This window comes from Calliphora vicina, chromosome X, assembly GCF_958450345.1.
Source record: "Calliphora vicina chromosome X, idCalVici1.1, whole genome shotgun sequence".
Classification (NCBI taxonomy): domain Eukaryota; kingdom Metazoa; phylum Arthropoda; class Insecta; order Diptera; family Calliphoridae; genus Calliphora; species Calliphora vicina.
Genome location: NC_088785.1, coordinates 4,169,614 through 4,241,702, shown reverse-complemented (window position 1 = coordinate 4,241,702; position 72,089 = coordinate 4,169,614). Strand labels below are relative to the sequence as shown.

The 72,089-nt window shown below is 30.4% G+C and overlaps 1 protein-coding gene across 1 annotated transcript; it reads right to left on the bottom strand.

The window, feature by feature from the left end:
• Window positions 1–23,031: 23,031 nt before the first annotated feature.
• On the bottom strand, window positions 23,032–66,724 carry mav (maverick). Its single transcript, XM_065514739.1, has 2 exons — window positions 64,557–66,724; window positions 23,032–26,385 (listed from the first exon to the last, which is right to left on the bottom strand). The coding sequence occupies exons 1-2, from the start codon at window positions 65,934–65,936 to the stop codon at window positions 24,976–24,978; spliced, it is 2,790 nt and encodes a 929-aa protein (XP_065370811.1). The 5' UTR covers window positions 65,937–66,724; the 3' UTR covers window positions 23,032–24,975.
• Between the last annotated feature and the right edge of the window lie 5,365 nt (window positions 66,725–72,089).

Below are 72,089 nucleotides of genomic sequence, written 5' to 3'. Positions count from 1 at the left end.
GAAAATTTCGAATCGAATAAAAAAAATCAGCCAAATCGCTCCAGCCGTTCTCACGTGATGACATTACATACATGGTCCATTTCATTTTTATATATATAGATAGATAACTTTATTTACATGTAAATAAAATTAAAATATTTAAAAAGTTAATAAAAAAATGTTTTTGCTATTTTTAACGTATTTTTGTCTTGACGATTTCTTGGCGATTTTTTTCTTTTTAACTTGACGATTTTGACGATATATATTTTTAAATTGACGATTTCTCCAAAAAAAAGTTGACAGCACTGGGTCGTAATGATACAACCCGCCATAAGAAATTTTCCTTTACATTTACATGATGCGCATTCTATATGATTTATATTCTTTGCTTATAGTCTTTTACATGCTTTGCGGGTATTTTTTCACTTTCTTGATTGTCGAGAATTGCAAAACGATTTTGGCTTACCGAATTTTTTCGCCTGGTTTGATTTTTGATTGATTTTCCTTATCATCGCCGGTTTTTATAGTGTTAATATTATCATTACTACTATTTGTGACATTGATCACAGTAACATTACTATTTTCATCAACACATAGAACAATTCTAAATTTTATTTTTTGGAGCACTCTGTTTATCAGTGAATTAGCATCCTATAAGGAACAAATAATCAGATTTTTACCCCCTTATTCATAATCATTTTTTTAATTTTATAAAAAGTTTATAAATTAAAATATTCATACATGGTGGCAATGATCACCGGGCAATAATCATTCTTTAAAAGAGAAGTTCATGAACTAGCACTATTCTTTACTTTTTAACGAGTGATCAGAAACTTTTACTGCGACCGGGAGACACAAGAACTTTAAGACGAATGCTGGAGTTTTTCCGCGTCTTAATTGATCGACAAACGAAGACTTCGCCTTTTTTCGTAGCTAATCAGTTTTAGCGTTGTTATTATTACCTCAGGTTCTGAATCCTCTCTGGATTCACCAAGATTTTGTTTCGGTCTAATCGAATTTTTTATCTAATGGAAGTTTTCATCCCCAACATGATTATGTTCAAAACCATTTTGGCTTCGTATAAACTTATTGTCCAAGAAATTTTCTTAATGTGACTGGGTCAGAACAAATGACTTGTGTTCAATGAAATATTAAGAAAATTTGTACAAATTTGTATACCCTACACCACCATAGTGGGGAGGGTATTATGCGTTTGTGCAGATGTTTGTAACGCCCAAAAATATTAGTCTAACACCCACCTTAAAGTATACCGATCGACTTAGAATCACTTTCTGAGTCGATTAAACGATGTCCGTACGTCTGGTTTGTTGGCTGTCCATGTAAACCTTGTGCGCAGAGTACAGTTAAAAAAGAATATACGTGGATATCGATAAACGATACAATGGATGAGAAAGGGAGAAACATAGGAAATGTCACGATATTTTGAGTCCCAGTGATAAAACTTGAACAAAAAGTTTTTTAATTGCCGCAGTCTTAAATAGAACTAATCATTCCACTATTGTAAGGTTCTTTTATAATTCTATTTAAATTTTAGAAGCCGAATTCAGATGTTAATCTAGATACATGATGAATGCTCCAAAATCCTTTGCAATTTTTTACCAAAAAATAAAAAAGCTTTTAAAGCTTCATATAGAATAGAAACATTTGGAGAAACTTATTGGGTACATCCTCAGTAGGGATCCTATAAACATTGGGACACATGGATTGAGAATGTAAAATATTATGCCACTAATTACTAAAAAAAAGTTTGAAGTATTAAGCAGTTTAAAAGATGAGACAAATCAATTGATTATGATTGTCTAAGAAACTCGGAAATCTAAAACAAAGATTTAGTTAAAAAATTTTAGAACTTAAGTAAACACATAGTAATTTATTTCTAAATATAATAAAATGAATTGAATATAACTATTTTCATGTAGTGCCAAATTCCCTAAAACCGATATTTAATCCTATAATAACCAATTTTAATTTATGAGCTCAATATTTTATTTACTTCATATATATTTTTTATGAAATTTTGAAATCAAACAATAACCAACTATTTTTAAGTGCATATTTTTTATATTTTAAGATCATATTTTTCGTTTTTAAGTGCATATTTTATGCGCATAAAACACTTTTTTTAGAGCATATTTTTGATTGCCCTGGTCATAAATGTTTAATTTATATATGTATCTACACAAATTCCGCTCCAAATAAGTTTTGTATACACAAAATTCATGTCACCAAATTTTGTTACGATCGGTCCATAATTAGTCATAGCTCCCATATAGACCCGCTTCCGAAAATCACTTTAACGTGCATAAATCTCTCAAAAATGTTAGTATACACACAAAATTCAACATATTTAACTTGAATATAGACATAAATCACACGTACTAATTTCATAAATCGCTTAAAAATGTTGGTATACACACAAAATTCAACATAGCTAACTTTAATATAGACATAAATCACACGACATAATTACATGGTGATCGGTCCATAATTGGTCATAGCTCCCATGTTAGGCCCACCTTCGAAAATCAGTCAAAAATATAAATTATTGAAATTTTAAAAGAAAAATGTTTTCTTTTACTTAGTGTAGGGTATTATATGGTCGGGCTTGACCGACCATACTTTCTTACTTGTTTAGTATGAAAAAGTGAAATATTTTTGATGGACGCAGATTTAAAGTGGCATATTTTTGAATCTAATTGAGATATTGACTTGAAATTTTTTTGTAAGACCAAAAATTAACTTATCTAAACAAAGAAATATAACTCGGAATAAATGTGGATCAAATTTTTTCTAATATTTGCAATCCTATTCAAATTTGGATAAGATATATAATCTTTATATATATAATTCTTCTGTACGTGTGTTAGTAACTGAACTCCTCCTTAACGGCTGGGCCGATTTCGATGAAATTTGTTGTGTGTGTTTGAGTGGGTCCCTGGATGGTTTACATTCACAATTGACCTATATAGGAACAATGGCATGGACCTCCCATACAAAGTAACAATTTATTGTTGCATATCTGTAGTACTATTATAGTGGGAGTCTTCAAACTTTGTGTGAGCTATGGCAGAACAACGTTTGCCGGAACAGCTAATATGTAATAAAATCTTTATTTATTAACAAAACTCGATGAAATTTTCAACGTTTTTTAAAATTGTAATGATCAAAAAGATTAATGGGAATCCCGCAATTCCTAAAAAATTCCGCAAAAAAAAAATCTCAAAAATGGTATTTTTACAATTTTGCCCATGGGGTCCACATTTCCTTCGGGCTGGGAAAATACTTTCGAGATAAATAAGGAACACATCAAGGTTTCTTAAACTGCCCCCCGTTTTTTTTATCCCAGTTTTGGGATTTTAGAACATGTGGCCCAAAATTGAAATTTTGATAAAAAATAGGTCACATTCCGAAGGGATTAGGGTCGACTCGAAAAATAGGACATGTTCTTTATACTAAAATGTTCTTCATAAATATATGTACCTTACACCTTGGGTACCCATGCTGCAAGACTTGGGTTACCTTACCACGACTACTGTAGAAGTTGTCAGAATGAGGAAGAGACCATCCTACACTTCTTCTGTAACTGCCCGGAACTGGGTGATCTACGTGCCAGGCATTTAGGTGAACGATTCTTTAGTACCCTCTCAGGGTTATCTATGAAGGAATTACGGTGTAAAGACGCCTTTATCAGGGAAAACGGATGGTTGATAAGACCAGACATGCAAATTATGCCTCTTAGGGACCCAACAACCATCCCATGATGGTAAGCGCTATTCGAATTCTTTGAATTCTCGACCCCTTTCCTCCTTCTTTTCTCTTTTTTATATATATTCTACTGTTGTAATTTCACTAAAACTTAATCCATCGATTTCCCTTTTCTCTAACTTCTATTTCCTTCTTTCTGTTTTAATTTTTCTTCTTCAGATATCACAAAGGGAACGATTATTGGACCCAAGTGTGCTGTTCGAGACGAAGGTTTTGGACGGCTGCCTGAATACCATACCATACAAAATTTGTTTTATAAACCTGTAATAAATTTAAAAATTGATTATGAATAACGCCGTTAATGTCTATGATAAAATTTTTTTAGCGATTTTACAAAAGAAATCGTCAAACGTCAAATCATGAAATTTATTGTGAAAAAATCGTAAAAATCACATAAAATTGTCAAACCTAACACCACTGTAATTTACAGTATTGATTCCGAAACAACATCAAAATATTTGTAACCAAGTTTAAAAAAATAAACAAAAAAAAATTTCTTCATAATTTTTTTATACATACTTTAAAATAAATTTTATGTCAAGATTTCAACCTTTAGATTATTAAAATTTTTATTTTGAAGTATAATTTGGTGAAGGGTATATAAGATTCGGTATAGCCGAATATAGCTTTCTTACTTGTTATGAAAATTAGTTGTTAATCACAAAATGTTCTAAAAAATCGATATATATTTTGTCTACACTTTCATGGCGTTTTTTGAATACACAATTATTATACCCTTCACCATGAGTGGCAAGGGTACATAATAAGTTTGTCATTCCGTTTGTAATTTCTACATTTTTTATTTGCGACCTTACAAAAAGTATATTCTGGATAGTTATAGATATAGCCATGTCCGTCTGTATATTGAAATCAACTTTCCGTAGCCCCTAAATAATTTACATACATGATTCATACATCAATATATCGGGAATTGTTTCGGCTCGGTTGCTATTTAAAATCGAGAAAATCGGCACACAAATGGCTGAGTTATAAAGAAAAAACCGGGACAACCTCGATTTTCAGCCTATTTTTGATCTATATCTGGATTACTAGGTTATTAATATAGACAATATGAATATCTAGTAGGGTATTCGAATTATTAGATTTTTCTCCAGTTCGAATAAAACGAATAATTCGAATAAGAGATTTTAACTTGTTCGAATAATTCGATCACACGTTTAAAATTAATCGAATTATTCGAATAATTTAATTTTTTTAAAAAAGTAAAGAAAGAAGTTTTGTTGTCGGTTTATTAAAATTTTATTGTTAAAGAAAAACAAAAAATAACGTTAAAGTTAACAATTCAAGTAGTGATAATGTTAAAAAACATTCGAAAACAAAGTCTATCATTAAATTTTCAACAGAAATATTCCGATCAGATTAACTCCCGAACAATCTACAAAACAATTGATTAGCAAACCCATTAGTTTCCGTTTTGGAGCTATGCTTTAAAAAATGTGAGCTAGTTGGACATGATCCTGAATTCAAATACAATATTCATTAATTCTGGTTTAAATTGAGTGACTAATTCTTTAGTAAATTAATTATTCAATATTTCTGAATTATTTATAACAAATTGTATTATACATCAAGCTCTATCAACGTTGCAGAATCTTTGCTTAATAAAGTGGTCTTGGGAAATTAAACAATAAAGGGAATCTGTCCAAAGTTTGATATCATTGTCAGTGAACGTGGCTAATTTGAAGTCAGGCCGTGCATTGACGCATTTAAAAATACGCAAAACGTTTATTACCATGTTAGACAAAGATGTTCAACGATGTTAAAAATCATGTATAGACGAACTCCATGCTTTTCTTGCAACAAAATGTTAGTTTGAAATATTTGTGTTTATCATTCGATTTATTAAATATTTTGCATCACATACGTACGCGGTTAATAACATCATTTATATACATATATTTTAAGATCATGTCATTCTCAATATCACTTTCGACGACCGTTTCAAAATCATATTCTCCATCACATTCAACTCCACTTTTATCTAAGTAAATATTTTGATTATTAATTGCAATTCTTCTAATAGTTAAACAGCTAAACAACAAATATTTTATTCCGTAACTTTTATTTTCCTTGGTTCAAGTCCTAAGTTAAAAATTTTGAAAGATTTGTTTTTAGAATTGTAACTTTTGCAGTAATATTTATATATTTATAGAAGGAGTTATCGGAACACTCATCTACAGTGATCGAAAGTCCCTTTGTCTTTAGTTATTTGTCGCATTTCAGAAACAATGCAATTTTTGTGAGTTATTATTAAGGAGTGAGATCGAAAAATTCTTAACATACATATATGTTTATAAAAAAGAAACCACTAAACTTACAGCTTTAATTTTTTTTTTATTTGATTGAAATTATTATTACAATTTACAAAAAAAATTATTTTTATAGTTTTAATCACTAGTGATGAAATTTTGAACCTTTTTCGGAAACCCTTCCATTAACGTTTTTATAGTGCTTTCTGTCACTTTGCTCGAACATGTAGTCCATCTCCGTTTAAAATCTACCACACTTTTGGACACCTTTTTTGTACTCTTCAATTCTCTTTTAACAAGAGCCCAATATCTCTCCACTGGCCTTAGCTCCGGGCAGTTTGGAGGATTTGCCTCTCTTGGTACAAATACCACATTATTGTTCTTGTACCACTCAAGGGCTTGTTTGCCATAGTGACAGGATGCCAAGTCAGGCCAAAAATAAGTGGACACATTATGAAGTCTTATGAATGGAAGCAGCCTTTTTTGTAAACATTCCTTGATGTAAATTTCGGTATTTATAGAGCCCGTTGTAACAAATGAGTGGCTTCTTTTGCCGCAACTGCATATTGCTTGCCATACCAAGAACTTTCTGGGAAATTTTGTCTGCTTTTGGGTCCTAAACTTTTCTTCAACATTCCCTCGAGCATCAGCAACATAAAATTTTTGACCTGGAAGTTGCGAAAAATCTGCCAGAACATACGTTTCGTCATCCATTATGCAGCAAGAATATTTTTTTATAAAACTTGACTTCAATTTCCGTGCTCTGTTTTTGGCCTCTAAATTTTTAGTAGCGTTCCTGTCAGGAACTTTTTGAGCCTTGTATGTTTTTAAACCTGCATTAGCTTTAACTTTTCGTACCAAATAGTCCGAGCACTGAGCTAACCGGGCTGCTTTCCTACCGGATGTGTTGGGAGCTCTTTTGAAAATGCGTTCTATTTTTTTGGCTTTAGAAACATCATGTGGACCATTCCTTCTACCTGAACCAGGTTTTCTATCAACTGACAAGTTCTCCCGGTACTGTTTAATAACATTGGAAACAGTTTGACGGCAGACCTTTGTATGCTTGGCCAACTTTTTGTAAGACCAAGTTGGGTTTTGTTGAAAATATTTAATAATTTCAGTACGCACTTTTTTCTGGTCACTCATTTTAATCAGATTAACAAAAAAATGAATATAATTGACATTACACATAATAACTGACATGTTTTTCAAAGGTAACTTGATCAAAAAAAAATTCAAATAATACTTGGGTTAAAAAATGTAATGAAAAACGTGTGTTAAGAATTTTTCGATCTCACTCCTTACTTATTTAAATTTGAATTTATGAAAATTTTTAAGCAATTTAATAAATTTAAATATATATGAACATTTATTCGTTTTATTCGATTATTCTACATAAAATTATTCGTTATTCGAAAATGGCCATTTTTAAATTGTTCGAATAATTATTCGTAAGAAATTATTCAATTAATCGAACGATCATTAGTCGAATGAATACCCTAATATCTAGTGACAGATATGTCAAAGGCCATTGCAACGATGTATATAAGGCTATAGTAATTTGGACCTACAATGGGTCAAAATCGGGAAAAATATTTTTTAACCCGAATTTTTTAGGCGTTACCCACTATGGTGGTGTTGGATATAATAAATACACATCTAAACATTAGGAATATATAATCAATTTTCATTATAAATAACCATCTTCTTTCTCATGTTGAGTATTCGGAAAGGTTTAAACTTTAAAGCAACAATTGGTTGTTGCTTTAAAACAAAAATTAAACAAATATGTACATATGTATTAAAACATAATTTAGTGTAGTGAGGGCTTTTATGTAAAAATAAATATGTTATTAATTAGATTAGAATGTATGTAGATATCTATCTTCTATATCTATCTATATATATAAAAATGAAATGGTCCATGTATGTAATGTCATCACGTCAGAACGGCTGGAGCGAAGATATCTGGGGTCTTCAGAAAATTGATTTCAACAGACAGGCGGACATGGCTTAATCGACTACGTTATCTATAAGGATCCAGAATATATATACTTTATAGGGTCGGAAAATTATATTGTGGAAATTAAAAACGGAATGACAAACTTATAAAAAGAAGCCTTGACATCTGTTAGAACCAAAATGCGAAAAAAAAAGTAATCAGCTGTTTGACTGACTCCACCTTGTATAAATTCGCCTTGATTTAACACATGTAACTAATTCATAGAAAGCCTGCGAAACTTTATTTATATCAAGTTTTAAATTCATGAAACTGAGTAAAGGTTTTGCAGTTTATGCTTACTTCTTTTTACTGCACTCCTTAATATCGTGTGTACATTTTTATTGTGTGTTCATCTAGCTGTGGCAAATATAATAGTAAAGAAAATTTATTTGTCTTGCTTTTCTTTGCGTGTACCTAAACGAATAAGTAGTAACTAATTGTGCCCTATGTGGCAGTGTTGTATTGTGTTTGCTGCTTAATACTGTTGCTGTTATAAGGAAGGGAGTGGTTTACAATATCCTTAATATATTTGTTGTAACTGTGTTTGTTGTTTCAGTGTTGTTTTCTTTTTCTCGAAATTTTCACTAGTGACCACTATTTGTTTGAAAAAATTTGTATTTATTTCAATATAACTTTGATTTGAATTATCCTTTGTTTTAAGTACACTTTGTAGTTACTTGCATAGGTGTTAAAAACAATATTAAACAATTTTGTATTTTTATCTTGTACCACTAAGCATCATTTGAATATAATAAATATAAAGCTTTTTTACTTGAAATTTTATTTATTTTGATATTTTTGTATCTGTTAAATATTAGTTATACCCGTTTAAAACACTTTCAATTTCATTTATTTATTTGTTGGATTTTCTTTAATTATATTTTAAACAACTTTAACAAACAATAGATTAGTTTTGTTTTATTAAATTTCTTCTTACGTTAATACTTGCTGCTGGGAATATATTGTTATGTTATTAAATTTATCTAAGGATTCGTGTTTATCATCATATGACTGCAATCACACACGCGTTTTGTTAGTTGTGTTAACAAACATTTCGTTTAGAAGAAACTGTTGGAACGTTGTTATTGTTTTGTAGCATACTTGTAAGCGAGATGCTGCAAGAGAGCTTTTCTAAAGTTTAGCGAAAAGCTTTTGTGGACGGCATCAAGGTTGCCATTTCGAAAAATATAGTATGTGTATGTGCATATTCAAGGTGTGTTAATTGCGGTTTTACGATTTATCGATTTGTTACATTGCGATTTGCTTAAATAAAAGACCCTTTCTGCTGCAGAAATTTTGTTTTGCTCTCATTTTCTTTCAAATTATATGGCATAACATGATCAAGATGTGATACCGTTAATACAAAGCCACAGTTACCCTAAAGTACCCTTTTAGGGCCGTTTTCTCATTAGGTGATTATCTTTTTTCCCAACGAAAAACTGCAGATTAAAGAAATTTGTTTGGTTTTCTCAATGTCTCATTTGCTTCTATTCTGTTGCAAAGCTATAAGATAAATTCAATCAGCTGACTGCTGTTCATAGTTTTTATGTGTTTGTGTAAACGATATTAAATAGATTTTATAAAAAAAAGTTTAATAGAGGAATTAACATTAATTTGATGGAGGATGAAAAGATTATCATGCCAGGCCTAACTACCTGGCCGACATACAGGATAATGAATTTTTCAAAAGATTCCGGCTGTCGATGGCCACATTAAACAGCTGATTTATGTAAACATGTTGTCACTTGAAGGCAGGGTTACCAACTTTCACATCTATTTTGAGAAGTATTGCCAACTGTAAATAATGTTTTTTGTCGGTATTTTGAGAAAACCAAAATTGTTAACGGACAGTTTATCGGCCTAATAAATTTATGTCGACATTTAGTAACAGGCAGTTTGTAGATACATTGAGAAAACGGGCCTTAAAACTAAACGAGCCTTCACTAAAATACCGTTACCAAAGTAACTACAAATTAGCGTTGCCTCTAAAATAACGTTAACGTTATTTTATAAATAATTTAAAATTAAGAAATTACATACAATTTTTTGTTTGTAATAATTTAGATTATTGAACTAGCAAACAACTGTCATCTTTAGACATTGTTTAATTTTTAAATTAAAAGAGAACGTTTCAGTTCTTGCAAATTTTGTTTAGTTCAACATTGTGTCATATTAACTATATATAAAATAAATATACATACATATTTTTACTAGCGTTGCCATTGGCTGGATTTTCCAGCTTTCATTTAATTGGGAATATGTGTAATATGGAATTTCTGATAATGACGTCAATGATGAAGAAAAATAATGTAAAAGTGATGGATTACCAGAAATATATTTTTATTATGAGCAAAACATAATGCAGGAATTTCATACAACAATTTCAGTTCTTGACAATGATCCTTGTAAATTTGTTGGTCATCTATTTAGAAAATCGTTACGACTTTGACTTTGATGATTCCTCTTTTTAAATTTAAAAAATGCATAATTTTCTTGGGAATATTTACAAAAAGTCCCGAAAAACCTTCGAGAATTTAAGAAAAGTTTTATGTGAATATGTCGGAGATGAAAATACCGGCTATTAAGATACCAATTAATATACGATGCCGCTTTCCGGAATATTTCAATGTTAAAACTTTTCCTCAAGGCCAAAGATCGGTTCCACAGAATTTTTCGATTTTTTCTATTTTTTCCAAACTTTTGTAATTGAATAACTAGTCTAGGAGATAACTGGTGCATATTCCTATAAACGCACACTACTTTTTTTAAAAAGATTGTAAAAATTAAACTTGAACATATTTAGGGGGCTACAAATTTGTTTATTAAATTAGTTAAGACTTCACTTAAAATACTGTTTACAAAAGAAATTCATTTGTACTTTAATTATTTTTGTTTACTTAAATTTCGAGATTAACAGCCATTTTTAAGGATATTTTCCTATAAACGCACTTTAATTTATGGGACACTGTAGCATTATTAATAATGTGTGGATGATCCTTTGTTATGGATTGTTTCAAAAATACGGCCTGGCATTTATTCCACTAATTTTTTAAGCAGATTGGAATCAATTTCCTCCCAGACTTGTTTAATTCTTAGTTTCAGCTCTGCTGCTTTCATTCTTGGCATTATTTGCATAAACTTTACGGGCAATGTATTCCCACAAGTTCTCCATTGGGTTTAAGTCCGGACTACAAGCCGGCCAGTCCAACATAGGAAGGCTATGTTCATTAAACCAAGATTTCGATTGCTTAGAAACATGGATTGCAGCATTATCTTGTTGGAATATGCAATCTTCATCTATTTTTTCATCCATAAATGAGAGAAGAGCATCTTCCAACAGTTATTTATAAATCGCACTATTCATTTTTGTCGGAACAAAACATATTTTCGACTTGCCAACTGCAGAAAACTCTGACCAAACTATAACACTGCCACCACCGAAATTACGTTTTGACATCCAAACATCGTTTGATCTCAAATCGTGCCAGGACCGTCTAAATTTAATTTTTTTTCGTCAGAGAAAATTACTTTTTTCCACTCATCTGTCCATTTCATATATTTTCTTGCGAATTTTAGACGGTTTTCTTTAGCATTGGTTTACATTTCGGCTTTTTCCATTTTATGTTTTCATCGTTTGGTAAATTGTGTGCAACGTGTTTGTAAGTCACTGGAAGATTCAATTTATTCTTTATTTGTGTGGAATTCAAATTGTTGCGGGTTGCTTCTTGTTTTATTAGATTAAGTTGTCTTCTTGTTAGTTTTGTATTTCCCTTTGAGGTTTGCACACTTTCCGAACGATCGATTTTACGTCCAATTTCTATATTGGAACATCCTTTGTCGTGAAAAAATTTAATTTGAATCTTTTCTTGATCGGACAAAAAAGTTCCCTTGAGCATCTTTAAAAGTGATGAAATTTATTGATTCAAATAGAAAAAGTTGCAGTAAATTGAGATGTTACTATTAGCAACGTACTTTTGGTTGAAAAGAAACTAAAATTGATAATATTTTATTTTTGGTAACTTTTTTAAAAACAAATTTCACGTCTGCGTTTATACGAATCTTCCACTTAAAATAGCACCAAGAACATTTGATCGCATAATTAAGACAAACAACAAGAATAAGAAAAAAAACTTAATTACTTTCAAAAAGTACCGTTAAGTTGTCTCTCATTAAAAAAGTTCAATTTTGCATTTGGATGAGAACAACAAAGATATAACAAAAATACAGAAACAAATTAAGTGCGTTTATATAAGGTGACCATACGTCCACTTTTTTAGAGGACAATCATCTATTTTATCTGGCTGTCATCTATAAAATTTGTGTCCTCTATTTGTCATCTTTTTCCATAATCTTCCACCTTTAGTCATCTTAATTTTTAAAAGCTTTTAAATATTAATTATTAAATTCCTTAACGATTTAATGGTTAACGTTTTCCGATTTTAGTAAAACTTTCAGACTATATTTAAAATTATCTGGACTATAATATTCTGGAGAGGTTCACTTAAAATTCATAACAGCAAGGGAATTGGGTTCATTCGCCAAAGTATGGCCAAATAATTTGTTTTTCTCGAAAATCGCAAAATTTAAATCGCAGGTACGGAAGAACTATAGGAGGGAGGTATTGACATATTTTTTTCATATTTTTATTCCCTATTGTATTCTCATAAATCCCAATGTTATGATCAAAAAATTCTGAAATTCGTTAAACAAAATTTTTTAAAATTTTAAATGGAGTTTTGAAACTGCCGTTAGGTATCCTACGAAGGTATCCTAAGTAGACAAAAACTAGCTCTTATTTTAATATTTCTCAAAATATGTTAATTTTGTTCCTACATTTCTTGTTCTAGTGGCCTGAGACACGTTAATGGCCTGCGGAATTTTTAATAACTTTTTTTTTATCTTCTATATCTCATTAGATCGACAATTACGCACACATTTGGAGTCTTTTAAATTAAATTGCAAAGTAATTATTTAATGGCAAATTTTTTAAAAAACTGAACAAATTTAATTTTTTGCCCTCAAAACTTCATCGTCGTTGCGTTACCAGTTAACCTTATCCTATCATCGGCCTGTTCTATGTATCATTTTACACAACGTGTTTCAACAATACATAGAACAGGCCTGTACCTCGTCCATACAATCTTGGAACACTCTAATATACATACATGTACATGTGAACGTAAATTTTTCAGTAAAATATGTTTTTGACTTTTTTCTTTATGTCATCTATTTTCATTTTCAAAATCTGGTCGCCTTAGTTTATAGGAATATGCACCAGTGTATTTACGAGTTTATCCTTTACTTTATTTATTATTTAATTATTTATTATTTACTAGAAAAAAAAATCATTCAAAAAATGTTGAAATTTTTTAGTTGGTGGATTGAAACTCGTTATTAATAAAAACTATGCTAGCAGGTTGATAGCAATAATCAAAATTATATCAGTAAGCAGATCCTTGCATCTAGTGTAAAAACTGTTGAAAATAAATTTTAAAAAAATGTGTACAAACCTGTATAAATTAAAGAAAAAGATGCATATTTTTGTTGTAAAATTACCTATTTCAGTTTTTATTTAGCTAAAACTATACGTATATTAATCGTTTAATTCAATAATATATAATAAAAAACCTGATTCATTTAATACAGAGTTATGTATATATGACTAAAAAATAAATAATTAAGCTTAAATAAAATAAATTAAACAACACATTGAATTAGGGACGGATAACAAATTAAATACTTTTTCGTAAATCGATAGACTCATTAATTGCTTTTGAAATCAAAACCAGGATCCTTTTTACAAAATTTGGTGCACTCATGTACATTCTATTGCAAACAATTTTGCCTTTTTTCTGTTATCTTTTTCATAAACAATCATAATAAATACTTACCAGCTACTTTTTAAAGAAAAACATTCTAAAATTGTACAATTTGATTAAAACTATAATTTCAATTTACATATTTATAAATTTAAAAATACATACATACTTTTAATTCGGTACCTAAGTAACAAACATACGATTTTGTATAAAATCTGAAGAAAAAGGGCACAATTTTTTTTAGAAAAGAAATTGGTATGAGGTAGATACGCATCCTTTTTGCCAATTAGTTTTAAGTTTAATATTGCATTAACATAAAGTACAAAATACCAGTGATGCCATGCTACATAAAAAATTGGACAATTTCTATTGTGTTTTCTCAAAATGTTTCTTATTTCATATCCTTACGTTTTTACCTTTTAAAAACAGTGATTAATAAACATGATTATTTTAAATTGCAAATAAAAGAGCCAAGTAGTTTAACAATTTTTAACAACTCATTATTTATTCAAATGTACACAACAACAGTTTAAATAGTCACTCTGTTTTTTTATAGAATTAGGACCGTTTTCTCAATGTATCGACAAACTATCTGTTAATAAATGTCGACATAAATTTATTAGGCCGATAAACTGTCCGTTAACAATTTTGGTTTTCTCAATATACCGACAAAAAACATTATTTTCAGTTGGCAATAACTCTCAAAATAGATGTGAAAGTTGGTAACCCTGCCTTCAAGTGACAACATGTTTACATAAATCAGCTGTTTAATGTGGCCATCGACAGCCGGAATCTTTTAAAAAATTCATTATCCAGCATGTCTGCGAGGCAATGTTGCCAGTTTAGCCATTTTCCGGCTAGATCTAGCGATTTTATTTTCATTTAGCCATAAAAAATAGCTAGATTCAATCTAGCCGGAAGATTTAGCCATTTTATTTTGTCCTAGCCTTTTTTATTTTAAACTTTTCTTGAAATTTTTTAAAAAATATACCAATATTTTTAATCAAATGACAAAGAAATAAATAGTCTTTTTTAAAAAAATTTTACATAGTGGATTTGATGAGAACAGACTGCGTAAATGTATCCAAAGGAAACACATCAGTCATATTCAAAAATCAATTTTGCATTTATTTAATGGATCCGATTTTGTTTATAAGTGCCCAGAAATTTGTTTAATTTATCAAAAAGGAACCAATTTATATTGATATTACAATTTTTTAATCTGCTAAGAAATGTAATATTTTATATACTAGTAAAGTCGATCTCACTAAATAAAAATACATTATTTATCAATTTGTATTCAGTAATTTTGGGTTTTAGCCATTTTTAATTCTAAATCTAGCCATTTTCAGAGCTGAAGAGTTGGCAGCCTTGCTGCCAGGTAGTTAGGCCTGGCATGATAAACTCTTTCAACTCTGTACGATAAATAAATGATTGGCAGATGAGAAAACTGCCCTTACAGTTACGAATTGGAAAAATCATAAGTCCTATGTATGTTTGAAATTGATTTTAAAATGGAAATGGTTGTTAAAATTTTTTAAAAAACAGACGTTTTTCAAAAAAATTTTATTTTCGAAAATGATTTTTATCTTTTAAACAAAACAAACAGTTTTACAATTAAATTGGAAAGAAAATATTTATGATGTTTTGAAGTTTTAACTTTAAGAAATCGTTATTTCACTAAAATGAAGCGATCTAGAAAAACTGAAATTATTTCCGCACTCTATGAACTCAAACAACCAGAATTGCTACTTCAGTAGCCCGTTTCTGTATTTCTCGAATCGAAAAACTTTCCGCATCAAAAGATTGAATTGCAACAAAAACAGTGTAAAACAAGTAAGAAAGTATGGTCGGTCAAGCCATAATACCCTACACCAAGTAAATGAGTAGAAATATTTTTCTTTTAAAATATCAATAATTTATATTCGTGAGTGATTTTCGGAAATGGGCCTTATATGGGAGCTATGACCAATTATGGACCGATCACCATGAAATTAGGTCGTGTGATTTATGTCTATATGAAAGTTATTTATGTTGAATTTTGTGTATATACCAACATTTTTAAGTGATTTAAGCACGTTAAAGTGATTTTCGGAAGCGGGTCTATATGGGAGCTATGACTAATTATGGACCGATCGTAACAAAATTTGGTGACATGAATTTTGTATATACATATAAAACTTATTTGGAGCCAAATTTGTGTAGATACATATATAAATTAAACATTTATGACCGATAAAGTCCAATTTCGAGAGGACATTTGTATGGGGGCTAGGTGAAATAATAGACCGATTTCAGCCAGTAGACCGATTTCAGCCACTATGGTGGTGTAGGGTATAATGAAACAAAATATGTTTTTTCTCGCACAAGTGTTTCTGTATCTTGAGTTTGCGATAATTATCTGTCATTTAAATAATTTTCCACCAATTATTGGAAGGATATGAGAAAAAGTGTTTCTGTAACAATATTTTGCGAAAAGTTTCTCACAAGAACTGTCAAAACAAGTCACATTTGAAATTGGTGTGAGAAAAACAAAATTTTAAAAAATATATGTAGATATTTTTAACTTCGTATGTATAAATATGGAACCCAAATCAGCCGAAAATGTAAGTAGCACAGAGTTTGAATAAAATAATTATATATAAGTAAGTACACAAAAATGTGTTTTTAAATATTTTTTTTAAATTCAGCAGTTTTAAGCGCCACACTTTACTTTTTGTTTTATATTTAAATGATGACAATCAATAAAACACAATTGTTATATTTTGTCATTTTAAATTTTTTTTTTAGCCTTTTTTGAAGACAAAAACCGAAACCGCTTAACCGGTTTTTTTAAAAGACAATAATCGAAACCGGTTTTTTCAAAAACACACTTTTTCGGTTAAACCGGAAACCGGTTTTTTTAAATTTTCCGGTTTTTTGAACACGCTACTCGACAATAATTTGTCCCATATGCATATTAATGTCGTAACTAGTCATGAAATCTGCACCAATGATTACTTCGTCCAAAATGTCTGCAACAATAACAATAATGTTGTCCATTTCACATTTACTTTACCATATACGGTGTCAGGATCCACAGTAGCTGAGCGCAGACTTACCCCGTATAATTCAATTCTTTTCTTGAATAATCGGGCCTGACGATAGACCGTGATTCCACGTGTCTAAAGTAAAAATGTACTTGGTAGCGAAACGGATCTGGTTCGTTTTCATGGTGCTTTGTCGATTCGCTAAATATGACCGAATTTACCGCAGCTATAACATTTAATTTCTTATCGACTTACCAAATTATGACTTTCGTGTGCCACAAACCCCATGTTTTACCTAAGGATCACGAACGACATTCTGTATATTTCTTTCATGTCGTCTCCATGCAGTGCAACCATTAAGTCATTTCCGATTGAATTCGTCTATTAGCGTCTTTTGCAATTCTGCTTTATTATCTGCTGTTGGTAACTCCAAATAACACAATTCTTTTGAGTTGTTCCACTTTAAGCTCTTCAAAATTCGTGACCGCCAATTGATACGTGTTTACCTTTTAAAAACGGTGGTTTATTTCCTTTAGCATTTAAACGGATTATTTTAAATTTCAAATAAAAGAGCCAAGTAGTTTATTAATTTGAAACAACTCTTTATTTGTTAAAATCTACACAACAACAGTTTAAATAATCACTCTGAGTTTTTATACAATTACACTTTTATAATTTACAAGAATACACAACAAATTACTGTTTTAGAACACACTTAAATTATTTATTGGCTTCATACTGTGTTTATAGGCCAACGCCATATTCTACTAGTTTCATGTATTATTTAACGGAAAAATTCTAATGTTCTATTTTCACAATGATTTAAAGCTGCTCCACAATTAATATTGTCATATTTATAAAAAAAATTTATTAACCTAAGTACAAAAAAATTACAAAAATATGTGGTCATGTGCTTGACATCACTGTTTATAAATTTGGTCAAAGATTGGAAAGTAATGGTTTTCTAGCCAGTGTTGTTTTTTTTATTATTACATTATATATGTATAATTATTCATTACGATTTTATATGATCTTAAAAAACTAAATGCGTTTTTTTTGGAAGGAAAATCGGATCAGTATTACAAAAAATACTTATATTAGCTAAATTATTGGCAAGTAGTGGAATGTTATTTGGTTTGTGCGTTTATGATTTCATAGTTGGCATATCGTATTTTTCTATACACATATAAAGTATTTTTTTTATACGTTTATTATAATATTGTTCCTGGCCTTTCAATAAGTAATTAAATCTTATAACTAAGCAATTATTGTTCTCTCAGTGGAGAATCATATTTGGCAAATTATGGTGTTTTCTTTTCTATTATGTTTCATTCTAAAAATGTATGCAAACATGTGAAAAGTTGCCGTTTTCCTTTCTAAATATGTTGCATAAATAATTGGTAAATATGTTACATATTTCACCCTCTGTTATATTTCAGGGTGAGATAATACCTTTTTTGCAACTGCGTTAAGTACTTTTTTGCAATTGAGTAACAGCTGATTTCCATTGTTGAAAATCAGTGTTGTTAATGCTGTTGGCAAAAACACTCAATTGAATGTCGAAAGTCGCTTTAACAGTGTTAAATATCGCTTTTTAATACAAAATTCATTCAATATTTGGCGCTCTAAATATACATTAGTGTTAAGTGTAAAATCAAGAAATTATTTTGTTCCATTCTAATAGACAAAAATTTTTCACTTTGCAAGGGTGTGTGTAACATGATAATAATATTACACATTAATAAGGAATAATTTTTTTTAGAAAAGAAAACACCATTAGTCTCAAATTAGATGAGTTGTAAATCAGCTCTACGCAGCCTTGATCTGTCTTGAGTTATTGTAAGTTTTTCTAAATTCTTTCTTGGCACATCTAAGTCTCTGTGGATGTTCTCATTTCTTATGTACCAAGGAGCTGCCGTCATGGTTTTAAGAATTTGGGATAGCGCACTCTGTATGAGATCAATACTGGTATTGCTTGTTGTTCCCATAATTGGATTCCGTATGTCCAAATTGGTTTTAAGACTGTCTTATACAGGATGACTTAACAGTTAAGGCTTAATATCGATGTGGCTCCGCTTGGCCACAAAGTATACATATGTAGATGTCAAATTTGACGTTTCAAAAATTCAAAATCAGATGATAGGGCAGTTCTCTTAAAAAGTGATAGCAAATATTTTGTACTATAATATCAGTGATGTGTTAAAGCAAAGCGCTATACACAGCGCGAATATGGTAGACAAAGTTTATCACGTAGTCGCTTATCATGTAACTGCCGCATTTAATCCTAAACAAGTGATCCGATAGGTAAGACTCCAATTTTGTGTGTACTAGAAGGCAGTAGGCATTTAATCTTGTGTAACTATTAGACCTTTATACCAAACCTTGTCAAGAGCTTGGGCAACATCTAGAAATATTGCCGAACAGTACATGATGCTCAGGGAATCCGAATTGATGATAGCATAATGTTAAAATGTTCACTTGAATTATTTTCTCAAATAGTTTAGACAAACAAAGCAATAATCTAATCGGTCGTAGAATGATGCTAATGTCATATACTTCCCGGGCTTGGGTATCATTATAATTTGGGAGATTTTCCAATCGTTCGGAAAAACTCCTAGAGACAAGATCGCATTGAATAGTTTTTAGTTTAAGATTGTCTTTTATGATTTTCAGACTAACATTGATTAGTTTCTATGCGAACTGGTAAGTCCTCTAATACAAAATTATTTGTTGCAGGGTTTGGTTGGAACACATTACTTAAATATTCAGCTAAAACTATGACTTTATCCTTTGCACTACGTGCCCAGGTACCACCCGATTTTCTTATCGGAATTTGACCATCCACCGCTGGCTTAATGTTCTTATCTGAATTCCAAAGGGAGAAGTTTGAGTGCTTAGTACTGATTACATTTTCAAAATATCTTAGTTGCAGTGGATAGAAAGCAGAGGCATACATTTTAGGCTTAGGAGGAAAAAGATTAACGACTTGAAGTCGCTGATACAATTGTTGATATCTCCCTCACACTGAATGTTAAATTCAGTGTGGATATGGCTGATGTCTTGAATAATTAAGCTTCTGTATGCGTCACCTAAAATGCAAAAGGTCGTATCAACACTTTTTTAAAATTTCACAGGAGACACAAAAAACTAAATACAATGTAAAGTGTTGTGGTTACAAATATTATTTACAATCTTAAATAAAGTCGTTATTTTTAAAAATAGAAAGCTAAAAATTTGTGAATACGTGTGCATTGATGCACTGTACCAATATCCATTAAAAACTCAACTTTTAATTTTTTTGGTTGTTACGTCCTTTTGCAATTCAGGTGACGATATGCTATTTCTGCAGTAATAGAGTTTATTCCTGGATATGACAAAATCTATTAGATCAGGGATCTTTCTAACCTCAATATATTTCATATTAATAAAGAATGTTGCATCATTTTAGGTTACTAATTATAATTATGAATGTAATTTGATGAAATTTAGTAAACGTAATATTACTGGAATTGCATTATTCACAACAAATTTTATTGAAATCGGTTCATGATTTCAGAGTATGTATGTTGTTACGAAATTGCACTATCGATTTGAATTTAACGATTTGTAAAGACAGATTGCAACATTCATCGTGTTTACAAACATTTCCATCAGTAGAAACTTCTACTTACCAACAATGCTGTCTCTAAGTATTGCAACATAACATTAAAGCTGCTAAAAGCTCTAGAAATAGAACATGCTAGTTTTGTCCGTTAAGTCTAGTACTTTGTTCATGTTTGCGAAAAATTATGGTTTTTTCATGCGAAACATTTGATATGCAACTGTTGGTTTTAATTTCATGCGTTGAAAAATAAGTTTGCCATTTTATTTCACATGTTGTTCACAATAATAAACAGAGTACTGCTTTTGCGAAATTATTTCCCAAATATTTCATATATAGTTTGACAGCATTTCGCACGAAACAATTCATTATCATATGTCACTTTAATGCATCAGTATAGTTTTACACAAACAAAATGCCTGTTTTTCTTTTTGTTTTTATATTGCTGTAGAGTTGCACAGACCTTATTAATATACCTTGGATTTAAGCACAATGTTTGCTGCTATGATGTGCAAATTTAACCCTTAAATGCATGATTTTTATTTTTCTATAAAGTTTCAAATATTTAGTTGATTTTTATTTATTATATTTCCTTTAGCTTTAGTTTGATTTAGAATTTCTTTAGCTGAAACTTTTCGTACTCCATTTGATTTTGCTGAAGGAGAATCTGAATTAGTATCAAGCTTATTTTCGTCTAAAATTAAATGGAACTGGAATGTAGACAATTGACAACAATATGCATTAAAGGGTTAAAGAAGTTAAAGTTCAAGAAATTTCAAAAGCCAACAACGATGAAGTTAAAGAAGTTAAGGAAGAATTTCAGGAAATTTCTAGAACTACAAACGAGAATGCCATAAACCGCAGGGTTGATAATCTTGAAACGGAAGTCAGCTCTAGAAATAGAACATTCTAGTTTTGTCTGCTAAGATTATTCATGAAACTGCTGGAAGATGGCACTGTATATAAATAGTGGCAGCGGATGCATTCAGTTTAGTTGATCACAGGCACTGTTAGAATTAACACCAACTGCATTACAAGTGTATTCTTGTACATTATAAATTGTGTAATATAAGTGTGTGTTTAAATTGTTGTGTACATTTGTATAAATAAAGAGTTATTTTAATTTTAAACCACTAAACTGCTTTCATTTGCAATCAAAAGAATACGGTTTATTCGAAGGAAATAAACCACCGTTTTTAAAAGGTAAAAACGTAGCAATATTATATACTCCCTTACATCATAAATTAATTTGTATATATGTACATATGTCATGAAATCTTGATCCAATTTTAAATATACATATATGTGGAGATAATTAATTTTCAAATTAGTTTATGTTACCAAGTTTCTTCAAATTACATTCATAATTACAACTTTTAACCTCATTACAAAATTTCAAAAACAGATTCGCGTTATACAAAAAAATAGTATTTTTTGTTTTAAGTCCCCCAAACATAAATTCAAGGCTGCATCAAAGATTGAGGAGATTTTTATTCCGCAATTTTTGTTTTATTATATTTAAACATTGATTTGATTAGATACATTTTAAATGTTGTATCTTATTTTTGCATTTTAAAAATAATTTCCCACTAATAGAGTTGGGATTCTTATTTTTTTCCGTCATATTCCGCAATATTTATTGCCGCAATTGTCAAATTTGATTGCGTTCATAAAACTTGCGATGTGTAGACTTCAAATTGCGCAATGATTGTTCTACTGATTGCCTGAGCAATTATTGTTAAGCATTAAGTTGTCAGTTCAGTTGTCTTTAATGTATAATTTCATCTTTCTATGAGCCGACGTTTTTGCTTGAGCTTAGCAATAAAAATTGCTACGTGGAGACATAGGGTGATGTCTGCGAAACTTCGCGCCATTTAAGATATCACAGAGTTGTAATTATTTTTGTAAATTGTATGTCAATGTACAATACATATATTTCCGACCCATGCACTATAGTTCAAGGTATCACTTTTTCCGTGTGAAATTCAAATTTCGAAGTTGTTATTATTCATTATTTTTTGTTGTCAACCTGTTACTAAAACTCCAATGCAATCAAATTCGCAATTGGTTTTTATAAAATACAAAATACTGCTTGACAGCACGCCTTCAAAGTCAAAGTTCCGATACATTTTTTAAAAATTTGTGAATAGTATCAATATTGTATTGTAACTTTTAACCCTAAATTGTGGAAAGTGTGTGAATAATTTAAACAATGTTTAAAATAGAAAACAACGAGACGTCTAAGTACTTAATTTATCATTCCTAGATATTTGGAAACTATTTCCCTTTATATTAAAAATTACAATTTTTAAACATAACCTTAAAGTAATTTCTTTTGATTACAAAACTTTAACTTTATAAAGCTTTTAAAAGTACTTAATTTATCATTCCTAGATATTTGGAAACTATTTCCCTTTATATTAAAAATTACAATTTTTAAACATAACCTTAAAGTAATTTCTTTTGATTACAAAACTTTAACTTTATAAAGCTTTTAAAAAAATGTTAACGTTTGTTAAACTTGAAATAAAAAGAAATAAATATATTGAAATGTTGTGAATTCATTTCATTTTATTTCATACTGCGCATTTTTGCGCTTTCTGAGTAATTTAATTTTTTCTAGGTTACTGAGCTAAAAAAAAATTAACTTTTGAAATTTGGCTAAATTTCCGCCATTTTGTCTACAATTACTTAAAAGTAAAATGTCAGAAATGCAGAAGAAAGGAAGATAATTTTCGAAATGAAAACACTATATGGCTTAATGGTGATATATGCTTTCAGATTTGTATCTTTGGTTACCAATGACATCCACAGTACACAAGGAATTAATACATTCGAAGCAGATGATATAAAACACAGACGAAGAAATAGGATCGTTTTAAAAATTGAACATACCCGAAGGGTCCTACTATGGAAACCCCTATCCACACCCCTGGTGGGCCCATGCGGTCAGAATTCAAAATTTAAACTCGCCAACACTTCTTCTTTGAGCATGTCAAACTTTAACTTATCTACATCTACTCTATAGCCATGGCACATTTTTTAAAATCGGGCTATCCATTCAGAAGTTACAGATTTATTTCCACCTTTTTTCAGTTTTTTTTTTTTGCTTCTGAAACGTTGAATTTTGTGCCAACAAAGCGTCATATCCGTGTAGTTTTGCTATACTTATTTATTTTGAAAAAAGTGCCTCTGAAGCACATAGATTTATCGCCGAAGCTTAGGGTGAATGTGTTCCATCGGTTTCAATGCGCGAGAGATGGTTTGTGCGGTTCGAAAGTGATGATTTTAACAAGGAAGATAGATCGCCCAAGCCAACCAAAATAGTTTGAAGACCAAAAATTGGAGTCATTATTCCATAAAGATTTTTGTAAAATTCAACAAGAGTTTGCAAAATCATTGCTACAGCAATTTCAAATGTTTGCGAGCAGCATGATTCATTCAAAAGGAGGGAAATTAGTTACCATACGAATTGAAGTCGAAACCTAGCCCCGTCAGATCCGCTATTTGATTCGATCGATGCAGAAGGCTCTCTCTGGGATACGCTTCACTTCAAAACAGAGTATCCGAAATATACTCTAATAGGGACTTTTTGGTACTTTTTACACGCTTCACCTTCGTGGGAAGGGTATATATAAGTTTGTAATTCCGTTTGTAATTTCTACATTTTTCATTTCCGACCCTATAAAGTATATATATTCTGGATCCTTATAGATAGCGGAGTCGATTAAGCCATGTCCGTCTGTCAGTCTGTCTGTTGAAATCAATTTTCTGAAGACCCCAGATATCTTCGGGAACCAAATCTTATCGCGAGTGCAGTGTACTACCAAAAGCATGGGACGTTGATGACATGACTTCACATCTATAGCATCTATAGCTAATTAAGCATAAAGAGCATTATTTACAACTTTGGAATCTTTAGTGACCCCCATTGAAATTTTCGGGCAAACATTTTCGTGGATATTTTAATACTTAAATGTCCTTTTAGAAAGTAATTTTTTGATTTTCTAGAAAATGGGGTCAAATTGTTCCCTAAAGAGAAGAGCTAGAGGGTTAAGATCTTCCACAAAAGTTAAAAGTTTTAACTTAAAACACGATTACAAAAATAAGATAATGTGTCCTCTGAAATGGCGCAAAGTGCAGACATCGAAATAAATGGCGGCAAAAAAATAAAAATCCCCGGACACCCTCTATTATAAAGTATTTTCGCAAGACAGTTTCGAATTTTTTTTTTGTGGCACTTTTTCTTTATATCTTTGGCATTTACAGTTGGATCTTAAAGTAGGATATATCAATGTTTTTGTCTCGAAAACCAATGTTGTTCTCTAAGGGCACTCTCTCTCTGTTCCTACGACCATACTGTCAGAAAATTAAAGCTCGCAAGAAATCATTAAACTCAATACTTGAAGTCAATGGCTCTTAGAGCAAAACATTGTATCACTCGAGACAAAAATGTACCGAAGTGTGAACTGGGTATTTATTACATTTTCTATGAACAGGCACATTCGACCACTTTCATATCGCTCCAAGTAGATATTTTTAATTTTTCGCTGTCCTTTTCGTCGACATGCAATACTTCTAATTCGACCAATTTGGAAGGGGCACAACAGGGGCGTGGAGCTTTGTGGCGATTCTGTTTCCAAATAAGACTTTGCAGCATAGCATGGTGATGCGCTGGATTATAACGGGGTGGACAACGGCCATGACAGTATCCGGCATCAAAAACTTTTGGTTGTATTATAAATTCGAATCCCTTAATTTCTTTAAAAGTCACCTCCATCGAATGGCGGCAGCAGCGTTGATTAGCCTTGTAGCAGTTAGTACGGCGGTTCTGACGATTCTTGTTGTTGTTGCTGTCGTAAGTATGATGGTGGTAATGGTGTTGTGTTGTGGCTTCCTCATGAGGGTCGCCGTGATAGCTGTCATACTTGTGAGGTCTCATGGAGCCTTGGACCTGATCGAAATGACCAATGATATTTAGCACAGGCATAAGTTGCTGACCCTCGGTCAAGGGGTCGGCTGCCAAAGCATCAGTAGCCGTGTTGTACGCATCATTCAGTATCCGAGCTCCAATGCGCTTGCAATTGTCGCACTGCAATTCTAAAACTACATGTTGCAGTCCTTTGTTCTCGATTGCCGTTTTTACCGCCTTCGATACGTCAAACTGTAGCCATTGCGTATGGGTTCCATCGGGCTTAGTTAGGTCTACGTGTATGTCGACTTTTCGCCCATCTAACCAGGAACGTTTGCCGGCTCTGTTTATAAAGTACAATTTTAAATTTAATACATTTACTTGTCGGGGGTTTTTTTGGCCTTCGCTTTTGTTCAAACCGCATGAACTGTTTTTAGGTTTTGTATTTGTTTTCTTATTTTTAGAATTTCTTATAGCTAAAATGGGACTATGAATAAGTACCAGTCTTATGTTTGCTTCTTCGATATCACTAGAGCTTAAATTTAAAATTTCAGGTTTAAGAGCAAACGTTAAGCGTATATTGGTCTTACGTTCATCTCTTGCCTTTTTCGTACTCCTAGGTTTCTGATATTTTTTTTTCAATAATAAAATATCTTTGACGCGTTCTTCCAGAGTTTGCTTCCTACCACTATCATCGTCATCAGCTGTTTCGTCGTCGTCATCGTCATGTTCTTCGTGTTTACGATTGTTATGTACTAGAGCATTTCTCTTTTGCCGCATTAGGTTGATTTCATTGTATGATGTGTGTTCTTGGTGCTCACTCGATAATGAACTACTGCTGCTTACTATGCTCAATATTTCTAATGGTCTTAAAATATTTTCATCGTACTCGCCAAGAACGTCTCGTAACTCCCGACGTTTACGCTTATGAACACGTTGCAAATATTCCCGATATTTGGTGACATACTCTTCTTGGCTTATGTTGACCTATAATTGAGATAAATATGAAAAGTTATTTATTATTTCAAAATAAAGTACTTGAAAATATTAATTATATGTACATATTTGTGCTGAAATCGGTTTTTGAATTTAGTATTTTTTAAAAATCATAGGGTTTTTAAGACATTTGGCCTAAATTCTTGGATTTGAGTTAAAATTCCATATTCTGTTTTTATACCCTTCACCTTCGTGAGAAGGGTATATATAAGTTTGTCATTCCGTTTGTAATTTCTACATTTTTCATTTCCGACCCTATAAAGTATATATATTCTGGATCCTTATAGATAGCGGAGTCGATTAAGCCATGTCCGTCTGTCTGTTGAAATCAATTTTCTGAAGGCCCCAGATATCTCCGGGATCCAAATCTTCAACAATTCTGTCAGACATACTTTCGAGAATTTTGCTATTTAAAATCAGCAAAATCCGTCCATAAATAACGGAGATATGAGCAAAAATCCGAGACAGCCTCTGAAAATTTCATCAAAAAACACAATGTATTGCATGCTTTGACAAAAAAGCAACAAAACGTATGTTTTTGGATGTGCATGCTTTGCGTATTTTGTTTTTCTTTTGTGTTTTGTTTCTTTTGGCGTTGTTGTTGTTTTTTATACAATTATACGTATGTTTGGATGTGTTGGTTTCATTGCCTTGCGTATTTTGTTTTTGTTTTTTCTTTTGGTGTTCTGTTTCGTTTGGCGTTGTTGTTGTTTTTTGTGTTCTTGATAAATTTAGGATGCTGTACGCTGTAAGTGAGCAATGTACATACATATATACTAATTATAAAAAATAATAATGCATCCACAACAAAGGTGAAGGGTATATAAGATTCGGCATAGCCGAATATAGCACTCTTACTTGTTTTCTTTACAAAAGTTTCCGAAGTGTCGATTTCTAAAAAATCACAAATGAATTTTTTTATTTTTTCATAATTTTTACAAAAAGTAGTTAATAAATAGTTATAATGACATTATTTTGATATTTTCTTCTATTTTAAACAAGTATTTTTACTCCCCCACAAGGGAATACATATTTGAAGATATACAGTGGTGGTCAAAACATATGCAACTAGCAACAGAATTTTACAAAAGTTGTTTAAATTAGTTTTAATGGTAAACAAAAATATTAATTTACCTTTAATATTTTTTTATTAATGCTTTAAAAATAAGAATATGAAATTTAATTCAGATTTTTTTTGCATTGAAAAGAATCAAAATTAAAAAATACGTAGTTTTTTGATATTTCATTGGCAAAAACATATGCAACTAATTGCTTCGAAAACATTTATGTCTATAATACTTAATATTTGGTGGCACATCCTATATTTTCAATGACGGCCTTACATCTGCAAAGCAGTGAAGCTGTCAAATTGGCAATAAAATTTGCAGGAATAGCGTTCTAAGCATCTACCAGTCCTTGAAACATAATAAATGAATTAGTGCAATTTTCGGGATAGATTCTTTGATTAACGATTTCCCAAAGGTTCTCAATGGGGTTTAGATCTGGTAATTGTGGTGGCCATTCCATTGCCGAAACTCTTTCTTGTGCTAACCACGATTTAACAACATGCGAAGAGTGCTTGGGGTCCTTATCGTACTGAATAACTCATCGAAGAGGCATATTATCCTTAGAATTTGGAAGCATTACTCTTTCCAAGATGTCTCTATAGATAACTCCATCCATTATTTCATTAATTTTGAGACATGGGCAAACTCCAGCATTAGGTTGACGAACATCACTGAAAACGGTTTTTTCAGAATAACTTCTGAATTTGAGGGTGTTTCTGAAATTTTTTGACACAATTTGTAATGTACTGAGCAAGCTTTATAACCCACGCTGGGTCATTTTCCAAGTTTTTTTACATCGTAGCACCGTGTTATCTATCTCAAAGTATAGATGTATACGTTTTCTAATGAATTTGATGAATAGTATTTTCTCATGGTAATGCAGGATTTTAGATGGTCTCGAAAGCCCAACTACTCATACTTACTTATTTATTTAGGCAAAATAGCGAAAGTAGTTTAGCAGTAACACTATTGAATTTTAATGTATGGCCCGGCCCGTGTTATTTATTTTAGTCTCATAACAATTATTTATCCGAGTTCCTAAAAATGTTGTTGTCTTTAGAAGAACATAAAAATCCACGATTCTTAAGAAAATCGGTATATTTACTTTATGTCCCTAACATTATTAGAAAATAGAACGTTAAGTGCAGGATTTTTATACGAATTCTAGTTATACGCAAGTATTTATTGTTTAAACTATTTATGTAAATAAATATCTACAATAATATAAATACTTAAACAGATTAAGATAAATATTTACTTACATTCGAACAAACGAGACAGTCGTTTACTCACTGTTGTTTACCTGAAGGTTGCTTTAGTCAACGTTTACCGAGCAAGTATGTTTGTAGGATTATTAAATCAAATTGTAGTCAAAAACAACCTTTTGTTGAAATGCAATAGGATTAAAAAGAGCCCGTTTAAAATGTATACAAATGGCAACATTGTACGTTATGGTCAATAAACAAAAAACATGTAATTTATCCTTATGTATTTTCGACGCCACCAGCTAATGTGTCGTCTGTCAGGTTTGTTGATTTCGATGAAACTAACAGAAATCGTTAAGCTAATAGGAAGATCAGAATTATTTAGTTTTTAATACTCTAGAGTCTAGACGAGACCTTTGTTAACAACAGTGTTGCCAAAACGGCGGTTTTTCAGCTAGATCTGGATATATTTTTTCGTCGTTGGCGGGTATTTTTCGGAAAAAACCGCTATGTGGTTTTTTCTAGCTGCAAAATATTTTCAGTTGGTGGTTTTTAGCTCTTTTTTATATCTTGTATTTACTTAAGCGAAACTAAAATAATAAAATTTTACAAACATTTTTTAAGTGTATGCCGATTTTTCTTTATGTTGTTTTTATGGTTTATCAATAATTGGTGTTTTGCACACATCTAAAAAAAATCTAAGCGCCATAATGACTTAACAGAAAGGCAGTTCCAAATTGATTGTTTGAAAAATTACATTAAGTGCCATTGGCGCATATTCATAACTCATATCTAAAGTCGGAACTAGTAAAACAGAAACTAAAAAATAGTTCATAGATAGTTGTAGATCTTATTCACAATTTATAACTAGCTTAGTTACTGCTTTGACATGTAGAGAAAACAAAATGTCGATAATATTTTGATATTATACTATAATTAATTAAAAGGCTTATAATGCTATTAAAAAACTATTTTTGTTCTCTAAAAAGTACATACAAAATTTATAGTTATTGTTTGTATGTAAATCAATTAAAATAAGGGCATGTAAAATTAAATTTTTCAATAGAATGTTGTTGACAAAAAAAACACATCTCTAGATTATTTTCTTTTTGTATACATGTATTAAAATGAAATCAATCAGCTGTTTTTTTGAATGTGTTAGTAGTTGGCATTTAGTTACAACTTTACCCACGATTAAGTGCTAACTAATTGTGCAGAAAGTAACCAATTGTGAATAATTTAAATAGGTACTTAAAAAAGTCAACACTTGGTGATCGTTTATGAATATGCGCCATTATTACAACTTGCCTTTATAGTTAAAGTTAACTTTAAGGGTACCTTTTTGTATTGCTTAAAGTTAGTAATAATGGCCCTAAGCCTAATAGTTATTTAGTTTATCAGTTTGAAACTGAAATGCAATGGAATTATTATGTCTGTAAAAGAATCAGAAATAAGACAACGATAGGTTGTACATTTTTGTATATCGCTGTAGAAGCAATTAATTCTAAGGTAATTTTTTTACTTTTTGCTTCTTAAAACCGAGACATTTTGTCAAAAATAGATAGTTTTTCGATAAATAATGTATTTCAATAAAAACTTATGTTATTCCATATTTGGAACAATTTTGATGTTGTCCAGACAATTTTCAGTAACATACATTATTAGGTGGACAAATCTTTCAAATACTACATAGTTTTTGTTTAACCTTTTGCAGTATCAGAATTGCGAAGAAAATAATATTTTCAAACAACTAACTGATTTTACTTTGCAAATTATTTGTATGCCATGGTCAAATGCGGAAGTGGAGCGAGTTTTTAGTCAGCTTAATATTGTAAAATCAAACTTAAGAACTTGTTTGCAATCTCAGATGCTTAATGGAATTTTAACAGTAAAGTATATGTATTTGAATTTAATTAAAAATTGCCTTCGTCGCCATGAAAAGTGCTGCTACGATTATGAAGTCTCATGAAAGTTTTGTAAATTTGGTTGGTACCTCAGAAATATACTCAAAATGATAATTTCTAATGGATTGATCTTAATTAATTTTAGTATATAACGTTTTTGGCACACATTTTAATTTAAAGTTTAATTATTTTTGTTTTTAAAACAGTTTTGCTTGATAACTCGTTAAATAAAAATTTACCGGTTTTAATCAGTGGTTTTATTTAAAGATTTAGTGGTTTCTGGCGTTATTTTAAGTGCAATCTGGTGGGATATGGTCATAAAGTTTTGGCAACACTGGTTAACAAATAGCCACTAAGTACTTAAATTAAATAATAACTAAAATATAACAACAAAGAAGAGTGTATGTTGCTAAAAATGTCCTCACATTTAATGTGGAATAAACATTAACCCTTAAGTACGACCAATCATTTAACCACATTCTATGTAATCAGCTTATATCCCTACTTAATCTGGACAAAGGGTATAATAATGCTAAAAATACAATATGGACTTCAATTTGCATTTATTTTAGAGAAAAAATAGTTGTAATAAATCTTTTTACATATTATATTTTGAATTTTAATGCATCGCCTTACTTGTTCATATTTTTGGAAGAAACTATATTGAAAGCTGTATAGAATATTTTCTGCAGTGTCTTTTTAAATATCCAGAAGATTCAGCTCTGTTACTCGTTTTTTTTAATATATACTAGGGTCGACCGGTGTTCGAAGTTCGACCACTAATAACGAAATTATACAGTTACTTTTGAGTATTTGCACGTTTATATACATGTGTATATATGGGGCATTTCATGTCAAGTGATCCAACTTTTGAAATCGAAATTTGCACCAAGGTTAGTTCTATTGGATAGTAACTAAGACACAACAAGATCGGTCGAGAACTCTCTGAGTTAGAAGGGGTCAAAGTTTGTGTAATAGTTTAGATAGCTATTTCTTCAATCTTTAGAAAAAAATATTTAAAAAAAAAATAAAAAAATTTAACACTTTTATGGAAAGAATTTTTAACCAATTTTTTATATTGTGCAATCTAAAGAAAATAACCTTTTAAACCATATATGTTTCATTAATATTGGTGGTCAATAACATACATAAAAGTGTACCACAAAAAAACGTGTAGCCTATTTATATATAAGATAATGCTACCCTTATACCACCGGAGTATTCATCTGAATTGAACAACTGAATCGCGTTCTGGCAAATATATGTATGTAGATGTATGTATCAGAATAGTTTATTCAGAAAAACTTCTCAGATGTGGAATGAGTATATATTCTGTACTCTTAGATAATAACACTACCATACAAAACAAAATGTTTGTATGCTGGAACGAACTATATATAGGCTACTTTTTGTTTTGAAATTTCAAGTGAGAGTGGTTACTTCGATACACAGTTCATATATATATTCTGGATCCTTATAGATAGCGGAGTCGATTAAGCCATGTCCGTCTCTGTCCTTCTGTTTGTTGAAATCAATTTTCTGAACGCCCCAGATATCTTCGGGATCCAAATCTTCAATAATTCTGTCAGACATGCTTTCGAAAAGTTTCGTACAAATGGCTGAGATATGAGGAAAAAAACCAGGATAACCTCGATTTTTGACCTACAGTGGTGGCCAGGTAACATAGTTGGGGGTAGTGCACTAAATGTTGATTGAAATCAGCATTGCACTATCACTCACTAAAATTGGAAAAAATTTAGCTTGCACTATTTTTTATCAGCTTTAGTGATAATGCTTATTTCTTAAGTAGCACTATAAAAAAATAGTGATAGTGATAATTTTTTAACTATCACTAAACGAAGATTTAGTGCAAAAATCTGCACTACAATTAATTAGTGCAAAATTTTAACCTGCAATCAAAAAAAGCTGCATTATAAATAGTATCACTAAATTTTCAAAAATGAGTAGTCATGAAATTGTTGAATCTAAATTCGAAAAATAAAAATTTTAAATATTTTTTGTTATTTTTAATGAAATATTAGTCTTAAGTTTTAAATTAGTGTACAGAAATAAACTTAAACCATTTTGAACTTAAAAATTTAGTGCACAATTTGAAGATGCACTCAAATTAGTGCATACAAAAAAGTTGCAATAAACTGATGATTGCATTTTTTTAAATCAACTAATTTAATTTTGAGTGCAAAGTTTTTTAACTCACTATCACTAATGTTTAGTGAGGCTGCTAATTTTCAACTCATCACTAAATATGAACAAAATGATTGCACTAATTTTGCACTATTACTAAGTATTAGTGCAAACTGCAAAATTAGTGCACTACCCCCATCTATGCCAGGTAATTAAGACAAAAATTGTTTGCTAAATTCCATGTGATTGTCAATTATTTTTTCAAATATTTCCACAAATATGTATGCATGAGGACTGTTTTAACACACATGTGTGTGACGAACATATAAGATTTTTCTACATCTTGACCAAAAAACATTTTTTTTAATAAACATATTTTCTCACATTTATATCATTATATTTTTATTATTACAAAATATTCGGACCAAATTTCGTATTTTTAGTTCCACAAGTTTCCGTCATATCATGTTATTAACAGCAGATGTTCGCTGAGGTGGGTCAACGTATTTCCACATATCTTTGTCCATATATGTTTTACCGATTTTTCCAAACATTTTTGAGAAACTAGAAACATCTATCTATCTATATTTGGATGGCCCTTAATAAACGAAAGTTGGATTTTGGACATTCTCACCCTCCAGTTTGGTGAACATTAGTAAACAAAATTTTTAAATTAAATTGCAAAAGTAATTTTTTAATGGCAAAATTTTTACAAAAACTGAAAAAATACTTTTTTCCCCTTGTAAATGCATCTCAAAACTTCAGAGGGCTTGCGGCACGTCTTATTCCCAACCGATTTACCTAAAATTTTTTCAGGATGATTTTTTTTACTAATGTTCACCAAACTGGAGGGTGAGAATGGCCAAAATCCAACTTTCGTTTATTAAGGGCCAACCTAATCTATATATATAAAAATGAAATGGTCCATGTATGTAATGTCATAACGTGAGAACGGCTGTAGCGATTTGGCTGTTTTTTTTTATTCGATTCGAAATTTTCAGGAGATGGTTTGTAAGGAAAAAAAATTAAAACATTACGGCTAAAACCGGCTTTTTTGAGTCCAGTCAACTGTAATAAAAAAGCCCCTAAAGTATGCAGTACAAATTTAGATATTTTATTTGCAAATAAATAAGAACAGGCAGGGTTGGAGAAACGAACTAACATTAGTAAATGCTACGGGGTGAAGCCGGGGGGGGGGCCAACTAGTTAATAATAAATTTCATACCCTTAGTGGTCCATTTATTTTGGCTCTATCGCACTTAAAATTCAGTTGATGAAAAAAATTCAAGTATTTGTCTTAAATTCTGGCCACCACTGTATATCTGGATTACAAGTCATTAATATAGACAATTTGTTTATGTATATAAAACCATAGTAAAATGGACCTACAATGGGTCAAAATCGGAAAAAAAAATTTTAACGCGAATTTTTTTTTCACCAAAAAACAAAGAAAAAATTTTTAAATTTAAAAAAAATAATTTGGTGAAGGGTATATAAGATTCCGCACAGCAGAATATAGCTCTCTTAATTGTTTAATTGAATTTCATCTTTACAAGAGCTTTATGGTTATTATAGTTATTATCGCAAGAGTAACTTATATGGGAGCCAATTATGTACCGATATTCACAAAATTCCGTAGTATGATTTTTGTATACAAATTACTGATTGTGTATAATCGATATGTTTTTGATATTTATTAAGGTTAATATCTTTATCGAAAATGATCCTTATATGGGAGCTATGACAAATTATGGACCAATCTTCATAACAGTGATTTCTATGAGTAGTATTTGTGTCGAATTTTAACATGATAAAGTAATTTATAAGAGATTTATGAATACTTAACTGCTTTTCGAAAGTGGACTTTATATGGGAGCTATGGCAAAATATTTACCGATAATCACAAAATCCTGTAGTATGATTTTCAAATATAAATTACGGATTTGTGTAAAATTTTGGTTTGATATTGTTTAGATACTTATACAGGGAAGTATGTTTTTCGTAAGTGGTCTTTATATGAGATCTATAAACAATTATGAGCCGATCATCATATAATTCGCTACAGCGACTTTTGTATACATGGGAATTATTTGTGTCGAATTTCAACTGAATAGCAATATTAATAAAATAATTATGCGTGTTTAAGTGATTTTCGGAAGTGAACTTTATATGGGGGCTATGGTCAAATATGGGCTAGTGATTTCTTTTACCAGGATCGTTTTTCATCGGCCATTTTATAAATTTTTTGATGGACAGATATTTTCTTGAATCTTTCTCCACTTTTAATTTCATTTTATTCTATTCTTCAGTTGTTGAGAAATTTAAAGCAAAATTTGAACTTTGAATTTTTTATAGCATTTAGTATGAAAATGCGGATTTTTTGTTTGTTTTTTGCATCAGCTTTACTTATAAAAAAGTTCGGAAGAGTGCATTATATAGGAGCTATGACTAATTACGGACCGATCTCCATGAAATTAGGTTGTGTGATTTACGTCTATACGGAAGTTATTTCGTTAAAGTATTCGTTAAAGTGATTTTTGGAAGCAGACCTTAGCTATCACTAATTATGGACCGATCATCATAAAATTTAGTGACATGAATTCAGTATACGTATGGGTGAAATAATGGACCGATTTCAGCTTTTTCCTCGTCCTAAAAATATTTATGTACCTAATTTTATCGCAATGTCTTCAAAATTGCGACTTGTACTTTGCGCCAGTCATATGAACAAGTAAAATAAAAATAGATTCAAAAATTGGGAGTAATTTAATTCAAATGAAAAAGTGTTCAACAAACAGGTCAACAAGTACATATGGGCTTAAAGAGGACACTTTGGAATAATGCACCGATTATATCAGTTTCAATTGGGCAAACAATTTATGTTCCAATTTAATCGACTCTGAAAGTTATTCTGTGTCGATCGAAACTTGGGCGAGACCTTTTTGGATGTCGTGTAGTTTAAGAGATAAACTGGGTTTTTATTAATCAACTCATATGAGAATTCAGATAGCTTAAAAACAAACATGCGAAAATAAATTTTCAAAAATTTAATAATTTGAACAGTTTTTACAGAAATTTTCCGAAACGAGCCTCAATAATCAAAATAAGAAAACGTTAATAATTGTTTATACATAAATATTTCGTCGAATAATATTACTATTTTTTTCTTCTCAAAAATGTCAACGGAAATAAATGGTAAATATCTGTATGAAAAGGCATAAATGCTACAATTATACTATGTTTCCGTTGTTAAATAAAAAAAAAAAAAAACATTCACTTTGTATGCCGTGGTAGACATCCTTAGAATTCCATTCATGCTACATCATTTATCAGATACCTTAACATACAAGAATACAATCATTGTACCTTTACTATACATAGTCAATTCCGGGGTTTTGTTTGCTTATCTTAGGTCTCTCCTGCTGTTAATGACTGCATGGATGGATGACTGAATAGCCAGCCAACTAAATGGTTACCAGATACAATCTCATTTTCGTTCAATGAAATGAATGTTTGGTACACATTACGAACTGCAACAAAAAAGCATTTATAAACAAATGAATCCTTTATTTCATTTTATGAATGAGGACATTATCAATATACAAGACGACAAACAAAGAATGACGTTTTTTTCTTTTGTGTAAATTTTAGTGGGAGTTGTTCTTTGATTTATAATTTCGACATATGAGAACATCAACATTAAGAGACGTGAGCGTGTTAAATTCGTTTTACCTGCTGCATTCCAAGTGTCGTAACTGTGAAACGTTTAGTTTTGGGTGCAATTTACTAAATGATTCATTAGAGAACCAACACAGCAAATTGGTGCCTTTCACACCATGTACCAAGCCTAATCGTACAATGATCATTATATTAGAGTTTCGTGTTCGGTTTTAATCGAAACCGACAATTATGCTTCGGTTTTTAATTTAAACTAATTTCAGTAGAAAAATTCAAAATTAAGAAATGAAAAACAAAATTTTTACATGTATTTAAACCAGGGTTTCGATATTCAGCTCTAGCAACATATTTCTTACATTTGACTATGCAATAAATATGAAATTATCTCATTTCATCACAATCAGCTAATATAAATATTCATACTGTTCGTTCGTATTACTATTAAAATTGCAATGCTAGTCTGCAATTTTTAGTAGCAAACACAATCCATTGCATATCCACCAAAATATATGTTCGTGCTTTAGTACCACACACAGTTTTTCTGTCGTGCTAATATTGCACTCCATTCGTTTTATTTTGTTGTGCTGGCAAACTTTTCTAGCAAAAATACACACTTCTGTAGTTGTGCTATAGCACAATTGACATTTCTGCAATTGATGCTATCAGTTGCTGTTCTTGATAAGTGCATAACAACATATCAGTAAACACACCCAATGTACAGTTGGGCAGAATCAAAATTTTTTTGAAATATATCTGGCATTTCTAAACGGCTGATCTGATCAGGATAAAATTTGACGCGGGCATAGCCAAGGAGTATTCGAGTTTAAATTATTGAAATGGGACCTACAAATGCCTCAGGGGCGGCGCTATGGGGGCTCAGAATAGGGTACCTTCGTCATGCAAAATTTTTAAACACGTGCCATTTTTTTGTTTCCCATTCGATTTCAAAGAGTTTTATATGTTTAGAAAGCGCTCGCCTATGTCTTGAAAAAATATGCTTGTGTGTGCTATTTATCTCTTATACTTTTCGAGTTATAGGCATTTCAAAATTGAAATTTTAAAATTTTGCCATACCTTGGTCCGCTTTTTTAAAAATATAGGTCGTACTTTTGTACCGAACGGGCTCGATTTTTTTTTGTTAGTTAGACAACTAAATTATCAGTAATATACAAAATATTTCAGAGTAATATCGATTATAGATCCAAAAATAAACGATTTTCAATTTAAGAATTCAAAAAATAGTAGATTTTTGCTGTTTTTTGGATGAAAAGGTGACTTAAATCTTTTTTATTAAAAAAAAACTTTCTTTAAGAACATATAACAATTTTATGTTTTTCTGTAAGGTAGCTTTACAGAGAACATTTTGATATAAAAAACATGTCATATTTTTTGAACATGTTGCCCTTTCGTCCTTCGGAATTTGACCTATTTTTTGATAAAAATTTCAACTTTGGGCCACATGTTCTAAAATCCCAAAGTTGGGATCAAAAAACGGAAAGCAGCTTTAGAAACCTTGATTTGTTCCCTATTTATCCCCAAAGTATTTTCCCAGCCCCGAAGGAAATGTAGACCATATGGTTAAAATTGTAAAAAATACCATTTTCGGGATTTTCGCTTAAATTTTTAGGAATTGTGGGATTCCTTTTAACCTTTTGAAAAGTTTTTTTACACTTTGTAATTTGGAATGACAAATTTAAAAAACGTTGAAAATTTCATTGAGTTTTGCTAATAAATAAAGATTTTATTACAGATTACATATTTATTGAGTTTCTAAAACTAAAATTTTTATCAAAATTTTAATAGGATTGCAAATACATATTAGGAACAATTTGATCCACATTTATTCCGAACATTTTTTTTTCTTGTTTAGATATTTTAATTTTTGGTCTTACAAAAAAAATGCAAGTCAATATCTCAGTTAGATTCAAAAATATTTACACTAATGAATAATCGTTATTTCGTATTACATACTTGACAATAAAATAACTAGCAGCATCCAAATAGCCAAAAAACAAGAAATATCAATGCAACCATAGCAAAGCAACCAAAGAAATGTAAATTGATGCCAGAGAAAATTGATAGCACAACAAAACAAAAACGAATGCTGACGCGCAATATTAGTTCGGCAAAAAAGTGTGTATGCTGCTATAGCACGAACATATATTTTGGTTGTTGTGCTACAATAACGAGTTGACAACTGGTTGTATCTGCTACTAGAAATTGCAAACTAACTTTGCAATTTGTATAGTAATATATGAATAGTAACAGCAATTTATATTAGCAGAGTTATACAAAATTATAATAGTAACTATATTTTTAGTATGCAGATTGATAAAAATGTATATTTACTGCAATTGACGGCTAATATAGTAGCAATTGTAAACCCTGATTTAAACAAGTAAGAGAGCTATATTCGGCTGTGCCGAATCTTATATACACTTCACCAAATTATACTTCAAATACAAATTTTAAATATTTTTAGGTAAACAAATTTTATTTTTTCCAAAGTTGTTTTTTTCATTTTTTATTTAAAAATGTTTTTTTGTATTGTAATTTAAAATTTTTTTTTAAAATTTTATTTTTTTTTTTTTGTGAAAAAAAATTCGGGTTAAATTATTTTTTCCGATTTTGACCCATTGCAGGTCCAACTTACATGGCTTAAACGAAAAAAAAAAATATCTTTAGACTTCTTTAAACGTCTTAAATTGTATTACAATAATTGCTTCAGATGATGTAGCGGGCTGCCTTTCACAATCTAGGCAAGGAAATCTTTTAATATAAATTGACAAAAACTCATTTGAAAATATTGATAATTTCCTGACGATTGAAATTTGAAGACTGTTCATTTATTTAATTTTTAAAAAAAATAATGCAAAATTTGTATAACAAAGTAGTTATTTTCAAATATCCGATAAAGTATGGGGCTGAACAATAAATCTGAGGGTTGCGGGTACGATTCCCGCCAGAGACTCTGGGTGTATCTGCAGACAAGCAAAACACTTCACGGTTTGTGTTTGTTTTTTAAAAAAAAATAATTATAAACTTTGTAAATTATTGATTTAATAATAGAAACAGCTATCATTTGATAGCAGAATATTTATTATACAAGCTCTAGAAGATGGTAAATCCATGGATGAAATTGGACCCATAATCGGTCCATAATTAGTCATAGCTCCCATATAAGACCCGCTTCCGAAAATCACTTTAAAGTGCATAAATCGCTTAAAAATGATGGTATACATTGTAATGTGTAATTTATTCTTATTCATCTCTAGTTATATATTTTGATGTATATAACGTTAGGAATAACATTAAACATCATTAGAGCGATGGATAGCTTGGCCGAGGGACCCATCCAGTGGACTAGCTTCAGTGGCCGGGGAGGTTGGTTGACCTTACTATACCATCTTTAGGACACATTACTATTATTATCAGAGTCCCTGAAAGTCTGCATAAGAAAAGGAATGTTTTCTTTTAAATATTATATATAGATTTTATCCTTGTAATGAAATGAACTTACTATGTCTGAAATTTAGAAAAAAAATGCAGTAATACAATGACGTTTATAATTGCGGGGACTGATGGATGCCCCGGTGCGCTTAACCCACCCTTCCGTGTTCCTAAAGCACTATTAATTATAGAAACCCAAATCTAAGTTACCCTACATTTACTCAATAGAGAAAAAAAACTTTAATAATTTAGCTCATTATCAATTTTATTGACTTCTTGAAATTCATTACATACTTTCAACCTAGCTTAAGTTATAAAATATTTTCTTTTCTTTTTAATTCATGATTTTTTTATTTCACCATAAATTGATAAAAATAGAATCTAAATAAACAAATATGGTTCTGATGAATGACTTAATTAATTAAGATAATAATTGGTATTATTACAGAACTGAACTTGATCCAAATTACAAATTTGCTTTTAAATTGTTCAACATAAAATGTTCCAATAATTACCAAAAATATCTAAAGTTAAAAATTACTTTACTATAAAAAAAACTACTTTCAACTCCAAATTCATAACAATGTAATAATCAATAATATTTTCCACATCAGTGTTAAAACAAAATTGCACATGAATAATTGGATCAAATGACCCGAAAGAATTAACCACTTATTTACGCGAAATAATTTAGTTTAATATTATATAAATTAATATGTATATAAATAATTAAAAAAATTATATATAACAAATAGTAATAATTATTTGTTAAAAAATGTGTGTTGGGTTTTAATGTTCATAAGTAAATGTTTTCATTCTTCATTTATGATCAGTACTGTCAGATGTATATTATTTTGAACTATTTAAAAAAATAACTTAATAAAAAAAAGGAATATTTGATGAATTTAAAGCATAAAAAAATTGATTTTCTTCTTCTTCTCATTTATCATTAGTTTTTTTTTCTTTTCATTTACTTATGAGACATTAAAACAATTGATTCTTTAGAGAAAGCAGTAAAGAAAATAAACAAAATCACTTACTTGTACAGCAGCTCTGTTGAAAGGCCTTCCAATATGCGGGTGTACGGGGAATGTGATGAGATAATATAATTTGTTGATTCTCAATTTGTTTGTTCTTTTATTTAATTATTTAGTTTCGTTTAATTTAGTTTACTTTACTTTGCTTTTCTTTTGCTCTTTTCACACTTGAATAACAGAAAATATTTTTTTCTTTTTTTTTTTTTTCTTTTTTTTTTTAATATTTATGAACTGCTTTTGAACATTTAAAAAAAATTATAATTTTGCTTATTTCACGTTATTTTAGAAAAATATAAAAATATTTCTTTAATTTGAAAACATTTTTTTATTTTTATTTTTATTAGCATTCGGGTGGTTTTATTTCTAAATTTTTATTCTTATATTTCAATTTAAATAATATTTTATTTAAATTTTTCTTGTGCAATTTTGTTTTATTTTGTTTTTTTTTTTTATCTTTTTTTTTTTTTTTAGCCACTGTGTGTAATGATTAATTTTTTTTTTTTCTTAAGCACTAATTTTCAAATTGGTAATTACTTTGGTTATTTATAAAATTTTTTAATTTTTGTTTTTCTTACATACCGAACACTATATATATATTATATTCTTTTTTTTTCTTATCTTTAATTTTTTTCTTTTTTTCTTTTTAGTTAATTAATTTGAATAAAGAAATTTGGTTGTAGCACTTAAGGATTTCTTAACGTAATGACTGTTGAAAATAATGGCCTGTTATTGAACACCAAATTCCTATGTTCCCTATGTCGTTATTCTCATTCTCAAACTGCCTGATAATAGCTTATGATCAGATTCCAATTTCCATTAACAATATTTCCCATGAATTGTAATTCTGTTAAAGAGTAAAAATTATATGTATTTATTTTCCCGAAAGAGTAAAAACATAACTTAACATTACTCTTTACCTTTTATGATTAAATGTTGAGTCTTATGAAAAGAAGAAGACATTAAGTCTGTTTCAGGCAAAGTAACTCCTGATGAGGGTTTTCTGGAAAGGATTTTTGTATCTATATTCCTTAACATATACCTCTGGAATGCATCTCAATATAAAATTTCCCTTTTTTTTAAATATGAGTCTTTCCGTATCAGGTGTAATGTAGTATTTTTCTTTTAACACTACGAAAACAAATAGCTCACACACAAAAGGTTTCTAAATATTGTAATTATTATTAAAAAAAAATACAAATTAACTTTCAGGTTATATCACACACTTACTCGTTTTCACTATAATTTTTAAGGAATATTATCTCTGTTTTTCTTAAACAATTTGAGCAAGTTCCATTACTCCACCAGATTTTCGATGAATTTGATAAATTCTCTAAATAAAATTACAGATTAATTGACCTGGAGTCTTGTTCTACATTATCACATGTCTTACCTTATAAAATGCAAAACTAGGTAAAATTTCTTTTCTGATGGTAAATTATCGTCTTCTCAGGCTGATAATTAAAATAGGAAAGATGGAGTCATTTCCTTTTTAGAGAGATTCGATTTCTTGAAAATCACGTTTTTAAGTTTTGTATCTTTATTTTTGACATTACAGACAAAAGCAGCTGAGAAGAAGTCTCCTGACAATGTTACCACATTCTTCTCTCTACATAATTACCTGACCCTATTAGCAGCAGGTATTTATATTGAAATGTAGAGGTCGCTTCATGATAGTTTACAGAATAACATATTTTAAACATAAAACAATATTAAATTTAAACAATGTTTTAAGCAAAACTCCCATTTAAAATTTGATTTTAAAATTTTGTTTAAATTCATAAAAATTATTTTTGAATTAGGCCTTTAAAAAAATATTAAAGATACAAGCAAATATTTCCAAACGAAGATTGAACATTACAAAATCGTATAATCTTACGAAATTTTCAAGGAAGATTAGCCGAAAAAAGTACAATCAAGGCTTAATATCCTTTCCGTGATATGTTCCAATATTTTTGCTATCGATATCCTCTAATATATAATAGCAGCTACCTAATTTATTCTTTACTTTAGCCTTAATATAGTTAGGACTGAGTTTAGCGTTCAAATTTTTAGAAGCGTCACTTTGGATAAAATTTCTTCGAAATACTTCTTGCCCTATGTTATACGTGATAGATCTGGCACGTAGATTATATGTCTGAACATTCGTTTCATAGGCTTTCTTAAGTTTCTCGGAAATTTCATGTCTTAAAAGAGTAAGTTTGTCATCCCTTTCTAATTCGGTTATAGATTCCGATAAAGAACCTATGGCTTTCAGCAACTTGTATGAAGATCCATGGGTTACCATGTTAAAGCCATAAAGTGCATGATATGGGGTAATACCAATAGAATGGTGCAGAGAGTTTCTGAGGGCACAACAAATCGCTGATAAATTTAGATCCCAATCTCTGTGATCTTTTTTAAGATAAGCTCTAATAGCCGCTATGATTGATCGATTTACTCTCTCCGATGCATTGCTTTGGGGGGAGTAAAGTGCAGTATATATATGATTAACGTCATATTTAGATAGAAATGTATTAAATTCAATAGCTCGGAATTGGCTACCATTATCACTAATAATAGATTCGGGTACACCATAGTGGTGGAATATTTGACGTTCCAAAAATTCAATTATCTTTGCTGACGTAAACTTGTTCAACAAACACACCCAGTGATATTTGGAAAAATGGTCTAGTACTATTAAAATCCCTATAAATCCCTTACGACTCCGAGGATAAGGACCTAACAAATCCACATACATTCTTTGAAAGGGCCTAACAGATGTTGCCATGTTACCCATTTGTGGTCTGAGGACTTGGTTAGTAGCTTTTGTGGTTTTGCAGGTGTCACATTTGCTTATAAATTCCCTCACGTCTGTGACCATTCTAGGCCAGTAAAAATTACGCCGAATGAGCTCTAAAGTTTTGGATATACCACCGTGAGCTGCAATTACAGAGTCGTGACAACGGTGCAGAATATCCTGCCGTAGTCCTAGGGGTATCCACATTTTCCAAGCATTTTGATCTACTTCCTCCATTCCTGTTGAAAACTTTACCCGAGTATAAATATACTTATCAATTACTTTAACATCAGGAAAGCTTGCTGCTTCTTCTAAAAATTTTGTCCTTAGTTTTACATAATCGGAATCTAAAAAATGCGAAGACTCTAAGTCAATTTCTGGACCTATATTTTCGATTTCAGCCACGTTTACCTCATGCATGCGGCTTAGAGCGTCTGGGACAATATTCTCTTTTCCTTTGCGATGGCTTATACTGAACTTATAGCCTTGAAGCTTTAAAGCCCATCTCGCTAATCTCCCCTTTAGATTTGGTTGCTTCATTAACCACAGAAGGCTACTGTGATCAGTGATAATCTCAAATTCTTGGAGTTCAATATAACAACGAAAACGCTCTATTGCTTCTATTGCAGCTAAACACTCTTTTTCTGTAACGGAATAGTTTCTTTGAGCAGAGTTTAACTTGCGTGACATAAATGCGATAGGGTTTTCGTTGTTCTCCTCATCTAATTGCACTAACACAGCCCCTATGCCAAAATCACTAGCATCACAATGCACATAGAATTTTTTTGTAAAATCTGGATTTTTTAGTATAGGGGCAGACGTTAAAAGAGTTTTAATTTTCCTGAAAGCTTCGTTTGCTGACTCCGTCCACTCAAATTTTATTTTCCCGGTAAGTAAGTCTGTAATTGGATGTGTTATATCAGCAAAGTTGCAAATGAACCTGCGATACCAGCCAGTTAAGCCTAAAAATCCACGAACCTGTTTACGTGTTTTTGGAATGGGCCAGTTCAAAATGGACTCAATTTTCTCCGGATCGGTAGATATTCCTCCGTCACCTATTATATACCCTAGGTATTTTACCTGCCTTACACAAAACCTACTCTTATCCAGATTTAAGGTTAAATTGGCCTTTTTAAATTGCTCTGCTAGTCTCACCAGTACCGTTATATGGGTCTCAAACGTATCCGACACTACACATACATCATCCAGATATCCAAACACTGAGTGCTTCAAATCTGATGGAATAATGGCGTCCATTAAACGGCACATTGTTTGAGGGGCGTTACAGAGCCCAAATGGCATTACGGTGAATTGATACAGGGGACGCCCAGGGATAGTAAACGCTGTTAAAGGTTTAGAATTGTCATCCAACTCAACCTGCCAATATGCATCCTTAAGATCGATTTTTGAAATGATATTTGCCTTGGGTAAACGAGAAAAAATGCCTTCGATATTAGGCAGCGGGTAAGCATCTTTCACCGTGACCTCGTTGATTCTCCGTGCATCCAAACAAAGACGTACTTTGCCGGGTTTTATTACCATGCGCATTGGAGAGCTCCATGCGCTAGTACTGGGCTCTATAACTCCTAAGCTAAGCATTCTGTCTATTTCGGCAAACATTAACTTTTCAACCGCGGGGGAGACGGGGTAAAAACGTTGCTTAATTGGTCTACTGTCTTTTACGTCGATCACATGTTTAGTCCACGAAGTTCTACCTAAACCCTGAAGCTCAAAATTAGGAAAAAGGGATTTTACAATCTCCAGTTGTTGCTGCTGACGAAAATTCAAGGGATAACTTAACTCCGTGTCAGCAGATTCCATCTGAACTATATCTTTGTCCATCGACAAACCTGAGAGCAACCCATTAATTAGACCAAAAGCTTTAAAAAAATCAATGCCAAGAATCAGTTTCTGGCTCAAAGTCGGTACAATATATAAAGTGATTGTTTTAACAGTATCTCGATAAAGAATATCTAATTCTACCAATCCTATAACATTCTGAGTCCTTCCATCAGCCGTCTTTACAACAGATTTGATATTTTTAAATCCTTTATGATTGGTGTAATCTTTCCGTGCCAATTCTTCTCCAAGACAACTAATATTAGCACCCGTGTCTAACAAACCTAATTGTGTCTCATTCAAAACCCTCACTTCAGCATAAAGCCTCCCATCCCTTTCCGAATTTATAATTGTAGAAACTATTTTTTTTTGTGTACGCCTGATCTTCTTGTAATAGTTACGCATTCTCACTGTAGAACGCTTATATTTCTTTACTAACTCTTTGTCCAACTGTGTATCTGTAAAAAGTCTACTTCTTGCTGCAATATAATTACGAAGTCTTTCGTGAAATGGACGTATTTTAAAAATTGTGAATTTTCCAAAATCATTTGTATATTTGTTATCATTATCATTTTCCTCGCGAATGTCATCAGCAGTTTGGTTTGTAGTATTTGAAGTTATATTGGTATCTATTTCTGCTGAAGGGGGTGATGCGAATCCACTCCCCTTGAATGCTTCAAGTTTTTTGAACAAATCACACATTGTGGTTTGTATACATTTTTAAGGCCACAGCCATAACAGAAAATATTGCGCTCTTTGAGGCACATATCCCAATAATGTCCCTCTTGGTCGCAATTCCAGCACCTTACAACATTTCTTGGTTTTGTAAGGCCATTCACAGACAAGTGACTATTATCATTAAGATCAAAATGCAACTCTTCAGAATTATCATTGCCGCCATCTTCTACTTCAACACCAGCAATACGCCGTGGAGGCAATCCCCGTGAAAAAAAATTGCGTTTAAATGTGTCCTCATTTAAAAGTTTTTCCCTTTTAATGCATAAACGTTTCAATTCTGATAAGGAGTCAATTTTGACATACAAAAGTTCATGTCGAATTTCTGGCCTAAGGTTCCGCAGGATTATTTCTATGATTTCGTGCTCATCTAATGGAATTAGCATTACTTCTAAAATTTCATTAATTGAATCATAAAATGTTTGAAAAGATTCATTCTGTTTTTGCTTTCGGTTATGTAGCTCTTCCCGAAGATCAAATGAAGTTCTATAATCCTTATATTCATGTTTTAGCGCTGCGCAAAAGGAATCCCATTCAATAGACTCTGCCTTCTTATGGTAACTCCAATACCATTCTTTGGCCTTTCCTGTCAATAAAATATGTAAATTACGACAAATTATATCGAAATCGCAATCAAAATTTTCTCTGGTCAAACATTCAATTCTGTATAGAAATTCTTCACACCTCAAAGTTTTACCAGAGCCATCAAACCGTACATTCCAGCTCTGTATGATAGTTGTTACTCTGTCTGGAGTCATATGAAAAGCGTTAGAAGTATGATTTGGGGGGTGAGAATTATTTTCTCTACTGACATTAGTGGTAAAACCGTTATTCCGTGGTCGCTGTGATTGTTGGGGCATAGTTGAAGGACTAACCGAATTAATATTTAGGTTTGACATTGCACGTTGTACAGAAGTTTCAATCATCACCGCAATCTGATTATAATCCACACTCGGTTCCCTATTAAATTTAGCGGGACGCCGATTGAATTGCATTGAAACATTTCGTGAATGATTATTATCAGGACTGTTAAAATCTAATAATGAATCATGAATATTTTTATCTTGAGATGGAATATCAGGGTTACTTTGATTCCCCTGACATTCCCACTGCGAGTTTTTGGAAGTGTTTTCTTGATTAGGTAAATTTATACGTGATCTTGTATTGTATTGTTTCGAAATGGACCCCCGACCCCTTGATCTAAAATTTGATGTTTTTTTCTTGGAAGCAGTTTGAGAACCCGGTATTACCAGATCTCGTTGATGAATTAGTTTTTTACAGTTTGGACACTCGTTAGCACTTGAAAGCCAATTTAAAATGCAATTCTTATGAAACGTGTGGTTACAAGCTGTAACATAGCATTCAACTAAGTCTTGCATGACATTTTCACATAAAGAACAGGCTGAACTTAGCTGAGAGGCAGCCAATGCCGGTATATCTTCCTGACTTCTCACAACGGCCATAATTAAAACAATAAAAAAAATGGTGAATAAAAAAAATTTTATCAAAATCAAAAATAATGTTGTTCAAAAGATTAATACAATATTATGTTGTTATTAAAAAAAATGTTATTATCGATCTGAGGGTAATACATTTTTCCTCTATTGTTATTAATGCAGGTAACTTTAAAATTATCGTAAACAAATCATTGAGATATCAAATTATTGTTACAAAAAAAAAATATCAATGTTGATATTTCAAATATTATAAAACGTCATAGCATATGATAAAAATAACCAGGTTATTGAAAGTCGAACTTTTAAATTTATATTACTATCAAATATGTTAACAAGCTAAAATGTTTTCGGATTAAACAATGTTTTAGGGAACATCCATCTAATAATTCCTTTAATATAATTTGCTAACACATTAATAATAACCGAAATTCAAAAAATCTACAGAAATTCAAATAATACTAATTAATAACATGAAGTTAAAAAGGAGTCTTAAAGTGCCAAAAGGTCGAAATCTACTGGCTCATACGTACTACCTATAGTCGAATTCCATAATGGATTCAAAACTTATTTCAAATTCCAAAATTATCAATCCTTATTACTCAAATCACTGATAAAAAAAAGAAAAAAAAAGGACATCTATTGTAATTGTTTGTGCACACAAAACATGTCTGCTACACAGGAGTTACAACTCCTTGATTTGAGACCTGAACTCCCGACGAAACTATCCCTCCATAGGAGACATAACCCATCGACAGTATCAGGCCCCACGTTGGGCGCCATTTTTGTAATGTGTAATTTATTCTTATTCATCTCTAGTTATATATTTTGATGTATATAACGTTAGGAATAACATTAAACATCATTAGAGCGATGGATAGCTTGGCCGAGGGACCCATCCAGTGGACTAGCTTCAGTGGCCGGGGAGGTTGGTTGACCTTACTATACCATCTTTAGGACACATTACTATTATTATCAGAGTCCCTGAAAGTCTGCATAAGAAAAGGAATGTTTTCTTTTAAATATTATATATAGATTTTATCCTTGTAATGAAATGAACTTACTATGTCTGAAATTTAGAAAAAAAATGCAGTAATACAATGACGTTTATAATTGCGGGGACTGATGGATGCCCCGGTGCGCTTAACCCACCCTTCCGTGTTCCTAAAGCACTATTAATTATAGAAACCCAAATCTAAGTTACCCTACATTTACTCAATAGAGAAAAAAAACTTTAATAATTTAGCTCATTATCAATTTTATTGACTTCTTGAAATTCATTACATACTTTCAACCTAGCTTAAGTTATAAAATATTTTCTTTTCTTTTTAATTCATGATTTTTTTATTTCACCATAAATTGATAAAAATAGAATCTAAATAAACAAATATGGTTCTGATGAATGACTTAATTAATTAAGATAATAATTGGTATTATTACAGAACTGAACTTGATCCAAATTACAAATTTGCTTTTAAATTGTTCAACATAAAATGTTCCAATAATTACCAAAAATATCTAAAGTTAAAAATTACTTTACTATAAAAAAAACTACTTTCAACTCCAAATTCATAACAATGTAATAATCAATAATATTTTCCACATCAGTGTTAAAACAAAATTGCACATGAATAATTGGATCAAATGACCCGAAAGAATTAACCACTTATTTACGCGAAATAATTTAGTTTAATATTATATAAATTAATATGTATATAAATAATTAAAAAAATTATATATAACAAATAGTAATAATTATTTGTTAAAAAATGTGTGTTGGGTTTTAATGTTCATAAGTAAATGTTTTCATTCTTCATTTATGATCAGTACTGTCAGATGTATATTATTTTGAACTATTTAAAAAAATAACTTAATAAAAAAAAGGAATATTTGATGAATTTAAAGCATAAAAAAATTGATTTTCTTCTTCTTCTCATTTATCATTAGTTTTTTTTTCTTTTCATTTACTTATGAGACATTAAAACAATTGATTCTTTAGAGAAAGCAGTAAAGAAAATAAACAAAATCACTTACTTGTACAGCAGCTCTGTTGAAAGGCCTTCCAATATGCGGGTGTACGGGGAATGTGATGAGATAATATAATTTGTTGATTCTCAATTTGTTTGTTCTTTTATTTAATTATTTAGTTTCGTTTAATTTAGTTTACTTTACTTTGCTTTTCTTTTGCTCTTTTCACACTTGAATAACAGAAAATATTTTTTTCTTTTTTTTTTTTTTCTTTTTTTTTTTAATATTTATGAACTGCTTTTGAACATTTAAAAAAAATTATAATTTTGCTTATTTCACGTTATTTTAGAAAAATATAAAAATATTTCTTTAATTTGAAAACATTTTTTTATTTTTATTTTTATTAGCATTCGGGTGGTTTTATTTCTAAATTTTTATTCTTATATTTCAATTTAAATAATATTTTATTTAAATTTTTCTTGTGCAATTTTGTTTTATTTTGTTTTTTTTTTTATCTTTTTTTTTTTTTTTAGCCACTGTGTGTAATGATTAATTTTTTTTTTTTCTTAAGCACTAATTTTCAAATTGGTAATTACTTTGGTTATTTATAAAATTTTTTAATTTTTGTTTTTCTTACATACCGAACACTATATATATATTATATTCTTTTTTTTTCTTATCTTTAATTTTTTTCTTTTTTTCTTTTTAGTTAATTAATTTGAATAAAGAAATTTGGTTGTAGCACTTAAGGATTTCTTAACGTAATGACTGTTGAAAATAATGGCCTGTTATTGAACACCAAATTCCTATGTTCCCTATGTCGTTATTCTCATTCTCAAACTGCCTGATAATAGCTTATGATCAGATTCCAATTTCCATTAACAATATTTCCCATGAATTGTAATTCTGTTAAAGAGTAAAAATTATATGTATTTATTTTCCCGAAAGAGTAAAAACATAACTTAACATTACTCTTTACCTTTTATGATTAAATGTTGAGTCTTATGAAAAGAAGAAGACATTAAGTCTGTTTCAGGCAAAGTAACTCCTGATGAGGGTTTTCTGGAAAGGATTTTTGTATCTATATTCCTTAACATATACCTCTGGAATGCATCTCAATATAAAATTTCCCTTTTTTTTAAATATGAGTCTTTCCGTATCAGGTGTAATGTAGTATTTTTCTTTTAACACTACGAAAACAAATAGCTCACACACAAAAGGTTTCTAAATATTGTAATTATTATTAAAAAAAAATACAAATTAACTTTCAGGTTATATCACACACTTACTCGTTTTCACTATAATTTTTAAGGAATATTATCTCTGTTTTTCTTAAACAATTTGAGCAAGTTCCATTACTCCACCAGATTTTCGATGAATTTGATAAATTCTCTAAATAAAATTACAGATTAATTGACCTGGAGTCTTGTTCTACATTATCACATGTCTTACCTTATAAAATGCAAAACTAGGTAAAATTTCTTTTCTGATGGTAAATTATCGTCTTCTCAGGCTGATAATTAAAATAGGAAAGATGGAGTCATTTCCTTTTTAGAGAGATTCGATTTCTTGAAAATCACGTTTTTAAGTTTTGTATCTTTATTTTTGACATTACAGACAAAAGCAGCTGAGAAGAAGTCTCCTGACAATGTTACCACATTCTTCTCTCTACATAATTACCTGACCCTATTAGCAGCAGGTATTTATATTGAAATGTAGAGGTCGCTTCATGATAGTTTACAGAATAACATATTTTAAACATAAAACAATATTAAATTTAAACAATGTTTTAAGCAAAACTCCCATTTAAAATTTGATTTTAAAATTTTGTTTAAATTCATAAAAATTATTTTTGAATTAGGCCTTTAAAAAAATATTAAAGATACAAGCAAATATTTCCAAACGAAGATTGAACATTACAACATACAAAATGCACGATAAATAACAAATAGACAAATCTTATGACCTAATTTCATGGTGATTGGTCCATAATTGGATTTGTAATCCAGTTATTGAGAAAAAATGTGAAAAAATTGTAAAAAATGGGAATTTTTGCGATTTTTATCTTATTTTTGGGCTACAGAAATTAACTGAAAAATGATGTACTTTGTTATGCAGCAGGTATATTTTTTGTATACCATTTTACTTCAATTTCCGTGCTCTGTCTTTGGCCTCTAAATTTTTAGCAGAGTTCCAATTAGGAACTTTTGGTTTTTAAACCTGCATTGGCTGATGTAATATACATAATTTACATTTTATTTTGCTTAATTAAACAATACTTTTTCATCATCTTTAACTTTTCGTACCAAATAGTCTGAGTACTGAACTAACCGGACTGCTTTCCTACCGGCTGTGTTTGGAATCCTTTTGAAAATGCTTTCTATTTATTGGCTTTAGAAACATCATGTGGACCATTTCTTCTACCTGAATCAGGGTTTCTATTAACGGACAAGTTCTCCCTCTACTGTTTAATAACATTGGAATCAGTTTGATGGCAGACCTTACAGTTCACCTGATATTCGAAAATAACTATATACTTGGTATGAGAGATACCACACCACAGATCCCACCCATTTTTACATATTTAATGTACAATGGTAACAACATAACTCATTTTACGCTTTACTTTAACTACTACTATTATAATTCATCAGTAGGGGGCGGATTTTCATGCATTTATTATTGTAAAATATGCGCCTAAAATATGCTTCAAAAAAATCAAAATATGACCTAAAAACTTTTGATCTCAGTTAAGCAAGTAGTAAATGTTTCCCTTATAGACAGTACTTGTCACTAATGTCTGATCAATTGGCTGACTCCAATTTATATATTTTGGGTAATTTTTTATGTGCTATTACATTATACATCCCATGTTATCTAGCGTAAAGACAATTGTCACTTAAGTGTCTCTAAGTAATCTATAGTGTAGTCACTTTAAATTGTGTACTGCATTTGTCTCTAAGTTATCCAAAAGGGTCAATATATGACTGTTTTCGATACATTTAATGAATTTTTGATACTTAGAAAAAAATCTAAAGTTTTTTGAAGCAAAATGTTTGAAATGATAATTGTCAACTGATCCCGGTCAGTTTTAGACAAACATCGTAGAACTATAAGACAGTGATTCAGAAAGAATTGAAGTAATTTATTCATTTATTACTTACATTCATAATTATTTTCTCTGTAGCTTACTCTTGTCTGTTCTCTTATTACAAACAGCAAGAATAAATTTGAATGTGCACTAAAAAATAATAAAAAAAAAATTTCAATCAAAATCATTATTATAAATTATTAACTTTTATCAAAATATAACATTAAAATCTTTACATTGCACAGTGGTTTAGAAACTTTTTTTTTTTGGAAATAATTCAGTATCTTGGGAAGTATTAGAGATATTCTTACGAAATTTCATACGGCTTGAGCTGAGGTGTTTTCGAGTTGACTTACGTTTGCTCAGCTACCTACCGCTAATGGGGGCCAGTGCGTAGTCACTCAAAGTTGATCACCACGGGTATCAATTTTTTTTTTAAAAATCGCCAAATATCCATTTATGATCCGAATGAGCTGAAATTTTGAATATAAATAATCCTTTAGAAGATCTATTAGTTGAAGAGATATTCAGGTTTATTGATTTTTTTTTAATTTTGCTCGATCTTTTTATGGTTTTTTAGATATGGCGGACATACGGAGGATCGAAATTTATTTCTAAAATATCAGCTATATTAGCTATAAAATTCTAAATAAAATTTTCTAACAGTTATCTCTTCCCTATAAAAAGTTATACGCATCCAAATTTGGAACTTGTAAAAAAGGGCCGTAGTTTTTACGTTTTTTCCCAAAAAAGCCCATATATTTTTTCTTTTGTAGAACAAAAATTTCTTCAGGACTATATAGAATTTTTATATGATCCGGAAATATAAATTAGAAAAATGTGGCTCACTTAAAATAATTTCGGTTTGAGTAAAAAATTCTAAAATGGCAAAGCACCGATCCACGAAAAAGCTTCGTATTTGTATAACTCCACATGTTTCTTAAATACCTACAAAGTATGTTTACTATCACAATAACCTCACAGTAGCCATTGATTTAAGGACATTTGAGATTATATTGGTTCCTAATTTTGTTACGATATCTTTAATTGTTAAAATTTTACATTAATTCAAATTTTATATTTTTATTCGTGGAAAATCACCATATGAATTTCTTTTTAGTTTTTAATGTAAATGAAGTCCCAAGATTTTATAAAATTATTAAATTTTACTAAAATATCAATCCTGAAGTCGTAATGTTTTCAACAATATCAAATACTTATAAGAAGTTATGTGTATGTGTTTGAATTCAAAATTGACATTTGATATTTTTAACATTTTGCATGAAAAGCTGAACAAACGCAAATCAACTCGCTGAACAAACGCAAATCGCTGAACAAACGCAAATCAACAATATCTTCAATAGTTCCCAAGATACCGAATTATTTCCAAAAAAAAAGTTTCTAAACCACTGTACGTTGAAAGGATAACTTCTATTTTATTACACTTAAATTCTTTTTTAATAATACACAATTATATTTTGTATACATATTCAAACCAACGTACGTACACATCTATGCATGATCTTATTTCTTATTCACAGTTTTTCCCCATTTTTCTACTCATTGCATATGGGCAATATAGAGTGGAATAGATTTTGCCAAAATAAGAGTATCTGAAAAATAGTTTGGTCTTTATGTTCCATTCATAGGAAAAAATATTTTAAAAATATAATACGTTCTTTCGAAAAATTCTTGTCCAAAATATCGAGCGAAATAAGGGTACATATATCGTACGTGACATAAAACGGAAGTAATTTTGAGGTACCTACATGTGAAAATTTGCGAATCGTGTGAGGCGTTATGTTTTCTTTTAAATTCTTACACTAAACCAAATATTTTCCTTTACAATCCGACGTATTTAAATATAAAACAATCTTTGAATGATTTTGTAATAAATAAAATTTAATATCGTATGTGTCAGATTTTTCTCTTATAGTAAAACAATTTATGTATATTCTATAAAAATATGTATGCAAAAACTAAAAAATAACTAGAAAATATATATTCGGTTTCAATAAAAATGATGACAATAGCAAAAAACAATCAGATTAAAATTCATTTCATACTGCAAGCTAATTGGAAGCTTAGATTTCGCCGCCATCTTAGCCTAAAACATACCAATTAAATTGAAAAGTTAAATATAGTCAGTTTAAACTATTATTTTTGCCCTTAAAATGTTGTAATAAGCTCTAAATACTCTCACATATAAACATTGGCAATATTACCTCCCATATAAATGTTAAAAACAAAATTTTAATATTTTTACCCTACACCATCATCATGGGGAGGGTATAGTGGGTTATATTTGTAACGCGCAAAAATATTGTCCCAACACCAACCTTAGGGTATACCAATCAGCTTAGGAGCACTTTCTGAGTGCGATATCCGTCCGTCCATCTGATCGTCAATGTAAACCTTGCAGTCAAACTACAGGTCACAATTTTAAAGATAATTCGACATAAATTGGTACAAGAACGAAGCCTATTGAATTTGGTTAGAATCGATCCATTATTTCTCCTAGCCCCCACACGATTTCCCTATTTGATAATAATTAAGCTCTCATAAATATCTTAGTTATTTAGATATCCAAACCAAATTCAGAACAAATAAGTTTCATGTAAGTCGAATCCGCACCACCAAATTTTGTGACGATCGGTCCATAATTAGTCATAGCTCACATATAAGGCCCACTTCCGAAAATCACTTTAACTAGCATAAATCGCTTAAAAATATTGGTATTCCAATAAAATTTAACACAAATAAGATATATGTATATGCAAACGTCAGTTCACCAAATTTTATAGCGATCGGTCCATAATTACTCATAGCTCCCATATGAGGCCCACTTCCGAAAAGACTTTATGGACTTTCTAAAATTCATAAACCTGACAGTGCACTTCATCCAATATCATCATCAGTAGGAGTAGCCTGTTATGAATAATCGAAACATATTGAAAAATATTATACAAGAAGAATATAATATAAGGAACTCCGGAAAATTAACAAGAGAGCTATATTCGGCTGTGCCGAATCTTATATTATACTTCAAAATACAACTTGTATGTTTTCTAATTTTTTTTTTTTGGTGAAATTCGGGTTAAAAAATATTTTTTCCGATTTTGACCCATTGTAGGTCCAATTTACTATGGTCTTATATACATCGTTGCAAAGGTCTTTGAAATATCTAACATTAGATATCCATATTATCTATATTAATGACTTAGTAATCCAGATATAGGTCAAAAATAGGCCTAAAATCAAGGTTGTCCTGATTTTTTCCTCATATCGCAGCCATTTGTAGACCGATTTTGCTGATTATAAATAGGAAACTTCTCGAAAGCATGTCTGACAGAATTATTGAAGATTTAGATCCCAAAGATATCTGGGGTCTTCAGAAAATTGATTTTAACAGACAGACGGACATGGCATAATTGACTCCGTTATCTACAAGAATCCAGAATATATATACTTTATATGGTCGGAAAATTATATTGTGGAAATTACAAACCGAATGACAAACTTATATATATGGGGCATTTCATGTCAAGTGAACCAACTTTTGAAATCGATGTCTTCCGATCGGGATGAAATTTGCACCAAGGTTAGTTCTATTGGATAGTAACTCAGACACAATTTTTCAACAAGATCGGTCGAGAACTCTCTGAGTTATAGGGGCTCAAATTTTGACATTTTTGTCAAACAGGTGTTTTTTCTTATCCATGTAACTTATTACCTATTGTTCTTAGCAAAATGTGTCCCAATTAGTTTAGATAGCTCTTTCTTCAATCTTTCGAAAAAAACATTAGGTCCATTCCTTTAAGATATTTTTAGTCCCTTAGTGGGATGCGAGTGGGATATCTATCAAAATAAATATTTTGTAACGCAAGAAATACAATTTTTTAATTTTTTTTTGCAAAATCGAATTTTTTTTTCCAATATGGGACCTTTCTTTAAAAATTTTTTTTTGCTCAAAAGAAAGCTTAGGTCTTTTCCTTTAAGACATATTTTGTCACTTAGTAAGATGTGAGTGGGATATCTATCAAAATAAAAATGTTGTAACTCAAGACATTCAATTATTGACTTTTTTTTTGCAAATTCGAATTTTTTTTTTCAAAATGGGCCCTTTTTTAACATTTTTTTTTAGTCAAAAGAAAGCTTAGGGGCATTCCTTTAAGATATTTTAGGTCCCTTAGTGGGATACGAGTGGGATATCTATCAAAATAAATATTTTGTAACTCAAGATATACAATTTTTGATTTTTTTGGCAAAATCAAAAACTTTTTTTAAACTGGGCCCTAGGTCTATTCCTTTAAGATGGTTTTGGTCGCTTAGTGGGATGCGAGTGGGATATATATCAAAATAAATGTTTTGTAACTCAAGACATACAATTTTTGTGTTAAAACATTTATTTTGATAGATATCCCACTCGTATCCCACTATGCGACCAAATAGGTCTTAAATGTAAAGAACTAAGCTTTCTTTCGAGCAAAAGAAAGAATATATTGGAGAAAAAATCGATTTTGCAAAAAAAAAGTCAAAAATTGTATTTCTTGAGTTATAAAATATTTATTTTGATAGATATCCCACTCGCATCCCACTAAGCGACCAAAAGGGTCTTCAAGGATAATATCTAAGCTTTTGTTTGAGCTAAAAAAAAATTAAAAAAGGGTCCATTTTGAAAAAAAGTCAACAAAGTTTTTGATTTTGCAAAAAAATCTAAAATTGTATGTTTTGAGTTACAAAATATTTATTTTGACAGATATCCCACTCGCATTACACTAAGCGACCAAATAAGTGTTCAAGGAAAATATCTAAGCTTTATTTTAAGATAAAGACATTTTAAAAAAAAAGTCAAAAAAGTTTTTGATTTCGGAAACAAAATATTAAAAATTTTTTATTTTTTTTTTTTAATATTTTTTTCGAAAGATTGAAGAAAGAGATATCAAACTATTTGGGACACATTTTGCTAAGAACAATAGGTAATAAGTTAAATGGATAAGAAAAAACATTCACCTTCTCACGAAGGTGAAGGGTATAAAAATAAAACTGGACACGCTTACATTGGACGAAGATGAAATTCTTATATCTTTGGATGTGGTATCGTTATTTATAGGTTGGACTTTGGCATCACAAACAAATTTAGTTATATGGATTTTAGAATTAAGCCAATCAGAATTCCATTTCAAAAATCTCAATATATGTAGTTGCATTCAGTGATGTTAACCGTACGATAATTACCTTATTGTACGGTAGAGTCTTTCAGGTATGAATATTTCAACATACAAATTAGCTGAATTTTTTGTAAATACCGGTGTTGTTGTTTATTCTATTCAATAACTTAAAAAAATATGTTTTTATACCATTCACCTTCGTGAGAAGGGTATATATAAGTTTGTCATTCCGTTTGTAATTTCTACATTTTTCATTTCCGACCCTATAAAGTATATATATTCTGGATCCTTATAGATAGCGGAGTCGATTAAGCCTGTCTGTTCAATTTTCTGAAGGCCCCAGATATCTCCGGGATCCAAATCTTCAACAATTCTGTCAGACATACTTTCGAGAATTTTGCTATTTAAAATCAGCAAAATCCGTCCATAAATAACGGAGATATGAGCAAAAATCCGAGACAACCTCTGAAAATTTCATCAAAAAACAATGTATTGCATGCTTTGACAAAAAAGCAACAAAACGTATGTTTTTGGATGTGCATGCTTTGCGTATTTTGTTTTTTTTTTGTGTTTTGTTTCTTTTGGCGTTGTTGTTGTTTTTTATACAACTAAACGTTTGTTTGGTTGTGTGTTGGTTTTTTTGACAAAAAAGCAACAAATCGTATGTTTGTATGTGCATGCTTTGCGTATTTTGTTTTTCTTTTGTGTTTTGTTTCTTTTGGCGTTGTTGTTTTTTATACAATTAAACGTATGTTTGGATGTGTGTTGGTTTCATTGGCTTGTGTATTTTGTTTTTGTTTTTTCTTTTGGTGTTTTGTTTCGTTTGGCGTTGTTGTTGTTTTTTGTGTTCTTGATAAATTTAGGATGCTGTACGCTGAAAGTGGGCAATGTACATACATATATACTAATTATAAAAAATAATAATGCATCCACAACAAAGGTGAAGGGTATATAAGATTCGGCATAGCCGAATATAGCACTCTTACTTGTTTTAAATTAAATCTCGCTAAAACAATGAAATCTGACACTGTGCAGTGTACGAAAAATAGTAGGGATCGAAACAGTTGGTGTGCCACGTCCCATACAAAGTACATAGTCTATTTTGAATATCTGGATAACTAAAATTTCGAGATTCTTGAAACTATGTCTGAATATTTTTTTTATAATTTTGCGTAATTTGGCTGAAAATGTGCGGGTTATTATTAGTGGACATGGCACCTCACATACAAAATAGATATTATCAAATATCTGGTGAACTGTATTAGAAAAAGCCGTAAAACTTTGAAGGATATATTTCGTTACCATTGTAAGTAGTTGGCTGAAACTGTGTCAAATTGGATGAGTGGGCGTGGCACCTCCCATACTAAATATAGAATAATTTTCGAATATTTGGAGAACAATAAACCTGGGTTCTATTCCACAAAACAGCTTATCAAATTTTCACTTTACACTTATAAAATTGTTCATCAAGCTAAACTTTATGTTCCTCAGAACTATAAAATTTCATAAGTTGAAATTGATAAGTGTAATTTGCAAAGTCTTTGCAATTTTTATATTCTCTATACAATTTCTGTTCGTTAGGAGCACGATCGCGTCCATTAATCTGATTTTGTTCGTGAACGTGCGTAACTAAATTGTTTCGACCGTTAGCGTGCGTGATCCTGTGGTGTAGGGTATACAAATTCTGAAAAACACATATTACACAATGCATTAACTGACAGACGTGTTTAATGTTTAGTAACACCAAACAAAACAAAATCAAATTTGAGTTTAAGAGGGTCTTTGACTTATATTCTTTTAATTTTGTTTAAACAAATAATACCCAGATCATATTCGACTAAAACCACAAACTGTAACATCAAAGAAACATGTTTAAATTACACGCAGTAAAACGCTCCATAAATATTTATGTAATTTGTTATGTGTTTGTGTGGGAGGAGGCTGGTAGGGAGGCCAATAAAGTATATGCGTACGAAGCAGTGTTGCCAATTCTACGTGAACAAAAAAAGCTAAATTCTTTGTAAAAAATAGCTAAACATTTTTAATTGAAAAACTCATAGGTACATTTTATATACATACATAAAACAACTTATATTTGACTGTGTCGAATGGACAAACAAAAATTTAAGAATGTAATACAGGTTCAAATGGAAGGAAAAAGATAATAACGTATTTATCATCTAGCTTGCAAAATGCTCAAATAGTACAGTACAATAATGTACTAAAAATTATACACGGTGGCTCGGAATTGATTTTCATTATGTTTTGTTGTCATCGATACAGAGTTTTGGCCAATGAAAAACGATTCTGAGCCATCGTGCGTCCCTGGCAAGAATACAACATGCATTTTGAATGCGCCTCTTTGCAAATAATAAAATACTCAAGTACAAATTGAAAGATATAACTTGAGAACTAGATCTAGAGTCTTAAGAATATATGGAAGGTACCAACAATTTAATTAATTCTTGTTAATATTCCTGCCAATTTTTTTTAACTAATTTTACTAATTTTTTCAACAGCAAACTTTTATATATAAGTTTTGATTTAGCCATAAAAATGGCTAATGGCTAAATTATTTTTTACTGGCTAAACAAGATTGAAAAGGGCTAAATTGGCAACACTGGTACAAAGATACCTAAAGCGATAAAATTTCTCATAGTACGTATTTCCACAGCATGATGTTGAGATAATATTTGTTATCATGATCATATGATGAGTTCTGTGCTTTTTGTATACCCACCATCAAAAAAGATGGGGGTATATTGATTTTGTCATTCGGTTTGTAACACATACAAATATTTGACGCAGAGCAATATTAGTAGTATATATATATTCTGGGTCCTCATAAGATACCACGATGATCTAGCTGTGTCCGTCCGTCTGTTGAAACATGACATTGCCCAAACGAAAGGATCCATTATTTCACCTAGGTCCCAACGGAATACTCTTGGAGCACTCATAAATATGTTGATTATGCGGCAATCCTGATAGAATTTTGCACTAAGTACTCTGAAATTATACTGTAAAGTATGGCGAAAATCGGGCAATATTTGCTCTTAGTTCACATACAACGGAACATTGAACAGAACTACGATGGAAAAAAAACTTGGAAAACGACCTTGCGTGGGTTATAGGTAGGGGGCGGATTTTCATGCATTTATTATTGTAAAATATGCGCCTAAAATATGCTTCAAAAAAATCAAAATATGACCTAAAAACTTAAAATATATGCGCTTATATTTTAGTACATAAACATAAAGTAATTAACTATGATTCGCGCAATGTCCAAAAAATACACAACAGTGTTCCCAACAGTTAGGACTCATTAAATTATACCAGGAATTAATATGGCTAAACTTTTAAAATTATAATTGTTCTTCTGAGAAAACGATAAATATATTAATTAATCTTGGTATGAATGAATGTCAGCATCCAATCTTAATTTTGATCTCAAGTAGTAAATGTTTCCCTTATAGACAGTACTTGTCACTAATGTCTGATCAATTGGCTGACTCCAATTTATATATTTTGTGTAATTTTTTATGTGCTATTACATTATACATCCCATGTTATCTAGCGTAAAGACAATTGTCACTTAAGTGTCTCTAAGTAATCTATAGTGTAGTCACTTTAAATTGTGTACTGCATTTGTCTCTAAGTTATCCAAAAGGGTCGACACATTTAATGAATTTTTGATACATACTTAGAAAAAAATCTAAAGTTTTTTGAAGCAAAATGTTTGAAATGATAATTGTCAACTGCTGATAGAGAAATAAAGAACATAATGCCAGTTTCTCGATGTCGAAAGAAGTAAGTCTATAACAAACAAAGTCGACAAAAAACTTTTTGTCCAGACAATATATTGCCCATTGTCGACAAAAAATTATATTTTTATTCAAAACTTGGATTATATGCATATAAATATGCATTTTGAAGTAAAATATAACAAAATATGTATTATCAACAAAATATACAAAAATATGCACTAACAAGGCGATGCCATTTTACAGCAAAATGTGCGATTCGTATAGATAATTGGTCTACATTGTATTTGGACGTTCGGTCTTCCTGAGTACATTACAAATTGTGTCTAAAAATTTCAGAAACACCAATAAATTCAGAAGTTATTCTAAAAAAAAAACGTTTTCAGTGATGTTCGTCAACTTATCGACCTAACTCAGTTATTTATTGACCCAATTTAAAAGTTTGGAAAGAAAACTGAGTACGCTTTAAAATGAAGTGCATTTTTTGATACATTTGTAAGTTATAGGTATTGTTTTTGTTAAGAATATCTAAAAGAAACAAAAACAATATTTATCAACTTTTATAAATAAAAAAATCCAAAACACTACGCAGAAAAAAAAAAATTTACAATTTTGAATTTCCAAGGTAAATTTTATCGAACTTTTTTCGAAAAAGTTTAATAACTTTTGCAAAAATGAACCGATTTTAACAAGTAATGTTTTGTCTATATAAGATTTCCTTTAAAACGCTGTGCAAAAATTAATAGGTGTTCATAGAAATAAATTAAAATAACTATTGTTGAATTTGAAAAATTACGAAAAAAAATATAAAAGTAAAGCGAAACTTTTTATAAAAACATATGTACACACATTTTAGGAATATACATTTTATGCATATACTTTATAAAATCTTAATTCCTTGCCTTTGCATAATGGTTTAAAATTTTGAAATCGGTATAAAAATGTGTGAGTTAGAGATACTAATGTAATACGACCTACCCTAAAACAGTTTTTTCAAAATACCTCAAACTTTTGAGGGTGTTTCTCTTTGAAAACGGTTTTAGTATGTCCTCACCTAACCCTACAACCTCCATTAGGTCGCTTTTCAAGTTCTGACAAAACGTGTTATTTTGTAGCAGAGTGTAATTGATTTATAATAATTAATATCGCGATGAAATTAGACATTGACATGTTTTAAATGAACCTAAATCTTTCTACCAACTTTTATGATGATCGGTCCATAATTAACAATACCCCCCATATAACCCCTATATTAGAAATATAATAATACTAGTATTAACATAAATTTCATTTTTCAAGTTACTCAAATTCGGACCATAACTGATTCATGTCCCCATAGGAGGCCAAAACTACATATTGGTGGTGCGAACTGAAGATTCGGCATATATAATATAACATTCTAACTTGTTTTTATACCCTTCACCTTCGTGACAAGGTTATATATAAGTTTGTCATTCCGTTTGTAATTTCCACAATATAATTTTCCGACCCTATAAAGTATATATATTCTGGATCCTTATAGATAGCGGAGTCGATTAAGCCGACTCCGCTATCTATAGGATTAGGGATCCAAATCTACTGTGAGACATGCTTTCGAGAAGTTTCCTATTTAAAATCAACAAAATCAGTCCACAAATGGCTGAGATATGAGGAAAAAAACAGGACAACCTCGATTTTTGACCTATATCTGGATTACTATAGGCAATATGGATATCAAAGACCTTTGTAACGACGTAAATAATGCCATAGTAAGTTGGACCTAAAATGGGTCAAAATCGGAAAAAAATATTTTTTAACCCGAAAAAAAAAATTAAAATAACAATTCGAAAGTATGTTTTTTCCAAAAAATTAAAAAAACAACTTTGGGAAAAAAAATTAGTTTAACTAAAAATATTTATAATTTGTATTTTGAAGTATAATTTGGTGAAGGGTATATAAGATTCGCCACAGCCGAATATAGCTCTCTTACTTGTTTTTATTAATTTAGTTTTAATTAAGCAAGATTGTATGTAGTCTGTACAAACCGAACATATTATACTGTACAAATGTGCCAAACGTCATGTTGCGTTATTTTCTAGCTATTAGTCTAGATAATAACGTCATTAAATTATTTAAACATCTATCTACGTTATATTTTAATCAATATTAAAAGATTTTTTATGGGATACTCATTGTCGTTATGGATTTTGAAAAATAATTCAGCATAATTAGTGTACATAGTGTACATTTTACATGTGTTTTGTTTTTGTTACAATAACGGTTACCCAAACCATGATGCATCAAATCTTTATAGTGGTTAGCGAAGCCGTTTTATGCTGTTGACCTGTGTAATTAGTCATATAAGACCCGCTTCCAAAAATCACTTTAACAATCACAAATCTCTTCAAAATTTTGGTATCCACATAAAATTCAACAGAAATATGTTTCATATACACATTAATCACACGACATAATTTCATGGCGATCGGTCCATAATTACTCATAGCTCCCATATAAGGCAAACTTCCGAAAATATTTCACTAAAATAAATTATTGAAATTTAAAAAAATAAAATTGTTTTTGCTTATTTACTCAGTGTAGGGTATTATATGGTCGGGTTTGGCCGACCATACTTTCTTTTATAATAATTTTTTTTTATAATAATTCAAATACAATTTTATATGCAAATATTAGTATCTCAGCGCCAGATGATAGTTTAATGATAGTTAATATGGATGATTAGTTGGGCTAACTTTTACAACTGCAGTTCAAATTAATGAACAAATTAAGAACATGATTAACTAACTTCCAGACATATGCGTTAAATAATGAGGTTATTATCTACTACTCTAAATTTACCTAATAGATAATAAATGTTTAAATATTTGAATTAACTTACAGTTTTCATATTTGGGGCTTTTTTTAAACCCAGTCCATTAATTACTAATTTCATTAGTTGGCTATGATCGATATGTTGGTGTTGTTGTTGTTGTTGTTGCGGATGATCCGTTCGATCAATAGCGGATTGAAGGGAGGAATCATTGATTGTTTTACCTAAAGTTATTGTTGTAACAGGTGGCAATAAATTAAGTGGCTTATACGAGTTTTCAATTTCAACATCATCATCATCATTAGTTATGTCATTTGCATCTTCTTTTGGTGTATTCAGCTTAAATGTTAGTTTGTTATTACTAATGTTGTTTTTGTTATTATAATTATTGTTATTATCATTATTATTATTATTTGTACGAATGTGCTGTAATAACCTGTTGTTTTTCGAGTTGTTAATTTTACGTAGATCATCGTATTCTTTGGCCATATTTTTATTATTATTATTTTTAAATTTAATTACATTTGAATTGAATTTAAAGTTGTGTGTCTGTTTATCCATTATTGAGACACTTGACTCATCTAGAGGCGGCTGATGATCGTGATCATGTTCATAATGGATTTGTATTGGAGTTTGGTCACTGCCCGAAATACTTTTCTTGTTGACCAACCAATTCGAAGAGTTCTTGTCATTGGTGGCTGGATTGTTTGAAATTGTATGTGTATGCAACTGAGGATGCCTTTGGGCGTTGCGGTGTCGGTGTCTAAGACTGTGACAAATATTCGATTTGAATTTTAGGCTTGTGGCTTCCGTTCTTTTATGTACAGTATGTGGAATATGGTAACAGGACATGTTATATATGGATTCGTTAAAATTTTTTAATGGTATTGAGACAGCATCGTTTAATGCGCCCAATAATGGTGGACTAGTAGCAGTTGGTTTCTGTTGAGGCTTCTCCTGAGGGTCTATACTATGCGCTGCGCTCGTTATTAGGGTTAATATAAATATCACAATCATTAATTGTATGTTATTGAAATTCTTTTGGAAATAAAGCCAAATATATTGCAGATATTCGGTGAATTGAAAATAACTTAAATTCACTCCACTAATAATTCCATAGTAATTGGCACAACAATAACACGCGTTGTTGGCAACACTTTTAGTTGTAGTACTATTTTTACTACTATTATTATTACTACTAATACTATTATTGATACTATTGCTATTTCGATATTCGGTATTTTTTAGTTTGTTTTTTCTTCTGTTTCGGGGTATTCTTTTTTGACGTTTGTTTTGTTTTGTTGTTATGTCGTTGTTGTTGTTGCAACTATAAAATAGGTCATTAAAATAACGACGATGATGATGTTGATAACAATTTTTTATTTTCTGTATGACATTTAATAATTGATCGTATGTTGTGGAGATCATACTTTTTGAACTTTTTAACATTATGACGGTTTATTTATTTATTTATATGCGTTATTTTTTGTTGTGTATATTGTGTTGTTGCTGGTGTGTCTTGCAACAAACAACTGTTGTTATTTACATGAATTGTTATCTTAATGCATTTGTTTTTGTTTTCACATTCATAATTATATTTTCTTTATTTATTTTTTTGTTTTGTTTTTTTTTATAGATATTTACAGCCTGTTTTTATAAAATTTACGTTTTTCTAAACAAACGATTCGTCAGCAAACGAATGTGTTACAAATTGGGTTTTTTATATAAATCACAAAAATTTGTTTACTTTTTCATATGTATATTTTTTATGTCAAAATTCCAAATGTTCAATGAATTTCGTTTGAAAATTGTAAAATTCTTTACTGTGACGAATTGAATGATCTAAAAGTTTTATAAAAAACATGGGGTTATTTCACTTTCGTTTTAGAACGTCTAAAAACAATTAGTCAATTTGTTACTCATTTTATGTATGCAACAATAATATGAACTATTATTAATAATAATTACAATGTTGAAAACTTCGAATCGAATTTTCATTGTAATTTTCAAAACAAACAACACAACAGAATTTTGAAATATTTAGACTTATTTACGAGTTGAATTATTTTTAGCATGTTTGAAACACGAACATGCTGTTTCTTCGCCTGAATGTGAAATGGTACTAAAGTACACATTTCCTACCAAGCACCACATTAGGCAGCCAAACAATTCAGCCAACCAGCCAGCCAGCTAGCTAGTCAAACAGCCAACCAGTCAATCTGCATGCCTGCCTGTCATCGTGCAAGAAGTAAACAAAATAGTTTTGTTGTTTGCCGGCATTAATGTCATGGTACATTCCGTTTAGTCATTATTTTTCAGGCCTGCTGCATTAAACACATTCAAGACAACAGGCTACACGAACACAAATTCTGCTGGCTGCAGTTGTAGTCGTGTGGCAGCTACTGAATTATTTTAAAGACGACAGCTACAAAGTAAACAGCTGATTTATAAGTCAGTGGTGCCACTTTAATAAAAAACAAGTAATAGAGCTATATTCGGCTGTGCCGAATCTTATGTACCCTTCACCATTATACTTCAAAATGCAAATTTTAAATATTTCTAGGTTAACAAAATTTATTCTTTTTTGCAGTTTTTTAATTTTTTGGAAAAAAAATTTTTCGAATTGTTATTTTAAATTTTTTTTATATTTAGTGAAAAAAAACTTTTGGTGGAAAAAAATCGGGTTAAAAAATATTTTTCCGATTTTGACCCATTGTAGGTACAACTTACTATGGTCTTATATACGTCGTTGCAAAGGTCTTTGAAATATCTATCATTAGATATCCATATTGTCTATATTAATGACTTAGTAATCCAGATATATGAGAAAAATAGGTAAAAAATCGAGGTTGTCCTGGTTTTTTTCTCATATCTCAGCCATTTGTGGACCGATTTTGCTGATTTTAAATAGCAAACTTCTCTGACAGAATTATTGAAGATTCTTCAGAAAATTTATTTCAACATACAGACAGTCGGACATGGCTTAATCGACTCCGCTATCTATAAGGATCCAGAATATATACTATATACTTTATAGGGTCGGAAATGAAAAATGTAGAAATTACGAACGGAAAGCCAAGGAGTATTCGAGTTTAAGATATTAAAATGGGCCATACAAATGATCCAGGGGCGGCGCTATGGGGGCTCAAAGTAGGGTACCTTCGACATGTAAAATTTTTAAACACGTGCAATTTGTTTGTTCCCTATCCGATTTCAAAGATTTTTATACTTTTGGAAAGCGCTCGGTTAGGTCTTGCGTGTGCTATTTATCTCTTATGTGTTCCCTATTTATTGCCAAAGTATTTCCCAGCCCCGAAGGTAATGTGGACCCTATAGGCAAAATTGTAAAAAATACCATTTTTGGGATTTTCGCTACAATTTTTAGGAATTGCGGGATTGCCTTTGACCTTTTGACAATTTTTTTGTACACCTTTTTATTTAGAATGACAAACTTAAAAAACGTTGAAAATTTCATTGAGTTTGTTAATAAATAAAGATTTTATTACATATTCATTGAGTTTCTAAAACTAAAATTTATATCAAAATTTTAATAGGTTTGCAAATATTAGGAACAATTTGATCTACATTTATACCCTACACCACCATAGTGGGGAGGGTATAATGCGTTTGTGCAGATGTTTGTAACGCCCAAAAATATTAGTCTAACACCCACCTTAAAGTATACCGATCGACTTAGAATCACTTTCTGAGTCGATTAAACGATGTCCGTCCGTCTGGTCGGCTGGCTGGCTGTCCATGTAAACCTTGTGCGCAGAGTACAGGTCGCAATTTTTAAGATATTTCGATGAAATTTGGTACATATTATTTTTTCGGCCCAAGGACCAAGCCTATTGAAACTTAAATCGGTCCATTATTTCACCTAGCACCCATACAAATGTCCTCCCGAAATTGGACTTTATCGGTCATAAATGTTTAATTTATATATGTATCTCCACAAATTCCGCTCCAAATAAGTTTTATATACACAAAATTCATGTCACCAAATTTTATTAAGATCGGTCCATAATTAGTCATAGCTTCCTTAAATTCGCTTCCGAAAATCACTTTAAAGTGCATAAATCTCTTCAAAATGTTGGTATACTCACAAAATTCAACATAGTACACTTTCATATAGACATAAATCACACGACCTAATTTCATGGTGAGTGGTCCATAATTAGTCATAGCCCCCATATAAGGCCCACTTCCGAAAATCACTCAAAGATACACATTATTGAAATTTTAAAAGAAAAATGTTTTTGCTCTTTTACTTAGTGTAGGGTATTAGATGGTCGGGCTTGACCGATCATACTTTCTTTCTTGTTTTTTGTTTAGATAAGTTAATTTTTGGTCTTACCAAAAAAATTTCAAGCACTTTTTCATACTAAAAATTTTTTATAAATTTCCGTTTAGAAATGCCAGATTTATTTCCAAAAAATTTCGATTCTGCACCACTTACTCTCACGAAGGTGAAGGGTATAAAAAGTGCGTTTTGTTAAAAAACAAAATTAAAAAGTACGTTTTTATGCGTTGTTTTTAAACGATAATATTTCGAATGAATGTTTTTAATCCTGATCTAATGTATATAAATAAATTACACATTGAATTGTTGTACGTTTTGTTAAGGACCAGTAATTAGTAAAAAAAATTTAAAAAAATTTTGCTAACTTGATTGTTTCTAGAAGATTTCAAACCAAATATTATAAAAATACAAAAAAACAATTTTTCAAAAAATACGAAAAAGTACTTTTCCTCATTTACTTGTATGACCACCAAAAAATTTTTTTTAACGGCAGCTTCAAACCTACAATTTAAAATTTTTAAAAAATTTGTTATACAAATTTCAAATGTTTTTGATAATCACATAGGATTTATTGTGAATATAATAGGGAATAAATATATGAAAATACCTCCTATAGTTTTTCCGTACCTGCGATTTAAATTTTGAAAATTTCGTGAAAAACTAATTAATTATTAAGTAAAACCTATATAAATAAAAATAAAACAATAAAACAAAATGAATAATAAATAACACTTTGTGGTAAAAGACTAAAAAAAGACCCGTGTCTCCCAGTTTTGCCCAAAGTCATTCACTTTTTTTATGGGTCTCCAAAGATTTTGGGCCACGATTCATACATCAATATCTCCGGCTCAGTTGCTATTAAATATCTCCACAATTGGCTGAGATATAAGGAAAAAACCAGGACAAGCATATACTACATAAAAAGAATCTACATAACTGATTCTATATGTGGTCAAAATTTGGTGAAATTCTATTCTACAAAGTAGGTCAAAAGTTCAATTGAAATATTACTTTTGTTCCAAATGTCTACTAATACAAAATTTTTAAACTCAATTATTTCGAAATAGCAAAAAAATTATACACTATTGTTTTATTAAGGGGACGATATAGTGTGAAAATTTTACAAAAATCGGAAAACGTTAACTTTTAAATCGTTAAGGGCAAAGGTCCAATTTTTCAAGATTTGTTATATCTCATGGAAATTCTCTTCGAGGTGATAAGTTTTCCCTAATTAATTTGCCATGTAAATAACAAAAGGTAGATATGTTATATATCAATGGTTCAGGTTTATTACTTTGTCGCAAAGCCACATATAATAGCAACAAAATGAGATATCGAAGATAAAAATCGATTGATTTTTTTTCGAATTTATTCACAATTAAGTGAATTCGCTCATTTTCACAAAATTTTACTTTTTTGTTTGATATATGTACATAAAATTGAGTAGTTAATGTTCTTCTTTCGATTGATTGAATATTGAAAACATTTTCCACATGCTATGTACAAATTTTCACATTCATATATTTATATAGTTTATATTTATATAGTTTTAATAGGCTCAGTAGTTTCAGAGCACAAATTGAAGCAAAAAATATATTTTTTATGTAAAAATATCAAATTTTTTTGTTTTAAAAAAATCATGAAAAATCGAAAATGGCAGAAATTGTTTAGATTTTATCAATCCGAATTAAAAAAGAAGTAATTTCGTATTTATTTTTTTGAAATATGCATTGTTAAAATTAAAACATTTAAGAAATTATAGTCGGTCAAGCCCTACCATATGATACCCTACACCGAGAAGATGATTATAAACAGATTTCTTTCAAAATTTATATGGGAGCTATGACTAATTATGGACCGATGGCTTCGGCTGTCTGTTCTCACAGTGGCTTCGGCTTTCTGTTCTCACAGTGGTTTCGACTGCCTGTTCTTACAGTGACTTCGGTTGCCTGTTTTCGTAGCATAAGCAATCATTGTATTATTTAGAATTTAGATACTAAGAATTAAACATTGTAGTATTTTAAAACCATCCCGATCAAAAAGAACCCGAACCCGAATGCAGAACGCGGAACCTGTGTTAAGCCGATCCTGATATAAACTCGAACCTGTTAGCACTGATCGCGATTATTCAACCCGAACCTACATTAAGCCGATCCTGATATAAACCCGAAACTGTTAGCAACGATCCCCATTATACTACCCGAACCTGCTTTAAGCCGATCCTGAATCTAAACCCGAAGCTATTAACGGCGATACCGATTACACAGCCTGATCCTGAACTTGAACCGAATCCAACAGTAGCCGATACTAACCCTACTGAATATACGTAGCTATTCCATCGTAATTTATTTAATATGTATTGATTGTATTTAAAATTAAGAATGTTTTCAATAAAGTACTATTTTAATTAAACCCAAAAAGGGTAAATAATAATCGTCTTGTTACTTAAGGTTTGTGGACCCGTAAGTAAGCCCTGAACACTACTAAGTTACCTCAGCCGATGTAATCCTTTCTAAACTGTCAAAAACAAAATTAAAACAAGTAAGAGTGCTATATTCGGCTGTGCCGAATCTTATATACCCTTCACCAAATTATACTTCAAAATTTTTAATATTTTGAGGTAAACAAAATTTAATTTTTTTTCCAGTTTTTTTTTGAATTTTTTGTAAAAAAAAATTTTTCGATTGTTATATTAAATTTTTTTTTTTAAATTTTTTTTTTTTTTAATTTTTTTTTTTTTAAATTTTAAAAAATTTTTTCAAAATTTTTTTCCCGATTTTGACCCATTGTAGGTCCAACTTACTATGGTCTTATATACGTCGTTGCAAATGTCTTTGAAATATCTATCATTAGATATCCATATTGTCTATATTAATGTCTTAGTAATCCAGATATAGGTAAAAACAAGTAAGAGTGCTATATTCGGCTATGCCGAATCTTATATACCCTTCACCTTTGTTGTGGATGCATTATTATTTTTTATAATTAGTATATATGTATGTACATTGTCCACTTTCAGCGTACAGCATCCTAAATTTATCGAGAACACAAAAAACACCAAAAGAAAAAACAAAATACGCAAGGCAATGAAACCAACACACATCCAAACATACGTTTAATTGTATAAAAAACAACAACAACGCCAAAAGAAACAAAATACGCAAAGCATGCACATTCAAACATAAGATTTGTTGATTTTTTGTCAAAAAAACCAACACACAACCAAACAAACGTTTAGTTGTATAAAAAGCAACAACAACGCCAAAAGAAACAAAAAACAAAAAAAACAAAATACGCAA

Excerpts from the sequence above, each read along its gene's own strand:
- mav (XM_065514739.1), bottom strand. The coding sequence starts at position 65,936 with ATGTTAAAAAGTTCAAAAAGTATGATCTCCACAACATACGATCAATTA. Across the intron at positions 26,386-64,556 it reads AAGCCCCAAATATGAAAACT|GTCAACATAAGCCAAGAAGA; the intron begins GTAAGTTAATTC and ends TCTCAATTATAG.